We start from the raw sequence: 72,089 nt of genomic DNA, 5'->3' as shown, positions 1-72,089 counted from the left end.
ACTTCATTTTCATCGATCTCTTCCATCTTGTAAGAGTTTTAGAAGTATGTCCAACTATGTAATTCAAAACTTGCACGCATTCATTATTTATGAAAGTACAAAGAAACATATGCATGTGCATGTAAATGAGGGGTGCACGTACACTTAAAAGTGATTAAGGAAGACAAATTAGTCTGTTAATCAGTAGTTATCAACAAATCTAATCACATAATTGTTACCTTTAACTTTAAATAATTATATGATAATATAATAGATTTTTTAAACTTATGGTTGTCTAGGCGCGCGGAGTAGGATCGTAAAACACGTACCATGAAATAAAAAGGTGAACAATATCTAAGAAAGAAGAAGATAATGGGATATCGAAATGTAAAGAAGCTTAAAAGACACAAAAGTTTTGATATATATCACTCAATTTACTATGGTGTATCCCACTTCAAAAAAAAGTTTGAAAGATAAATAAGATATAGGAATATGATCCATATATATAGTATAGCCAATAAAAACGACACACACATAATATACAGCTATATGTGTTAGCGTGAAATTGACCGGCTTTCCTCTTTTATTATAAGGAGTGAAAGGACATGCGTTCATAAAAGGTGGAGCATTTTTTAAAGTTTGGGCATAGATAGAGATATAAAGAGTATTTCCTTAACCAAATATAGGATATGTGTTATGGAGAAAAAGTTGCATATAATGTGTCCATACCATATAAACTATGCACTGTATCGGACAAAACCTTATCAACAAAGTAGGAGTAGTACTATGTGCATGTTTTTGGTCTGGAACACAGTCGACGTGATAAACAAAACTAATACGGAATTATTTATTATTTACTTGGTATCATGAGTATGGAGATTAATGTTCATGGACAATGATAAGTAACATTTTATCCAAAATGGACCATCCTATAGAAAAAATTAATTGTTAGCCCATTATTCAGATAGAAAATACTAGTTTTCTCCATCAATATATGGGTGTTACTCATTAAATTTGGGATCATTTTTCAGGAGGACATATCTTCATTTCCTAAACGAAATGTATGGTGCAAGATCGAGGAACCTAACACCTGCATTGTTTCACATAAAAATATTTGTCGAATTTTAAAATAAATTTTGATCAATTATTTAGGGACGTACTACCAGAATCAGTACTCAATTCATGATCATGATTTATAATAAGCCGGGGTCCTTATATATTCTTTGAAAAAGTTCATAGAAAAACATGAAAACTCAGCCATTAGAATGATTCTAAAGGCAAATGATGGACCAAATGCTTGAGATTTCAGACCAAGTCATTGAATTTTTCATTTTTTAAAAATAATCCCAAGCATAGAATTTAAAATGTGTCTTAATTAAGCATTATTCCTTTAGGCATACGCATTGCAATATTAATTCCGATGCCTTTTTTTGTATACAATACGATTAATAAAGTTATACGTGTCATTAAAGTTCGGATATCATATAATATGTTACATTTTTATGTAAAAAAAATTCCTTGATTAAGGATAGATTTATGTTATATTAAAATAAAATTAAAGCTTAAAATGTTAAAGTTTTAATGAATTGTTTCTGCAAATGTTCTTAGAAATAAAGGAAGTATAAGAATTAAGAACCCTCCAATTTGGAATATTGAGCTACACTAATCATTAAATAACTAAACTTTCCATCACAGAGAAAAGAATTGATATTGATAAATATTATTAATAATTTTCAGCATCATACAAAAGAATGATTTAAACTAATTTTTAAAGTATATTTTGTTTGGTGCGATTAAAGTGTAGTGGAATTGGCATATATTTGTGTCATGATAAGGTTTTATCACTTTATTATAATGAATTATGAGGTGTATGGTGTTTCAACTCTAATTGTGGTATATTCGTTTATCATTGAGGTTTCTATTTTCTAATAAAATTAATTTCCTATTTAAATTAGAAATTAAAGAATATACTTTTTTCAATAGCTATATGTGCGTAATTTAAGCCTTTATTATTATTATTATTATTATTATTATATTAAATCGAGAGTTATATTTCATTCAATAGTACGGAGTACTCCATATTAATTAAGTTATTTCGTAGTAATTAATTATTTTCCTTGTGGTTTCTTGTATTCGATATGTATTGTTAACTCTAACCAATTTTAAAACAATTCTTACGGCAATTTGAAGCAATAAAAACTATATATTCTATGATTATGTTCAGTAAAACTAACGATAGTAGATAGATTTTAGCGGTTGAGTAGAGGCTTGCAAAATGTATGCAGAAATGGTAATGACTTTTGCAAGGATTCTAAACAAACATATTATTGGGCTTCCTGTTTTGCAAAAAAAGAAAAAAGTGGTGGGTGGGTGCTTAAAGTTAAGGCAACTAAAGATTAAAAGGCAGACAAAAAAGAAAAAAAAGAAAATTATAAAGAAGGATTGAAAAATAGGAAGGAAATACAAAGAAAAAGAGTCAAACAAAATAGTAGTGGATTGAAGACTGAAAAGGGAGTGTGAAAGAGAAAGGTAATGTGAAGCAAAAGGCGACATGTGGAAATTGGCAATAAGATAGGTACGTAAGTTTATTTGATTCTATTAATATATTTATCCAACACATAAATAAAAAACTTAAAAGAATAAAAAGGAAAAAGGAAAAAGGAAAAAGGAAAAAGAAAAAAGAAAAAAGAAAAGCTACCAACAACTTTCCCATGTTCTTATAAATAATGAATGGCTAATCCTCCCAACACTAGTACACTACCATAATCGCCACACTATCTTTGTCGTGCATCTTGCCTATACAACATTTCTTTCTTTAATTGGCTACCATTTTGTGTATTTATGTTTACACTTTTATTTTAGTAATTGGTAAGCCTATAGAAAAGAGGTAAAGTAGGTTAAATATTTTATAGACTCGGGATAAAATAATACATAAAGGACTTTATATTCATATATGATCGGTTGTTATTGTTTCTGCTATTGGTTCTGACTTCTGAGTGATTGCTCTATATATGTATGTTCTACCCGTAACTCGCTTGATCTTATGATCTAAGTTTATACTAAGTACTCACTTACGTTTGTATAGAAGCTATACTATGCGTATTGACTATGGAGTGCAATTAATTTCCGATATTCCTAGCTAGGTTTATCTGGATTTATTTTTTAGTCGAAAAATATATGAACTACTAATAATATAGGAATATTTTAATGGCAGGTGTCAATTAAGTTTAACACATTATAGCGGCTGTAATTAATTTGACATTATTAGCTACAATATGGTTGTCAAGTTGTCAAATCTATATTAGTAGCCCTCCAATCTTTTGTAAAAGTCGTTTAAGGTTTACACAGCCTATTACAATTGCAATTAGAATTAGGAATCTTAAACAGTGGGGAAAGAAAGGGAAAAACAGATAATTTGACAACAATTCTTTCCTATTACTCCCAAAATCAAAATATAATTTAGGAAAAATTATTTTTTACCATCTAAAAAAATCAAAAAATTGTTTTTTACTACCTGGGAAACTAAAATTTATCTTTTACTATCTTAAAAAAAAAAACTTGATTTTTACCACCTGAAATGAAAAAATAAAGATCGGTAGAGAGAGAGGGAAAAAAAAAAAGACCCATGAAAAATTTGTACGTTTGGCAATTCAAATAATGTTTTAGTTGGAGAAGTTTAGATATGCATCAAGCTTCTTTCTTTTTTTTGTGAGGAAATAGATATGCATCAAACTGAGCTCGAGAGATGAATTATTTAAAAATCAAGACCTAGAAAATCATTTATTGAAGAAATTGGAGGTTTATAAATGTGATTCCCAATACTCAAAATAAACCAAGTTACTCCGTAGTTACTAGTACAAACTTTATACTATTACCATTACCATTACCCTATTCACAGCCACTTCGAAGAGTATTTTGTGATTCTTTTTTTTTTTCTTGGTAAGAAGAATGAACACTACTTAATCAGAATTCATAACAGGTTAATCAATTCAACTACGCATTTCTTTGTAGATGGATAGTGATATATAATTCTCTTAATATTCTATGTAAAAAGTTAAATATATTTTCTAAAATGGTATTCTATATTTGTATTTATTCAGGATTGATCCCTTGAATAAAAATAATAGGGAGTAGTAATTGTTTTAGGGTTGTACCGAAATAAAAAATGAGGTACTGGGTAGTTTTCAAGTACTACGAATCGAGTACATGTCGACAATTCTAAAAATAGTGCATGCAAGATGCAAACTTGCACTATGCATTTGCAGGCAAGTGGAATTAGTTCCGATCCCCCTCTTTTTCATGCCCATCTATGGAAGTTAGTGACTCTATTTATTGCACTTGATCATTTTAAAGCTACGTACACCTCATGGAGGAATTTCCATTTTCTTTTGGCGTATTTATCAATTCATATTTTTAATTCTGCGTAATCATATTAATTCAGGAAATTCGTAGTATTGTCTCACGTACTTTGATATTAGTATTCGATTGTGTGTGATAGATTGCTAAAGTAATCTCGATCAATCACAATTTTATGCCCATAAAAGAACAAACCAAATAGTCCTGGAGATGTTGAAAATCTAATCGCAATTTGACGCTAGCTAGTGACTTTGTGATATTGTACGAAGATCCGACACAAAATAGACCAATCAGATCATTTACGACAAATTTCTCCATCCATAAATTCCATCACTTTCACTTAGCTAGCTAGCACCCAGAAATCAACAAAACTAAATTCAACTTGCAACAACTTGGTTTTGTTCTTGTTTCCAAAACAGCAATTTTGACTTATCAAACCCCAATTATTATATCATTCCCTCATTATTTCAGAATCCAATTTACATTGAAGAAAATAAAAGTATGGACACCCTAGATCGAGTACCCTAGTGAGTAATGTATACGTTTGTTAGTTGGTCCTATTCGGCCATTTGGGGATTGATTTTGCTTATTAACCTATCGTCATAAAGTTTGAGTAAGATTAGCCTTAATCCAAACTAGCTACAATTTAGTTTGCTTTTTTCTTTTTCTTTTTGTGCAGAGATGAGGGAGTTATAAATTAAGGACAAGCGGATAGATGATATATATATGGGATTCACTCTCAAATCTTAAGTATTATCCCTCCAAATTTACCAACTAAGTTAGTTAACATTCACAAATCTACATAGTAAATTAGCTGGCTAACACTAATAAATATTTCCTCCGTTCTTATTTAAATGACACAATTATTTAGTCACGTTTGCCAATGCACGATTTCAAACATTAATATCTTCAATTTTGGATAAGAAAAAATTATAAAAAATTGATATTTAAAAAATATTTATTGAGACGAATCTAACAAAATTCCACATGACTATGTTTATACTGAAATATAAAACACAAAAGGAAGTCAAAGGAGGTTGTGTGAATAGTGTCCAATATCCTATTGTGTCATATAAATAAGAATGGAGGAAGTACTTGGTACATAAAATGATGAGAGTCAAACACGTAAGTGTGAAAGTAATAATGCATCAACTTTTAAGTTATGAATAGTCACTCTCTTATACGAATAATACGACATGTTCATTTTATTCTACACATACGTCATGACGTCAAAAAATAAGCAAAAATGAATAGAAGAATGACGTACCATTAGCGAGATCAAGGAGAAAATCCGCAGGGTTCATAGGAAAAGACGGCTCGACCCGAACCGATTGAAAATACGACATAGCTTCATTTCCTTTCCCAAAATAGATAGATCTTCCTTCACATAACACAAGAACCGAGTCAAAGATTTGATAAACCCGGCTGGAAGGTTGGTGAACCGAAGTAATAATTGTCTTTCCTCCTTTCCTAGCCAACCCTTGTAACGTTAAAACCAAGCGGTGAGCCGCGGTGGAGTCCAAACCGGAAGTGGGTTCATCCAAAATTAATAAACTCGGGTTCACTAACATCTCATGTCCTATACATACTCTTTTTCTCTCTCCTCCTGAAACACCACGTATGAATGTGTTCCCTATTATGGTGTCCGCACACTTATGCAACCCTAGCTCCCCCATCACAGAATCAACCACGTTCATCTTGTCGTCTTTTGTGAGGGTGTTGGGTAAGCGGAGGAGTGCGCAGTAGAGGAGTGTTTCTCGGACGGTTAAGTGAGGGTAAAGTACGTCGTCTTGGGTTACAAATCCGGTTCGTTTTTGTATTTGCTTTGTCAGTTTCTTGTCATTTGCTAGGATTGATCCAGTGAGTGCGTGTCCACGGAGTCTTCCTGATAGTGCGTTTAGAAGCGTTGATTTCCCGCTTCCTGATGGTCCAAGAATGGCTAGGATCTCTCCTGGTGATGTTATTCCTGTTATTCCGTTTAAGATCGTCCGGTCTTCAATCGTGGCCGTTGATGAGTTACTGCCGCCACAGATCAATGTTTTTATATTACTTCCACCATCACTTGATTCTACCTTCAATTTGTAGCATATATCCACGAACTGCAATAACGTAACCAAAATTTCATAAATAATTTAGTACTCCGTATATTTTAACAGTTAAATACCACGTAAAAAAATCACTATAGCTGGCTGTAGGGTTCTATCGTAAAATCAATCGTTCATAAATGAAGCAATTCACCATTTTGATACTTTAGTCGCTTTTCCTAACTTGTTCGATCTATACTAAGTTTGTCACATTAAATTGCTAGGTGCTAATCAACTTGACCTCGTTGTATAAAAATAGACAAATAACACATTTATGATTGAAAGTTGAGTTTGTAGGACTATATATAGTAACAATATCCTCAAAGTTCCAAAACAAGTCAACAAGAAATTGACAACGTATGGAGGAAGTAAATTGAATAATATGATTAATGGAAGGTTGGTACATACCTTGAGAGTGATTGGATAAGAAGAACATAATAGAGATGGTGACTGAGTTTGTAAATCATGACATTGTGTGTTGCCATTCATTTGCTTTGGAGGCTTATTTTCATTAAAATCCGACATTTTTTCTTATAAGAGTGTGTTTGGTTGAAAGAGATTTTTAAGAGTGAGATTTTTAGGATGGGAAATATTGTAGTGGAAGGGGGAATGGGAAGTTGTAGAGAAGTGAGGAAATGAATGGGAGGGTCTATTTATTAATTTATTTTGGGGTGGTGGGGCCCTTTGTGTTAACAATATTTAGTTAAGGTGATTTTTAGTAAAGTTGAGGAAAGAATACTCTATTATTATATCAAGTCATGGGAAATTAAAGGAAGTGTGATTATAGATGATGGTTGCCACGTCATCCACCGTAGAGCTGTGCAACGTGGAAGTGCCATCTGGCTTCTTCATCAAAAGTTTTGGTGGGAACTTTTTTACTTTTCTTTGAGGCAACTGCCCAATTGAGCGCCGTTCATGGGTAAGTAAAATATCTTTATTGTAGAATCACTAAACTTTTATTTTTGGTTTCAATGGTACGCACTAGAATCGCAATTTAGAAGGTGGGTCATGGTGCGCATAGAGCATGGTGCACCTTAAGAACATTAGTATATAATTAAAAGAACCTATGGTTACGTAAAAAGAACATGGACATATTTTTTTTTTATATTTTTAATAAATTGTGATTTTTTATAACAAAAAAGTAAAACATTATATTGCATGTTCTTTTGTCGTAGTGTCGTGTTTTTTCGTTTATGCACATGTATTCTTTTTGTGCACATGGTGCACCATGCTCTATGTGCACCATGGTCCATAGTCCACGAATTGTAGTAGAATAATAACTTTTCATTACCTATCAGTAAAGATGGTATTGGATCGTGTCAGCACATATGTCATAATAGATAGTTTTTATGTGTGGAATCGATGTGTCATAAAAATCAATCACGGTGTCATATAAGGTATACACAGGATTTACAAGATAGATTTTGGATATAAGAAATTAATTGAGACATATTTATAAAGGCTCATGTTTATAGTTAACTCTATTTATTGTAATTGAGATTAGATAAAGGTTTACATCCAAACACATAAATCAAAAGTTTTAAATTATTAGAACTCTATGAGAAACATATTGCTGGGAAACCATAGGTAAGATGTGCAACTCAGGTTGGAGCTAAGCTATAGTGAACTAGTTATACTGTACGTAAAATGGGTTAGGCCCATGTTAATATGTTATGGATGTCATTTCAAGGGAAAGCTCTCATGTATAGCATTGTAGCTTAAGTGTCAATCACTTTAAGGTACTAATTATAGTTCATGTATTCACACGTGTGGAACCATTTACTATCTATACTACCAATTTAACACAACTAGCGATTTTTCATGTACAATGCACGGGAGCATTATATAAAGTTTTTGAAAATCTTGAATCGTTTGCCATATGATTTTTAGGTATCACAAAATAAAATTTGTGTATGGTACCACGATTATTTGATTAGGGTAAACAAAATCATTTTATGTTTATTATATTACTCTTACTCTTCCTTTACATTAAGGTATTATTATAAAATTACTTCAAACAAAATTATAGAGTAACAATCAACGATGATGGTACTTTTTTGAGGGATAATATAACACACACAATATATAGTATTTGGGGCCGGAGAATGCCCCCGGTTATTATGTGAATAACAATTATTTATTATATTCTTTGATGAAATTATGTTTAATTTTTTTTCACAAGATAATTATTCTATATTATATTTATATTAATTTTGCAAAGATAACATGTACAAGGTTATAACTAATTTGATAATGCTCTAGTGTTGAAGTTGGAGGCCACAGGCTTGAATCTTATACAAACTATATTTCAATCTATCTATCTATACTATATATTAAAAGGCGTTTCTACAAATGTCTACCTGCCGCGTGGCGCTCTCTCTCGATCCATATGTCCATGCTATTTATCCACTTTCATTTAAAAAATGAGAAACATAGTTTGCATAAGATTCGAACCCACGACCTTCAACACTATACTTATGATTAATTACGGAGTACAAGTGAAAATATGTTAATTCTGGCCGACATAACTTGACTTACGCCTTTTTTAAAACTATTACAACACTACTTATGATTATTTACGGAGTACAAGTGTACAATACAAGTTTCAATTTACAACAGCATAGACGTAATTATATGTTTATGAACCTCTCTTTTTCTTATAGCTAGTGAATCTTGAATCATAGCTTCAACTTGATTACATAATATATCTTCAATCGGAGTTTCCAACTTAATTCTAATGGATAAACTTAATTTCAGCTCGAATCACAACACAAGACACAAACTTTAGCATGTATGTACAACAAAATACGGAATTTAATCTACCGTTGATGACATGCATTCACGTGTTGTGAGACTTATGACCGTGAACTAGCCAATATAACTTTTGATGCCTATATCTATCTATTATTATATGGAATCAACATATGAATATCGATGATATACTTAGTAATTTCTAAGTTTGCAAGCAAATTGTATGCAAGTGCGTTTTGTTACGCATCTCAAACTTACCTTTACTAGTCTCCAACTCTCCACTATTTACTCATGGACTTTACTAATTAATACGAATTCTCGAAAGGGTGGAAGCGAGGGATGCCCCTTAATTGGAGACACAAGGCACTGACAAGTGCCAACTATAACAAGAATTGAAATCGGGGGCCTGACCTAAATTAAAAAGCCCAATAATAAAATTAGTACTATTATGGGGCTGCGAGGTCACGTTAGTCTGGGTACAGGGCACTTCATCCGTAGGACTACATGTGCCATGTTCCATATACCAAATTTTGGTAACCAATAAAAAAAGTGAGAGTAGGTCTCTTCTCTTGTAAAACCTATCATTTACATATGATAAGATCATTGATGTTGCTATTAGAATGGATAATCATTTGACTTTAAAATATAACTGTTCGACTAAAGAGTATGATCAATAATTGTAAAACATAACTATTTGATTATAATGTGTAACAAATTAATAAGAAAAATTACGAGTATTTGATAAGAAAATTGGTTTTATACATAAAGACTTTTGTATATAAGTTATTGTTAAAAGAGGAAACATTTGCAAATGGCTAAATCGATCATGTAAGAAACCAATAGAAGCCCACTAACATAGGCCAAATGAGGTTTTATTCTAAGACCAATTGACAATAGGAGGAGTAGCCCACTTAAGTTATAAACTAGAAACTCTTTGTTTAATATTCCGATGTGGGACACAATACTCACACTTACTTTCTAACATCTGCATTGATACAGCTAGCGAGCATTTTAGTAACAGCACCTATTCGATTATAACTTATAAGGAGGAGAATATAAATATGTTGTACTCTTGAGTCTTGATATAATGATATATATGCTTCTATGTACTTGATTCCATTAGCATCTAGAGACTAGAGGTGGCTATATTCAGCCCAAGGACTGGAGGAATAACTGAATAAGGAATAGAAACGAACCGGCTTACGGTACAACTCAACCGTGAGACAGTCTGGCCCTGCCCGAGTGCCCGGTTTAAGGTCTCTCACTTTTTTAAACAACTTTTTTAGTCTATAGAGAAAGCCACTTCATTTTTTTATTTTTTTATTTTAACAGATTCGGGTGAATCATAAAGGGCTTACGAAGTTGGAATCTGACCAACGTCCCAAGTCACTCCATTACCACTTGCCAACAACCTCTATCTCCACGACTCCACAACGTACCACTGGTGCATGTACGGGCTGCCATGCCGGGTTGAAGTGGTATTCGTGCTTAAGTTTAATTTCACTAAATTTAACGTGTTTTGTCATGTCGTATCGTACTTTTTCAAAAATATTGCCTGACAAGGGTTGTGCTTTTTTCATATCGGGCTGGCGTGTCTCAAACTGGCCGGGCCCATTGCCATCTTTACCCATCCACCTCCTACCGCCACAGAGGAAATTAAAGCAAAAGCCGAAAACATATCATACCATCAGTGCAAGAAAAAGATCGATTTGTTGTCATCCACAAAACTTAGCTTGGCTTTTTGTATTAGAGGCTCTTTTTCTTTCAATTCGTTCCTTTCAATATGTTCGTATAAAAGATGATTTTCGTTTGCAATTTTTCTTCGTTAGCAACAAAACCAGACACTACAACTTTTAAATACGATAAATTCTTATCCGAATTTAACAAATCTCTGTTTAATTTGGTGTAAAACGTTAGTCATTGTAAACACTATTCCAAATTAGTTTTTCTTGATTTGGTTTCTTAAAAGAAAATAGGAGAATACGGCGAAGATTGAGGGGGGAGAAAGGAGAAGGAGGTAAGGAGGAGAGAAGGAAAGATGGTTTCTCTCTTTTTAAATAGAAAAGGGTTTTCAATCTTTGTCGGAGTTGTGGAAAATTGTTTTTCATCATTTGCCTAACCAAACAGCGTAAAATGATTGAAAAGAGTAAAATCGTTTTCCATGAAAACGTTTTACACCAGCTTTATGTAATCCTTATACAACAGCTAAAGAATCATCCTCCATGCGTACTTGATATAAATCTAACAAGCTGTATATAATCGATAAAAATATAAATAGTCCATAGACTCACTACAAAAAAAATGTATCATTAACGACGGGAAATCCCGTCGCTAAAGGCCAATGATCGTGGATTAATGACGAGATATCCTGTCGCTAACCCGTCATAAAAGGGGCCGTCGTTAATGAAAAATTCCGTCGTTAACCCGTCGTAAAAGACATTTACGACAGTTGTTCCCGTCTTTGTTTGATTGTTAGCCCCGTCGCAAAAGGCTTTTGCGATGGAATTTTTAACCCGTCGTAATTAGGTTGTCGTTAAAGATACAAATTCTTGTAGTGACTATATGGTCAAAATTGATAACAATTTGATTCTCAAACTCAAAAGTCAAAGTGCGGAAATAATTTAGTGACACGTGTAAATGATAGAGAACTAAACTTGAAAAACTTCACTATCTGAAATAGTATTCCGTAATTGACAATTTGACAACATGAATTTGATATTTGAAGTTCATAGTATTAATTTGCATAGGTAGATTTGAAGAAACAAAAGGGAGAGCGCACAATTGTTGACCATTTACCAAATGGAATACATGATTGATTTGAAGAAACAAAAAGTAAGAAGGATGATGTTGTGGTAAACTGGGGATCATAATTAGTGGAATAGTACTGTACTAGTGTACTACAGTTCTAGTGTTGCAAGTTTAGAGAGTTTGTTGGATCTCAACTCTCAAGTATATATGTTAGAGTCAATGCTTAAACGGCACTACTTCATGTCGGATTTTTTAATTATTTTTTTTCGGTGTTAGCACCAGGTTCATGGCTAATTTGAATTCGGGGCGAGTTTTGGGTGGTTAGGTTCCATTCCCCTCCCAATTGTTGTTGCGGAGGATTTTTTAATTATGCCCATACTCAAATCTCATACGGTGCTTATAATTTGCTGGGAGTTATATAGATCGGCCCAAATTTTACCCCCGTTCTTTTAGAATAAATAAATTTGATCTAAATGGAACTAGACTTATTGATTATGGACTGAACTTATTGAATCTGAGCGAATTACATAACCTTATTAACCTTATGAACATATATTAATAAGTGGACGTAATTTCCATTTAATTTTGTAATGAGTTTTTAGATTAATAAGTGCAAATCATATCCAAAATAAGTAACGTCTTCAATGCTAGCTTCCCAGCAGCCACTCCTTCACTATTATATTTGGAGAAACTGGACAAAATAACCTACTCCGGAGTCCGGACACATAACAATAGTTCACACTAGCCAGCTTAGTAAATACTCTGACAAAATCCATGATAATTTTATACAAGTTATGTGCATGTTTTATACTTTTATATCCTCACTATTATTAAGCTAATATTCACTTATTCACCATTTAAAACTTCATGGTAAGACTAATGTATCCACTAGTTAAATTTTTATATCATACTACGTATCGATTTATTATAGTTGTGGAATAATTTTATAAATATATTTATAATTGATATCTATATAATTCGTACATGCACTGATGTACATTTTGTGAGATCGATATATTACATGCACGTTGTAATATAATTTGTACATGCATATTTTGTGAGATCGACATATTACATGCACGGTGTAACATTATTGACAACAAGGTAGCTTGATGTCTTGATCTAGTGATACACAATTAACATTTTGGTGGTATTTTGGTGTAATGATAGAACTCGAATGAATCATACTTCCTCCATCCCGGAATACTCGCATCGTTTTGACTTTTTGCACTATTCACATAATTCACTTTGGCCATATTTTATTTCTATTATATGAAAATAAATGTTAGTATATAATATATTGTTGGTTTCATCTTAATATATATATTCAAAATATTAATATTTTATAAGCTAATTTTTACAATATGTAGTTAAAGATATTGGTGGTCAAAGTTGTGCTTTAACATCCGTGTCTAGTCAAAACGGTCGAATATTCCGAGACCGGGAGTGTACTACTCATACGTTGAGATTGACATTTTCCTTGTTATTTTTGTTAGTCGCTTGACTTATGAATTTGGGACGGGTTAACCAGTAGGGAATTGGAATTCCAAATGATAATTTATGGAGCATCCGATCGTGTAGGTAGCAATAATTTGATTCATCCTCTTCATAAAGATTAAATCCTGGCATTGGGGATTTGCCGATTTGGGGTAGTGCATGTGCCGTAGTGGGAGACTACTGGCATGATGGGAGAGAAAGGGCGTTAGACGTAGGTAGAGTGAACGACGCGTGGCGACTGGCGAATATGGTTAGAGGAACTGGTCTGACCATGTCATTGTGGGTGCCTACAAAATATCCTCCCACTTTTACAACTCCCACTTACATTTATTTCTATACGCTAATATGCACGGCGCGTGGCCGCACGAGGGTTATGTTGAGGGATGATACAACGCTGGTCACCAGCGGATTTTGTACCCATACCTAGAGGTAAAATGTTAATTTCGTGTAATATATTGAAAAGTCAAACAAAATATTAATATATTAGAAATAATGACAGTATTTTAATACGATAATGACAATATTTATACAAATGATGATATGGATTAGTATATATGGCAACACTTTTACTCATTCATTTATGTGGTCCCCTTACTTTTTCTATTTTATTTCATTTCATTTCATTTTTGTGGGTGGTTATGTCAGATTTTAGAGCAAGATTAGCGGTAGTCTGAGCAATAGTCTGACCAATAGTCTTATTGAGTATTAACTTAAGACCTCCCATTTAAGTGGAAGAGTATGACAAAAGTCTGAACAAGAGTCTTGGAATTCCAAGACTCTACTTAAGACGTTTAAACAGTACATTCAATCTTTATTATTATTATTATTATTATTTATTCTTTTTTATTTTATTGTTTTCATAAGTTTGAGGAGTCTTGAATGAGAACGAGGGGTGAAGTGGAAAAATTAAATAAGTATGAAAGGGTCTCAACAAATCTGATTAATTGAAAATAAATAAAAAATTAATAAAAAGATGACGTGGAAGTCTTAGCTTAGATTAGCGTTAATTTTGCTATTAATACAACAATGACAATATTTATAAAACATTTACAGTACTTATACAAACATTGATAGTATATAACAAGTCAACAACCCTTTTACCCATTCATTTAACTATGGCCCACCCTTTTCCAATTTTTTTTTTTTTTTTTTTGGGTGGGTGTGGCCATAAAACCCGCTGGTGACTACCGGTTTATCACGTCTCGAGTTATCATACCCCCTTTTTTCCATAAAATAGAGAAACATAATTTATACCTAAGATCTATTGTATGCGGACCTTAATTTTAGGGGGTTTTTATTCGACGTTCTAATTCGCTAAAATCACCCGTGTATTAATGGTGAAAGTGCGATAACGCCCTTTATAAAAATCAACTTCCCCTCCCTTCCCCTTCGCCCTTCTGCCATTGCAAGCTCATCACCACCGCCCCTACAAACAACAACCACCACCACTGAAGAGCCTACGACAACCACTACTGTAAGATTTTTTCTTTTTAAAAAATAAACTGCCACTGCCTCCCCGAAATGGCGGCTACAAGCCATGGTCTTCCGCCCAGTGATAGCGGCCGCCACCATGGCTCATCCGCCTTAGATCTGCGGTCGAGCCATGGTGTCAGCCGCTATTATTGAGCGGCAGACCATGGCTTGTAGCCGCCATTTTTGGGCGGCAGCACACATCGATTTTTTTTATAAAAAAAATCTTACCTCCGCAGACGATAGTACGATACTATGGTGATGATGGTGGTGTGTTGCTGGTGAAGTTGTGGTGAAGGGACGATGATGGTGGTGAAGGGACGATGATTAGGGATGGCAATCACATCCGAATCCGAACCGAGTCCGACCCGATTCGAAGGAAAAAATCCGATCCGAATCCGAGAAAAAAAAGTCCGAATTCGAATCCGATTAAAAACATCCGAATCCGAATGGATATGGATCGGATATGGAGTCTGCAGAGACTCCGGCCCGACTCCGACCCGAGTCCGAATCGGAATCCAAATCCGACTCGAAATTATTTCAAAGTGTATTATTTTTCGTACATAACTGTTTTTTAAAGGAAGTTCCCAATTTAATCTAATATATTTAATTAAAGCGCATACATTTGTATTTATTAATATATTAGAAACTCATTAGATTTTGGTAAATGAGAAATATGATTTCTAATTTATTTTAAAATTAAGAAATACAAGTTCTATGTAAGTAAAGTTAACGCATTATTCGGATTTGGATTTGGATATGGATTCGAATTTGGATATTATATGGATGCAATTTTGGAGTCCGAATTTTAAATGGATTTGGATCTGGATATGGATATGGATATGGATATGGATATGGATGCAATTTTGGAGTCCGGATTTTAAATGGATATGGATATGGATGCAATTTTAGAGTCCGAATTTTAAACGGATCGGATTTGGAGTTTACTACATCCGACCCGAATCCGATCCATTGTCATCCCTAACGATGATGGTGTATGAAGATGAAGGGTGGTGGTGATGGTGAGGTGAGTGATATCTAATGCAATAGTCAACATACATATCAACATAATATCTTTCATAATTGGCATAATATTAGATTATTAGCATAATATTTTTAGGGGCTTACTATTTACCGCCCCATATTACTCAAAGCCGCCCCATTCATTTACCCATATACCCTCCTATATTTACCCTCCCTTTTCAACAATTACCATCCTCATTTACCTTTAACTTTCCCACCCTAATCTTGACCACCACCATCGGATATCACCGTCGCCGGAAACCACCTTCGGGAACCACCGCCGGCTGCCACCGCCGGAAACCACCGCCGGAAAACTACTCCGACCACTGCCTGCCAACACCGCCATCATCAATGGCCGATTCAATGGCCGATTCATCGCAAGAGGTAATCATCAATGGCCGATTCATGGCGGTGTTGACAGGCAGTGGCCGAAGTAGTAATTTTTGAAACCCTCTACTTGGGAACTTAATAATCTCAGCAAGTGGTCAAAAGCAATGAAAGAGGCTAATCATAGATGGGGACTCTAGCTTCTTGTTACCTCCGTCGTCGACCCAATTCTATCATGATCATGAAGCTATGGTTATGAAATACCTCTGCGTTCAAGTTTAATCATGTTAACATTCTCGTAAGGTCTTTTTGTAGGAGTAACATAGTCAACAGTTGAGTCCTCATTGTTCTCATATATGACTGACGTAGAATCCTACAATTAAAAAAATGGTTATTAAATTAAAATAGTAATGTTTAAAAATTGTAAAAAATTTACTACAGCAAAAGTTTGAAATATAAACTTCTCATCCACAGTAAAATAGTAATGTTTAAAAATTAAAAAAAAAATTAAACATGTGAACAAAATAGTAATTTGAATGTGAAATTAAAATTTAATATTATATATTTAACATTAGAAAATATTATACCTTGAGTCTTTCATTTTCACCAGTAACTTCCAGTTTGGCTTAACATCATGCTTTTCTATATTTTCTTTATCGCTCATTTATACAACCTCACCTATTACATCTGGTGCCGAAAGCGGTGGGAACTCCTCGTAGTAGAACCAAAAAAAACCTATTACATCTGGAATAAAAATTATATATTGTTATTAAAATAACATGTATTTCAAGATGCTCTTAGTAATGATAATAAAAATAAAATAAACCTATCATACCTACTTAAAACATGTCGTGTAACTCCTTTTTCATTATCGTTTCAAAAGGGACAATTTGAGACTCGTGTAATGGGAGTTTATTATCATCACTTAATTTTATGGTATTTTTGTAGAAACAATTTATTTTGTAAGTGTGGGTTGCCATTCTATGTTTAAATTTATGTTCAACTACTCCAAAATTAGAAATAACACGAGAGGACCTTCTTTCAACTTTTTTTTAAAATTTGTCAATGAGCGTGCTCCTAATACTGGCTTGAATCTTCGATCCCTGTAATTAAAATAAATCATTATAGCTGATAATATATCAACAGAAAACCAAGTAAAAAAATTGATTAAAGCTAATTAAATATATGGTTTTGTTTACCAAGACGATTTCAAGGAACCAGATTTTTCTGGTTTGTAATAATTTGGTGCATCCCATACTCTTAATATTCACACTTTAATTTTCCAATTTTCCTTTCCAGGGGTGAGATTTTTTAGCATGGTGTTGAAAGAGCCATGGAAAACAGAGAGATATCTTACAAATTGTACATTTATATATGCCTGTTGTGTATTGTGTGTCCGTGTTTATACAAGTAAAAAAGATCGTGTCTTCGTGTAAAGAAAGTAATACTCAATACCAAATATCTACGTAATTACTTTGTTAAAATAGGTTAGTTGGACAATTTCTTTATATTATGTTGACGATTACAACTTTTAGTCCGTAATTAACGTTATAACATGTGATCCTGAAATCCTTCCATATTTACGATAAAAAAATGCTCAGTATATGTTCCGGTGTTGTAAAGATGGAAACAATGGGCTTCGAATGAAGGCCCTTTCGTATGTGTTGAAGATCTTGCTTGCTTGAATGAGTCGAGTCCGAATTCACCTGCACAAGAGCAAAGTCACTAGCCTCGGGGGTGTTTCCGAGGAAAGCCCCTCCGATGCCTAAGTAAGAACGATGCTCGGATTCTAGAGAGAAGTTCTCTAGAAGAGTAGTCTTAAGGCAATAAATTGGACGTACCTTGATGTGTGAGCCTTGGCGGCCTATTTATAGTGTTTGCATAATAAATGCCCATAGGTCATTTATTGCTATTAGGCCTTGGGCCTTGATGGATGGCTGACTAGCCATTGGTAGGTTTGATGCTGTTTGTTTAGAGCCATTGGGCTTTGGACTTAGTGGCCCAATTGAGAATCAATTGGGAGCCCAAACAACATGCCCCCCAGACCCGGTCCATTTAGAATTAAATGGGTGGGTTTCTAGTTGTCAGAAGTCCAAAAGTTCCCTCTTTTTTTTTTTAAAAGGGATGATTTGCATTGATGACAAGTGTTGGGAGTTGTATTGTGTCGTGGAGATCGTGGGTCGAAGAAGTTGATACGCTTCCCTTTTCTATAAATACCGGGCGCTAAACTTCCTTCAAACTTTACTTTCTCTCTCTTTTAAACAAACTTCTTCTCTTTTCCCGGCGATCGCGGTTTTCGAGTTTCTTCAGATCTACGAAATTCGGCCAGCTTTAGACTTCGGGAACTTGTGTTGTTCGTTTTATCGGCGAATTCCGCTTCGGAAAAAGGTAATTTGTTTCTGAATTCTCCTTACTTCTTCGTTCTTCCTTCTACTCCTCAATCTAAACCCTAGACCGAGAATTCGCGACCATGGCAAAGAATAGGGGCAAAAGTAAGTTCGTCGTTGGCTCCTCTAGTGAGAGGGAGAATGTGCCTTCGGGAAGGGTACAGAAAACTTCAAGGGGTCGGCCTTCGGAGAGGCTGGTGGAGAGGCGTTCGACTGGTTGGGATGCTTCCAAAGATGATGTTGTTGGCGGGTCTAGCGTGTCTGAACGCGCAACTTCTGGAAAGAAAGCTGGTTCTTCGGGTGTACGCCGTCCTTACCCTGAGTTTCCAGTTCATTGGACTGAAGCTGATCCGCAGGGCAAGTATGCCCCGATCTTGCATGAGACCACTAAGATCGATGGTCCGTTGGAGAAATCGGTCAGTGGTGACTGGTTGGTGGAGGCGAAGCTGGGGAACTACCATCGGAGGGCCGAGGAGCTATACGGAATCCAGCGCGCCTTGGGGTACTAGTGCGAGCTTCCCGATCAGGAGCGTCCTCGGGTGACTCATCCGCCGAGGGGGTTCATCTCTGTGTATACTCATCACTTGGAGAACGGTCTCCGTTTTCCCTTGGATCCATTCATTTCCGAGCTCCTGGTGTCGTACAACATCAGTTTGGCCCAACTTACACCCAAATCTATGAGGCACATCATCGGATTTAGATGGGTGTGCGATTTTGTTAACTTTCCCTGCTCTGTCGCCGTTTTTCGGGATCTCCACGATCTGTCTTTCAATCACGCTTCAAAGGGGGATGGGTATGGTTGGTGGACCATCATCAACAAAAAGTCCCGAAGAAAAGGGGAGCCGAACTATATTACGGCATACCCTTACCTAAGTTCTGACCATAATTGGAAGACGGAGTGGTTGCTCGTTCGCGTGCCGACGGATCCGAAGCATCCCAATTTTTATCGCCCTCCGAAGTGGTTTGTGACTCCTGATCCTGATATGGGAAGCGTGGCTGCTCCGGATCGGAACCATCACCACTACGTGGATCTCCTCCAGTGGTTTTTGGCTCGGGAGGACAACTACAAACTGCCGTCTAGCTGGCTCCCGAACCTCAACTATATCTTGCGGGAGGACATTCTTGCTGTTGCCGGTCTCAGCAGGATTTTTGACAGGGGTAGGTGTCTTTCGGCTGGGACCGTGTTTCAGTGAGTTTGTCCTCCTCCTTCGTTTTACTGACTCGTTTTTGTGTTTTGTTTCTGCAGAGTACGGCTTTAGCTGCCTTGATCCTGTGATTTTGGGCATCTCTTTGGATCTGAAGACTATTCACGACTCGGCTCCTGATTACAAGTTCGGGAAAGAGAATCCTCGTAATCCTCGCTTGAAGGATTACGTGTTGTCTCCTTCGGGTGTCGCTCGGATATCCGAAGTTCGAGCTGATCCGTGGGATTCTGCCTCCTCTCCCGAAGCTGTTCCAGTGAAGGTCGTGCTTCCTGATTTGAGGACAACCTCAGATCCGGTGAGTGTTTCTATATCCCGAAGTTTTTTGTTTGTCTCTCTTTCTGGTTGGCCGTCGGCTAACGTCTTGGTCCTGGACCATCTTTTTAGGGTCCTGGGACTGACGCTGTGCCACGTGCCGTTCCTTCGGTTTCATCTCCGGCTCGGATAGATATCTCTTTGTCTAGGAACCGGGTACTTCACCCTTTTTTCTTTATTTCTTCCTTTGTCTTCTTTTAAATTTATTGACCCTTGGTCTCCCCTTTTTAGGATCAAAGAAAAAGGAAGGGTAACACTCTTTTGAGGCCTTCCGCGCATCCGAAGAAGGCGAAGGCTTCTCAGTCCTCGGAGAAGGTATTTGCTCTGACTTGGAGTTTCTTGTAGTCCGTCTTTCCCTTCTTCTTCTTTTTTTTTGAAGCTGATCTTTGAACGCTTGTTTTGTAGGAAACGGTTTCGGAAGACATGCCTCCTCCCAAGAATCTCCTTCACTTCATGCCCTTGCCAGGGCAGAAGTTAAAGAGTGTGGTGGTTGCGGAGCCGCCGCCCGTGGATCAACCGTTGGCTGAGGAAGATACCATCCCCTCTCCGCTGAAGCCGTCTACTGCTTTAGGGATCGAGATCCAGGATATCACCAAGGTGATGGAGGCGATTGAAGCCGACCTTGTTCCTGGCTCGGATGCCCCTATCGTGGCCGAGCAGAAGGAGGAATCTGCTGACGTTCCTCTCGAAAGAGAGAGAAGTCCAGATAAGGAGATGGTGGACCTCACAGGCCCTAATGTTGAGGTTCCCGAGGCTGAGAAGGAAGTTCCCTCTGCTGAGGAGGAGCAGCCCGAACAGGGTCTGACGAGGAAGAGGCGCCACTCGACCTTGGGTTCTACTTCGACCTCGGCCCTGGATAGATTGATCCATGCTAACCCTTGCTCGGATGTTCCGCAGAAACGGATTCCCGAGGAAGTAAGGGAGGCGATGGCTCGCTATGCTAGGGCTCCGGTTTTGGGGGAGAATCTCATGGCTCATGTGGGATCTTTGGTGGGTCCCGAAGCTGCTCGGGAGAATCTTCTTCGGGCCAACCCGCAGTGGAGGGTTCCTGGAGCTGAAGAGAGGAACCCGGCTATGATGGCCCAGTACTATCTGAATGAGGTAAGTGTGGGACTCGCAAAATTAAGTTTAAGTTGTGCTTTTGTTTTACGTTTTTCCTACTTTTTCTCATCTTTCCTTCGCTCCCAGGCTGTTTTCTGGTCCTCGTTCGCTTCCGAGTGTAGCTCGTTTGAGGAGAGACAACTGAGGAGATATCAGGAGGCTTATGCTCGTGATATTCCTATTTTAGACCAGAAGGCTGGGCAGCTCTTCTCCGAGCTGGTGGAGGTCAAGCAACTGTACCTTCAGTACAGTCGTGAGGCTAGAGCTTCAGCTGAGCAGATCGGGGCCGAAGTTGGGAAGCTCACCTTCCGAGTCGAAGAGGATGCTGAAAAAATAGCTTCCTTCGACAAGGAGAGGAAAGATATGGCCGCCAAGTTTGCGAGCGAACTTGAAGAAAAAGACAGTCTTCTCAAGGAGATGACGTCTAAATTTGAGGCGGCCGTTAAGCAGAGCCAGGAAGCGGAGGCGAGGCTTCAGCAGTTTGTCAAGCATCGGGAGATTATTCAGAATCAAGCTGACAAGGTGCCTGTTCTCCAGCTGAAGATCCGAGAGAAGGATGCGGCCATTCGGAAGTTGGAGCAAGAGCGAGTTGACCTCTACACTGCCGATCAGTGTAGAGAGCAGTACTGGAATGGCATCCTGGGTGCTCGGCGCATGTTTGCGAAGCATATGCCTCATTTCCCTTGGAATGAGAAAGTTCCTCTCTGGATGAGGGCCCAGGATCACTTGGTGGAGTGCCAGGCTGATCGGGACGAAGCTGAAGCTGAACGCCAAGCTGCTCTTGCAGAGGCTCGGGCCCAGAAGGCGACTTCCGAAGGTGACACTACTGCTGGGGGTTCTTCGAAGGATGCTCCCCTAGGGGCTGCTCCTGAGACTCCCAAGAGTTAGGGATTCGGGCAGTCGTCTTCTTCAGAGTCGGTCGGTTCCAGTTGAGGACTTCCGAATGTGTGCTTGCCTTTCCCCCTTTTGCCTCGGCGCTGCGTTGTACTTGTTTCTTTTTGCTTTCTTAGTACTTCGGTAGGCCGGTATTGTCTGTTGATGGCTGCCGATTTTAACTGTTTCATTTTGTTTTCAATTTTGAGGGTCCTCGGGTATGTACCGAGCTGTTTGATGTATTTGTACTTCCCCTAGATATTGAATGAAAAATGAATGTTTGTTACTTGGCTGCCTCTTTTCAAATTTTTTGTACTTCCGCAATTTTAAGTCTTTGAATCCGTAGATTTTCGAGCTCTTCTTTCTGTAGACTTGCTAAAAACCCTTTGATCTTGCGAGCTCTTCAAATCCGTAGATCTGTTAAGAGACTCTTTAATTTGCGAGTTCTTCCAATCCGTAGATCTGCTAAGAGACTCTTTAATTTGCGAGTTCTTCAAATCCGTAGATCTGCTAAGAGACTCTTTAATTTTGCGAGTTCTTCAAATCCGTAGATCTGCTAAGAGACTCTTTAATTTTGCGAGTTCTTCAAATCCGTAGATCTGCTAAGAGACTCTTTAATTTTGCGAGTTCTTCAAATCCGTAGATCTGCTAAGAGACTCTTTAATTTTGCGAGTTCTTCAAATCCGTAGATCTGCTAAGAGACTCTTTAATTTTGCGAGTTCTTCAAATCCGTAGATCTGCTAAGAGACTCTTTAATTTTGCGAGTTCTTCAAATCCGTAGATCTGCTAAGAGACTCTTTAATTTCCAGACTCTTCAAATCCGTTGATCTGCTCAGAGGTCTGGATTGTTCTTCCGATCTCTTGTGGTTCGGAAACCTAGGCAAGAGATTGCTAGTCTGCCTCTTAGTTATGACTTCGGCGATCCGTGGATCTGAGCCGAAGTTTTATAACTTGACTCGAGCGACTGTTTGTTGCGAACAAGGTTTATCAGGGTATCGCGAATCCGAGGGTTCTGGACGATTCCTTGGCTTACAGACAGAGATCATACAAAATATTTCTTGAGAACATCGGTATTCCAATGGTTCTTCAAGATTGTTCCATCTAACTGTTTCAGCATAAACGTGCCTGGCCTTTTTTCGGAATGGATGATGTATGGTCCTTCCCAAGTGGCTGAGAGTTTGCCATGGATCCGTCCTTTCTGAACCGAGGCGGCGTTTCTGAGCACTAGATCACCGACTTTAGATCACCGACTTTTAGGGGTCTGGCGTTGACTCTTCGGTTGTAATGCTTGTTGACCCTCTGCAAATAAGCTGCGTTGAGTGTCCTCGCATCGTCCAGTAGGTCGAGAGCTTCGGACAGAAGTTGGTTGTTGCTTTCTCCTTGGAGCCCATCATACCTGTTGTATGCCTGGATCCTCAAGCTTTCTGTTCCGATTTCCACAGGGATGACAGCTTCGGATCCATATACAAGGTGGAACGGTGTTTGCCCGGTAGCTTCTTTCTCAGTGGTCCGAAGGGACCATAGCGTTCCGGGTAGCTCTTCTAACCATTTGTTTTTGTCATCCTCGACTCTTTTCTTGAGTGCATTGAGGATGAGTTTGTTAGCAGCTTCGGCTTTCCCGTTGCTTTGTGGGTGGCAAACTGCCGAGTAAGCTAGGTGTATGCCGAACTGTTTGCACCATTTTTGCAACGGGGTGTTGTCGAACTGTTTCCCGTGGTCGAAGACCATCAGTCTTGGTATGCCGAACCTTGTGATGATGTTCTGCCATATGAACTTGCGGACCTGAGGTTCGGTGATGGAGGAGACAGCTTCAGCTTCGATCCATTTGCTAAAATAGTCGACTCCTACAATCAACCACTTCTTCTGGTTCGTAGCTGAGGGGAAGGGACCAATGATGTCTAACCCCCACTGTGCGAATGGTAGGGGATACAGTGTTGATTGTAGGGTTTGAGCTGGTTGATGGATGGCTGGTGCGAACTTTTGGCATTTCTCGCATTTCCTTGCCATCATCTGCTTTGCCTCGGAAACCATAGTGGGCCACCAGTATCCGGCCCGAAGGGCTTTATGTGCCAATGTCCTGCCTTCGATGTGGTTTCCGCATATCCCGAGGTGGATTTCTCTTAGGATGTAGTCAGCGTCTGTTGGACCCACACATTTTAGCAGCGGAGCGGAGAATGATTTCCTCATGAGCTCACCTTCGGCGCTGATGATGAACCACTTGTTGAATCTTTTCAGTTTTCTCGCCTGCAGCTTATCTTCGGGAAGTTCTCCCCTTTCTTTGTATGCAACTACTGCGTCCATCCAGCTGGGTTCGGTACGTAAACTGCATACTGTGGTGGGTAGCAAGTCAATGCTTCTCTCTTGGTGAACTTCCACGTGGACCGACCTGTTTAGGTCGATGAGTGTTGAGCTTGCGAGTTTTGACAGTGCGTCTGCTTGCGTGTTTTGTCCTCGGGGGATGAGAATGACTTCAAAGGATCTTAACTTTGACGTTAAGGATTTAATTTTTGCTAAGTAAGCTGTCATGCTGGGCCACTTGGCCTCATACTCCCCTCGGATCTGGTTGGCTACAAGCTGGGAATCAGTTTTGAGGCAAACATGCTCGGCCTCCAGGGATAAACAAAGCTCTATCCCTGCGATTGCGGCCTCATATTCGGCCTCGTTGTTAGTTGCTTTGAAGCCGAACTTCAATGCATACTCTATGCTTTTCCCCGTCGGGGGGATTAGTACAACTCCTGCTCCTGAGCCGTTTATTGTGGAAGATCCGTCAGTGAAGACCTCCCAAGTGCTTTTCGTATCATCCAGCATTTCCTGGTATGAGCACTCGGCCAAGAAGTCTGCCAACGCCTGTGCTTTGATTGCGGTCCTCGGCTGATATTTGATGCCGAACTCTGATAGTTCGATGGCCCAGGCAGCCAATCTTCCTGACCTCTCTATTTTGTCGAGTACTTTCTCGAGCGGTTGGTCAGTTAGTACTGTGATCTGGTGGGAGTCGAAGTATGGCCTCGGTTTTCGTGCAGCTACCACTACTGCATATGCGACTTTCTCGATGAGCGGGTACCGAGTTTCTGCCCCTGTGAGTGTTCGGCTGGTGAAGTAGATTGGCTGTTGCTTCTTCTCTTCTTCCCGAAGAAGCACTGCGCTGACGGTTCCAGGGCTGACTGCGACATATAGGTACAGGGTTTCCCCCTCCTTTGGTCTGGCCAGTGTCGGCAGTTGAGCTAGGTGGGCTCTGAGTTGCTGAAAAGCTTCTTTTTGCTCCTGTTCCCATATCAGTTCGGGATCCACCTTCCTCGGGACCCCCTTTTTCTTTACTGGTTCTGCTTCTCCTCCGGGGAGGCTCTTTGGTTTCAGTGCTTTGAAGAAGGGGGCTCCCTTGTCCGAGGCTTTTGATATGAACCTTGTTAGTGCGGCTAACCTGCCGGTTAGCCTCTGCACATCTCTCTTGGTCTTCGGCTCGGGTAAATCCAATGCCGCTTGGACTTTGTCTGGGTTCGCATCGATTCCTCTTTCTCTCACCATGAATCCGAGGAACTTCCCTGACTTCACCCCGAAGACACATTTTTTTGGGTTCAGCTTCATGCTGTATTTCCTCAGATTTCCGAAGGTCTCTGCCAAGTCTTTGACATGGTCTTCCTCCTTGATGCTTTTTACGATGGAGTCATCCACATAGACCTCGACATTCCTCCCTTTCTGGTCGGCGAAGACGTGATCAACTAGCCTCTGGTAGGTGGCTCCGGCATTTTTCAAGCCGAAAGGCATCATTTTGTAGTTGAACACTCCTGCGCTTGTGATGAATGCTGTCTTTGCCCTGTCGTCGGGGTGCATGAACACTTGGTGGTAGCCTGAAAAGGCATCCATGAAGCTGAGCAGTGCATGGCCGCTGGTGGAGTCAACCAATTGATCTATCCTTGGCAGGGGATAGCAGTCTTTGGGGCAGGCTCGGTTCAGATCTGTGAAATCCACGCACATTCGCCAGGAGCCGTTCGCTTTCTTGACCATCACCACGTTGGCCAACCATTTTGGGTACATGCATGGCTCGATGAATCCGGCCTCTTGCAACTTTTTCACCTCTTCGGCGATGGCTCTCTTTTTCTCCGAGGAGTAATTCCTCTTCTTTTGTTTGATTGGCCGAGCTTCGGTGTTGACGTCCAGCTTGTGACAAATCAGCTTCGGATTTATCCCTGGCATATCTGCTGCCGACCATGCAAAAATGTCTTTGTGATCCCTGAGTAGTTGGATTAAATCGATTCGGAGCCCCGAGCTTAGGCCCTTGCCTATTCGGACGCTCCTGTCTGAACCCTCTTCGAGGAAGATATCCTCCATTTCCTGATCTGGTTCAGGAGACAGGGTTTCGGGGCGGGCATCGACCTCTGCGGGAGATAAGCTGCTCATGCCTGCTTTCCTCCTTTTTGCCTCACTCTCCTCTCCTGGAGCATCTTTCTCCGCCTCCGAACCGTCTCCTAATTTGGGCTTTCGGACGGCGGTGTGGCAGGTTCTTCTCGCAACCTCTTGATCACCCCTAATTCGTTCGGCGAATCCTGCATCCGAGACGTATATCATCAGCTGATGGTATGTGGAGGGGACTGCTTGCATCTTGTGAATCATGGTTCTTCCCATGATTACGTTGTATACGGAATCGCAGTCCATCACCAGAAATTCGTCCCGAAGGGTTTTTGCTGCTTGGCCTTCGCCCACTGTGACTGGCAAGGTGATCTTTCCTCGAGGGATAGCTGCGGATCCGTTGAATCCGATCAGGGGGTAACTGACTTTCGTCAATGCTTCCTCTGACTCTTCGAGGATCAGTTGCTCGAAGCAGTCTCTGAAGATGATATTGACGGCACTTCCTCCGTCGACCAAAACTCGGTGTACGTTGTGGTTATTGAGGTCCATGGAAATGACTAGAGGATCGTCATGTTTGTACTGGACTCCGAAGCAATCATCGGCAGTGAAGGTCATGTTCGGGGGGTGTGGTTGGTTGTCTCCCACTGTGCTGAAGTTGACTCGATGGGAGAGAGCTCTTAGGTGTTTCTTGCTGGCCTGGCCAGACTTCTGTCCCCCGAACACCACTAGGATGTCATTCTTCTTGTGCCATGTTGCTTCGTAGACCCTTTTCTGGGGTTGCTCGTGTTGTTTGCCACTCGCGGCCTTTTCTTTTTCCTCCCTTCGGTCTAACAAGTACTGTTTCAGGTAGCCTCGGCGAACGAGGTCCTCAATGTTGTCTTTCAGCGAGTTGCATTCTTCAGTGTGGTGACCGAAGTCATCATGAAACTCGCACCATTTGTTCTTGTTTCTCCGAGCTGGGTTGGACTTGAGCTTCCCAGGTAGTTTCCACTTTTCATCATTTCTGTTGAGGCTAAAGATTTCTTTTCGGGACAGAGTTAGTGGAGTGTAGTTAGTGTATCTGGGTTGAAGTTCACCCCTTCTCCCGTCTTTCTTCGGGCCCGTCTCTCTAACTCCTACTTTCTCCTTCCCTTTCCTTGAGCCGCCCTCGGGCTTGCTCTGGGTATTTTTTCCTTCTCTCGGATCCGACGATCCTTTCAACCTTGCAGCGGCTTTGTTGAACTCTTCGGTTCTGATGAACGCATCAGCCATTTGGAGCACGTCGGCTTTTTTGGAGGGGTTTTTCATCGAGAGCTTATCACGGAATTTCCCTTCCTGGAGCGCGTGTTTCAAGGCGAAGATGGCCACATCTGGCTGTAAGTTTGGTATGCTTGTTGATTCCTTCATGAATCTGGCCATGAACTCTCTTAGACTTTCGTCTTTTTCTTGTTGAATCGAGGTCAGTTCTGCCGTGGTTCGCTCGGGGCGATTGTTGCTCACGAACTGTGTGCAGAATCTCTTTTTCAGCTTCTTCCAGCTTTTGATCGATCCCTTCGGCAGCGATCTAAACCATTCTCCCGCCACTCCGGTTAGCGTGGTTGGGAAATATTTACACCAACATGCTTCGGAGTAGGGACTCAAGAACATTTGCTGCTCGTAGGAGATGACATGATCCCTTGGATCCGTGATTCCGCTATACGTCAGGTGTGCTGGCAGTCTTACCTTTGGTATCTCTTCCCTGATCAGCTCGTCCGAGAAAGGGGATGACGTGGGAGTCATGATTCTTTTCCCGAGTCTAGCCCTGATGCCCTCGTTCGCCGAGGTTCTGTGATTAGAACGTTCGGGCGTACGATGGGGGCTAGGGGTTCGATCATGCCTCCTGTCTCTTCTTCTTTCTCGGCTACTGACCTCGGGTCGTTCGCCAGATCTGCTTGATTCGCCTACCCCGAGTCTCGTATGGATCGAGGGTCTTAGCCTTGAGTGGACCGATGGCCTCAACCTGCTGAGCACCGAGCTTCGAATCCGAGTGTTACGAGTAGTCGATTCGCTTTGGAGAGCTGTTGGAGTAGGCGATGGTTTTGCAAACCAATCTGGTTGTTGTTGTGCCCTTTTTTGGGTGTCCCACGTGCTTTCCATCCATCTCGACGTCAGGTGTGTTCCTGTCAAGGGGAGGAGCTCTCGTTCGGGTCTGGACACCTCTACACTGGGCTGCTCGTTCAGCCTTCGCCTGGTCCTCCTCTCTTCTCTGCGGTCTTTTGCCAATCCTTGCTGCTTCTCATTGAAGAGGAAGTTTTGCATGATGGTCATGGCCGCAGTGAGCTCTTCCCTAGTTGGAATCGGAGGTCCTGCGTTTGTGGCGGTCGTAGCTCTGCTTGGCTGTGACCTCGCCATCGATTGAGGGTGCTCCTCTTCGTCAGATTCCGAATCTGACCGCACTATCATATCGTCATCATCGTTGTTGATAACATCATTAACCATTTTGTAGAAAGAGGTGATTAATGTCTTTCAAAAGGATTTGAAGTGTTCTTCCCCACAGACGGCGCCAAATTGTTCCGGTGTTGTAAAGATGGAAACAATGGGCTTCGAATGAAGGCCCTTTCGTATGTGTTGAAGATCTTGCTTGCTTGAATGAGTCGAATCCGAATTCACCTGCACAAGAGCAAAGTCACTAGCCTCGGGGGTGTTTCCGAGGAAAGCCCCTCCGATGCCTAAGTAAGAACGATGCTCGGATTCTAGAGAGAAGTTCTCTAGAAGAGTAGTCTTAAGGCGATAAATTGGACGTACCTTGAGGTGTGAGCCTTGGCGGCCTATTTATAGTGTTTGCATAATAAATGCCCATAGGTCATTTATTGCTATTGGGCCTTGGGCCTTGATGGATGGCTGACTAGCCATTGGTAGATTTGATGCTGTTTGTTTAGAGCCATTGGGCTTTGGACTTAGTGGCCCAATTGAGAATCAATTGGGAGCCCAAACAATATATATTTTACTTTGATTGGACATTGTAATGGAAATATTCGAGCCAAAATTTTGCCATGGATTCCAAATCTTTTTTTTTGCCATGGATTCCAAATCTATACATATACTCAATACCAAATCTCTACATAATTCCTTTGATAAAATAGGTAAGTTGGATAATTTTGCCGTGGATTCCAAATCTACCTATACTCAATACCAAATATCTACATAATTACTTTGATAAAATAGGTAAGTTGGACAATTCTTTATATTATGTCCGTAATTAAGGTTTAGGACTTTCTATTTCATAATTAACGTTCTCAGTATATGAATTAAATATTAATAATTTTTATAACGAAAATAAATATTTGGACAATAATTAAATATAAAAATTAAATAAATATTTGGACAATAATTCTGGGAGCGACATGTGGACATAGGAGGAGAGAGGAACTTCTCTTTTAGTATAGGTATAGATAGATTTTAATTTGTGTTATTGTTTTATTGAGCCTGATGCGCGATACGTGTGTGGGTATACTAAAAGTTTTATTAATGTATATATCACATATTAGAGCGCCATGTAGGAAATCTAATGGTTCAGTCAATGAAAAATAAGGTCTCATAATTATTTTTGAATTAAAAAAGTCGAGTGTGATGTTGATAAATAATTATGTGCCATGTATATATTTTTATTAAGTAATTACTAATATTACGCATATACAACTTCATCCGAAGTCAAACACTAATAATTAAAAAAAATAATCTAAAATGAATTTAATCAAAAATAAAAAACTAAATAATATAATTTATAAAATATAACAGTTAGTATATACATAAGTTTTATTTTAACTTAACAATTTAATAGAATCTGTGCATCCCACGTGCTAAAATCTAGTACCAAGTATGTTGGATGATTCCAAAGCCATACCTGATTCCAAAATTTGTTGAACCAAAGACACCCTTAGGCCCCGTTTAGTTCACCTTATTTCTCCTCATCTGGTCTGGTCTTATTTAATCTGATCTGAACTGATCTGCTCTTAACTTATTTTTGCTGATCTGATATGATCTGAACTTATTTTTTCTGATCTGGTCTGGTCTGGTCTGAACTGATCTGACTTTTCAGATTTAAGTTTTTTTTTAAAAAAAATCTATATTTATTAATATTAAACGACTTTAGTGTAAAATAAATGTTACACAAATTTATAATATTGTTATTATTTGACTTTGCTCATGATTTAACTATTCCTTATATTAGGTAGACCTAGACATGATCTAGATAGAAGGGCTATGATTTGGACATATCAGTTCTGATTTGGACATGATCTGGACAGATCGATTTTGTTCAAAATAGATTGATCCAATTTGGACATGATCTGGACATATGGGTTTTGATATGGACTTGATCTTGATTAATTAGTACAAATTTTGGCATGATCTAGATAGATCGATCTGAATATATGGATTATGATTTACATGTATGGGTTCAGATATGTACATATCGATTCTGATCTGTACATATCGGTTCTGATCTGTACAGATCGATTATGATATGGACATATCGGTTCTGATCTATACAGACCGGTTCTGATCTAGTCAGATCGGTTCTGATCTGGATATGATCTTTTAAAATCAATTCTGATGTGGACATGATCTATACAGATCAATTCTGATCTAGACATGATTTGTACAGATCAATTCTGTTTTGGACATGATCTGTACAGAGCAGTTCTAATCTGGTCATGATCTTTACAGACCCGTTCTGGTCTGGACATGATAAGTACAAATCAATTATGACATGAACACGATATCTGCAGATTTTGATCTGATCTGAACATAATCTGTACAGATTCGATATCTAGACCATTCCTAATCTAGACATATCAATTCTAATATGAACATAATCTGTACAGAGTCGATATCTAGACCATTCCTAATCTAGACATATCAATTCTAATCTGGACATGATCTGTACAAATCGGTTATGTTCTGAACATATTGGTTCTGTAAGGACCGAACATGATTTGTAAGGATCTTTGCAGATCTAAACATGATCTATACAGATCAGTTATGATCTGTACAGATCAGTTATGATCTGGAATTATGTGATGATACCGTTTCTAGTTTGGATAATAATGGTTATGATCTGTAAAAACCAATTTTGATATGAACATGATTTGATCATATCGTTTCTGATCTGGACTTAATGGTTTTAATTTGGTCATGATGAATATAATTTGAATGTTTTTGTTAATGTTTTTTATGCCTTAAGTAATAGATTTTAATTGCACCGACAACAACATTCTTTTTTTATTAAAGCAACAATCGCAATAAACAATGATATAAATATATACCAATAATAATAATAATAATAATTTGATCTGATTTGATCTGAATTTATTTTTCTAATCTGATTAAATCTGAAATAAGTAATAAAATCTGAAATAAGGTGAATTAGGGCGTTAGTGATATAATTTCCATTTGTCTATTTGGGCCCGGCCCAAATTTGTAGCACGGTTTCGTATGTAGGCTATGCAAGTGTGAAATACAGAATAACTGTCTGCTATCTTCTTCTTCGTGAATGCTTATTAGATCCCGGCGCAAACCCTAATTTCAGTTTTCTGGCGGAAAAAACTTTGATACAATTAGCAAGTTTGCCTGGGAAATGTGAATATTAGACTGAAATCTGTTTTCCCGTTCGTTTCCGGGATGATTTCAGTTTCAAATACGTCTGTATTTTTCCGAAACGAGTTTCCAGGTTTCCCCGTTCCAGGACGTTTGGGGTCGTGATTTTTTGGCGTTGTAGCTTATAAATTTAGCAGTAAGTGTTTTTTCTAATATCTGTAAGAGACATTTCAGGGTGAACAATATGGTTGGGCAAGGTTTGACAGCTTCAGGTGGTTTAACATGTTCATTAATCCATATCCGGCGTTGTTCTAGCAGTTCTGTGCCGTGTCTTCCTTCTAGATGCAAGAAGCGAACGGCCTGTGTTAAGGCTATGTCATCATCTAACACAGAACATAATCAATTACCCTCAAAATCTGCATTGTCATTGTCAGGTATTCTGGATATTCCTCGTAGTATCTGGAAGCAAACGCTACGTCCTTTAAGTGACTTTGGTTTTGGCAGGAGGAGCATTTGGGAAGGCGGTGTTGGGTTATTTCTTGTTTCGGGTACAGTTCTATTTGTTCTGAGTTTGGCTTGGCTTAAGGCTTTCCAGATTCGCAGTAGGTTTAGGAAGTATATGGCAGTATTTGAGTTCCCTCAGGCTTGTGGCATTTGTGCTGGAACACCTGTCAGGATTAGAGGGGTCAATGTTGGCAATGTCATCCGCGTTAATCCTTCTTTGAAAAGCATTGAAGCTGTCGTTGAGGTTAGTATTTGTCATCCCATGTTTCTCTCTTGCTACAGACAATACTCAGTTTTGCTGATTTGCAGTTGTCTTTTGGAACCTTAACCCAATTTCCAAGTTGCCCATAAACCATTTTGCTGATTTGCAGTGTTGTCTCTGCTTGTAGGTAGATGATGATAAAATCATTATCCCGCGTAATGCTACTGTTGAAGTTAACCAGTCTGGTCTCCTCATGGAAACTATGATTGACATAACTCCCCGAGACCCAATTCCGACACCGTCTATTGGGCCTCTTGACCCTGAATGTGATAAGGAAGGCCTTATTGTTTGTGACAGGCAAAAGATTAAGGGATTACAGGGAGTGAGCTTAGACGCACTTGTGGGAATATTTACACGTATTGGACGAGAAGTGGAAGAGATTGGTGTTGCTAATACATATTCATTGGCACAGAGAGTTGCAGTCGTCATTGAAGAAGCAAGGCCATTGTTAACAAAGGTCTGATTTCCTGCTTTTAAGATAGCCTATATTAGTTGCTATTCTTTATTCACATATCATTATTAGAGTTGCACTTCTCAGGGCTTTAGCTGAATATTACTATATCACTAATGCAGGATTGGTAAGGATCATATTAGCATATCCGGTTAGCTGAATGTTGTTTAATTAGACCATAAAGAAAAGTCTTCAAAAATTTCTCCTTCTTTATAGTCTATTACTGTGGGCACAGTAGTTTGGAAGGCAAGTATTGTAAGTGTGTGTCAACGGGGGATCGTGGTCAGAGTTACCTAAATATGCCAGCATTTGATTTGGTACGATATGCAATTTACTTACTAATTTGTTGAATTAGCCAAAACTTACCACTTGTATTATAATTAGCCTTTGTTAATACATGGCACGCGGGTAGATTAGAAATATTAGGTAGGACTGATTGGGATGTTTCCCCTTCATTTTCAAACAAGGCAATATTATCGGCCATCCATGCTGTACATCTGCTAATTAAATCCTCAGAAGTCCCTCCCACAGAGTAACAGCTGTGGAAAGCAACATAGGCAGCTAGCTTATGGAGTGTTACTACTGGAGGACACTTTTCAGAATATTCATTTCCTTACATCCGTAGGATTGAGGGAATTGCCAAACATGCGAATTATCAATGACACTTCCTTTATAAATGACTTATAAATTTAGCAAGAGGGATAATTAGAAAAACCTATTTGATCTTCCCTATCTCAAACAACCTATATTATAGGAGGCAGCTATGTCGAGATATAAATACTTCTCATGTATAGAAAGATTACTGGCGAACTTCTAGTGGGAGTCTTTGTGGGACAGAGCGGTTCTTCTCATGCGTGCAACAACGTGGTTCTTCTAGGATTAGTGTTTGTGTGTCATGTTTTTGGAACTCGTTTAATTGCGTTTTTCGTGGTTTTTAGCTTGTGGTTATGTCAAGAATATTCAATTTCTATTCCTAACTTGGTTAAGATTTATGTTTTGTGATTTTCAATCCCTAGTGTGTTGAGGATTTGTTTTCAATTTTCTAGTTCCAAAGTAAGGTAGGATTTTCTTTTCAATTCCTAATTGATTTAGGATTTATTTTCCAATTCTAATTAGGTTTAAATTCGTTTAGGGTCAAGAGTTTGATTCCAAATTGTTGTAGGCTTCTTTTGCTGTGTGTTTTACTAATTGTGGAATTCTTTTTGACATGAGTTTTAGCTTATTTAAAAGTCACAAAATTATGGAGAAAGGTTGAGAGTTGTTTTGTGAGAATTATTATTCTTTGGATGAGCTTTGCTATCTAGGGTTTAGGAATTAAACCAAACATAAGAGATTTGTGTGCCATCAAAACCAAGAATTTTTAGTACTATCCGGTTACATTTATCACTTGTTCACATTCCTCCACATCAAACAGTTAATAATCTGAATTGCTATACTAAGAGTCATATACTCATATCACCTAGGTTTAAGTGATTTCCAGCGCAATTGATACTCAATATTTTTGTGTTAGCGTTCTTTAATAGGACTTCCCGTCATGTGGATGTTGTATTCTGTCTCTCTTTCAAATCATGTTCCGTGTCTTCATATTTAATGGGTTAGGCAAGAAATAAATACATGCAGGTCGGATGTTTCTTTGTTTTTTTTAAGCAAAATCCTTTTCAAATGTTTCTGTGACGTAAGATATAAACACTTGTCAATGATAGCCCCGCTACTACTCTTCTCTCATTAAGCCTTTTGATGAGTTATCCCGTTTTTCTGTAGCTTCTGTGCTACAGGGAACCTTTTTCTTCTTGTAGGAGTCTGCGTACTAGTCATTTTGCTCTTATCTTACTTTCATTAATTCCACCTTCTCTTCCTCGTGTTTTTCTTTTTACTTCCTGCTCCTTTCTGGTTTGATTGGTGAGACGATTCCCTACGACGATTCATGTTAGCCGACCCCAAATCATTTTGGGACTAAGGCTTTGTTGTTGTTGTTATTGCATGTTCTTCAGTTGCCGCTAATACTCTTGCTTTTTTTAACATACATATTTTAGAAGCTGTCTTGCAAATTAAAGATCCAAGGGAAACAACCTTTTTGGAATTATAGAATTAAGCTTAAAAGAGGTTCTTTTGCGATGATGTTGCTGAAACATGTGTATGTTTGACCATGCTATGATTCCTATCCTACATTACGTGGAAGCTTTGTTCAAGGCATTTAAGTAATGTAATGTACTGTCAGTGACTAGTATACTAAGCTTTGCGTGAGGATGTCAAGTTTGTTTGGGGTATTAAAATCTGATATTCAGACTTCCAGGGTTACTGTCCTTGTGAACAAACATAAAGACATTTACTAAGTTAGATTGAAGTTTTTATACACCTTTGAGTTAGCCCGTGATTAGCTATGTTACTTCAACACCTTGGTTGACCGCTGTCGGGTGTTGACATGACATGACACTCTAAAGGTGTCCAAGGAAGTGTCGACACTCGTGTCGGAAAAGGAATCTAAATCAAGTTTCGTGATATGAGAAGAAGATAAAAAAAAGAATAAAGAAGTTATGTTTTCTTTATCCAAGATGAAGATAAATATCATCAATGAATAAATGAGTCTTATCGGATGTTACTTGTATAAAAAAGCTCTAAAAAACTAACAAGTTAGGTTAACTTAGTGCCCTCCTCTTTTTTTTTCTTCTCATTTTTGTATATTAAAATAATATGGGGTGAGAATTTCTCTGACACTTTATATGATAGCCATGTCTCCAGAACTAGTCAAGATACGTTTTTAACCATGTCCGTTTCTGCAAAATTTTGGATTGGGATTTATATATTAAAACAATCAAATGGGGCAAGTAAAATGAGACGTTGGGAGTATGAATTTGGCATTATCTTCAAGTTGGCACATCCTAAGTATCTAGTCCCGATGCACTGTCATAGGTTTAAATTTAACAACTTCGACTACCTGATTTCATTCATCACTTGTATTTTAATGACTTGATCTTTATTATAATTTTGGTGTTCCTGGATTTTAAATAGCAGACTGATCTTTATATTATGTATAAAACATTTTACCATGTAACATTACCAACTAGCTCTATAATTAAGAATAACAGTCAATGAATACCTTTATGGTAACTCGTGTCCACTGTGTAGTGATTATATAGATTAAAGCCATGTCTGAAGATATACAACCTTTGTTGTCGGAGGTCCGTGACACTGGTTTGCTGAAGGAAATTGAAAGTTTGACAAAAAGCCTTACACAGGCAACTGAAGATTTGAGGTAAGCACTTTCATTTATTTTTTCCTGCATGTCTTTACTGCAATCTAGCTAAGTGATACCATTGCCTCTGCCAAAATGACTATGTATAAGAAATATTGTTTTTCACATTTCTGTTTTCTTATTGTTTATAGTTTGTTATGCTCCTTCCAATCCACTAAGCCCTTTTGATTTAGTATGTTCACATTAATTTTTTTTTTTTTAGAATGCTCATTTTTGCTATTAATATCTTAAATTACAAACTAATAAACATTATGAAAAGTTATTCAGAAGAATACACTGAAAATAACCTTGATATATTTTCTATACATTGGTTAAAATAAATGTTCAAAAATTTGCTCTATCACTGAGACATTCAATTTAGGAAGTAAACAAAGGGACGGAAGGAGTAGATGTAATGCAGTTTATTGATTTGTTATTTTACAATATATCCTTTCTTAATCAATGTACTGTTTTCTCCTAAGAGCTGTCATTCAGTGCTAAATCTTTCGAAGTCCTACAGTTAGACAGCAACACCTTGCAACTACCCAAATGCAAGGTTGAAGGCTATAAAATTCTTGTGATATATGCTGCTTGACCACCCCCTCCTCCCCCCTCCCGGTTCCCGTAGAAAACTAGAGATTCTGGTACTGTATTTAATTCAAGTTAGAAACCTGATCATTTTCCTTTTCTCTTTCTATATTGCATACCCAATAAGTATCGCATCATCAGAAAGCATCATCCGGAAAGTATTTCAGTAAGCTTGTGAAAAAACATTCTCAACATAAATGTAACATTTCATTAACTCAGATTAAAAAGACAATGAGCTAAGCAGCTAAGTCTTTTCGACCTTATCATTCATTCACCACTATACTTGAGTTTTCTCTCCATTTTACTCTCCCTTTTTTGGTTCTATCCCTTCACAACCAATAACAAAAGTTATCCCTTGATGATCGCTGTGAATTTAACATAAATGCCTCCCAACTTTTGGTCCCATTGAATTTCCATTTCCTTTTACCTAAATCTGCTTTTACCAATGTGAGGTGTTAAAATTGCTACTGCAGACTTCATCGGACAAGCAAATAGAATACGGTATCACTGCTCATAGGACTACTTTTCTGTAATGGGAACCAGATCATAAAATCTTTGAACTATTTTTTTTTAACTGTTGGAGAGGCTGTATAAGACCCTTACACGTTCTTGGTGATTTGAAGCATCTTTTGTTAAGACAATACTATCTTACCTTGCTGGATGATAAGAGTATGCCAAAGGCTGGATCGAAGACAAGTCTCTAGTTTTTTATGTCTCTGCTCTGTTTCAGTGCCGTTCCATGGTTTGGACTTGGAGTCTTGGTCAATGCCCTTGGTGTCTTTAGGGTATTTAGGGTATTCATATACTTCTGGTGGTAAGGGTGCCGGAAGCGGTGGCAAATCACTCGAACCGCCTTGAAACAATGGTAGGAGTTTTACAGACTCTTGATCGGCCACATGCATGTTGGTTGGGTCAGTCAATTGATTGTTGAACGGGGACGGAACAACCATTGTGGGCGGGAAGTTCAGGTCGAACCCTAACCCTAGGCTGAAGTTTTGGTTAATTAGTTGTGGGTGGTGGTGGTTGGGCGGGGCAATTACACCCACCGTGGAGGAAATCAAGGCGGAGTTCCGACCAACCATTTTTTGGTTTTTAACTGGAAGAGGAGTGAGAAAATAGTGAGAGAAATGGAAGTGGAGTGAAAAAGGAGTTATTATAAAGTGGAATATGGGGGGGTGGTACACGTGGTCATTATTGACACAAACAATAGTACATTTTCTTAGGCAGATAGACAAGGGGGACGTTTTAGTTAGCGTCCAAGTTAAGCTTTTGCAAAGAGTCTTGTAATTATGTTCATTTAAGTTAGCAAGTCAATAAAACCAACATTATCAAATTTTAAATTAGATTTTTAAAACCCATCTTGTGTAATTCAAGAACTCCCTTTCATGGAATATAATTTAACAAATATTGCATGATAAGTAACAAACCAATTGACGAAGGTAATAGTAAGTGTTTCATTCTTACTACCTTTATCAAAGAAAATTTGTCCAAAATCTATACTAGATTATTTAGGGAGTATTAAATGTGTCCATGTGTCAGGTAACGTATTAAAAGTAGAACTAGTATTAGAATAACCTACAGTTTCACTTTTAAAATTTGTAATGGTAACATTTAAATTACAAAGTATTGTCTACCATAACTGTCATTAAGCATTAAACTCTGAACCTTATACTCATAAGTCTAAACCTTTGATTTTTTTTTGTATTAATAATAAATCTTATATATATTAATAATAATGTTTGGTCCTAAACAACTAAACCCAACAATTATGATCCAATATCATCCTGAAAAACTCGTACCGAAATTCTTAATCTAAAAAGGCTGGTTCATGTATATGACAATAAAATATTGACCAAACAAGATAGACAAGTGCGATGCAAACGAACGAGCTGAAGCCGAGCTCGCGAAAGCCTAATACTTAGGGAACAAAGCTCTAAATAAACGATTACAAATCTCGGTGGTACTCGAGACAATATTAAATAGTTAAACTCGGAAAGGCTCGGCTCATTTGCATTGTTTGCGTTGCTAGGCTATACTTGTTATCGTTACATGAATACCCTAAATACTTTTGGTGTTATTATAATACTTAAGTATTATACTCCATCTGTTCCTAAATACGTGTTCACTTTGACATTTACGCGGGATTTAATAAAACTGAATTGTGTGTAAGAGGTAATGATTGAGAATGTTTTTTTTTTGGGAAAGGAAAAAGTAGATAATTGTTTATTGATAAAGTATAAATAAAAGTGGAGGTGGTGATTGAAAAGTGGAAAAAATGTATAATGTGTAAGAAAAGGTAATAATGATGTATAGAAAAGTGGGAAAAGTGTATGGAAAAGTGGGAAAAGTGTATAGAAAAGTGGGAAAGGTGTATGTCCAAAAACGGAAAGTGGACACATAAAAGGGAACGCCATAAATGGGTCCAAAAACGGAAAGTGGACACATAAAAGGGAACGCCATAAATGGGAACTGGACACGTATTTAGGAACGGAGGGAGTAATATGTAAAAGTTAATTTTAAGGATCAGTGGGTCAACCGGGATTCCAATTTTATTTTTAAATTTGATTTTTGGTGCTTTAATTTTGCAACCAATACACCCCCTTTACTAAAAAATCAAGATCAACTTTTCTATTTTTAATGTGTTTATACTTGTTTAAATTTTTGTATTTGAAGTGAAACTTAAATATGGGTCTCGAAACTTTTCAATTCAAAATTTATAGGGTGATAAAGAAATGGTGGATGCTATGTTACCCGGACTCGGATACCATATCGCCATATCGGACACATGTACGTGTCTAAGTGTCCGATCACAACTTTTTTGTGAAAATATTGCACGACTTTGGTCCAAAATGAAGTGTCCGTACCCATGTCCGAGTTTCGAGGATCCGACACGGGTATTTGAAGTAAAGTGATGAATCGGGGTAACGGAGGGTATGATGGATTATTGCTTGATTTAAGTTCCAAATGTTGGGCTTAGTCGGATGATTTCTAGTAAATATGGATCTTCACCTCATCAGTAGTGGTATTGGATAGCTAGAGTAACTTATGTATGAATGTTTGGAAAATGGTAATAAAAAAAGCCTTATTACTGTCTTCCGAACAAGAGGGTTTATTCAAATAATAGTATATGTATATCATTATTGATATGCTATCAGTTTTATCTAAATAATAGTATACGTATATCGTTATTGATATGCTATCATTTTTATCTAAATAATAGTACCCTTTCCTTATTGAGTTGTTCTTTTATATTAGTTCTTTTTGGAATATTTCCTTATTTGTCTAACATTCATCCCATTTATACCCCTATAAATATCCAAAAAATCCACTTGTTTACTCTCAAGTAACCTTTTATCTCCATTAAACCCCTAAATTATTTCTCTCTCTTACCCACATGAATTACATTCTATTAAAATTCATGTGACAATTGTACTTTTGTTGGATTGTCTTATATTCCAAAAGAGTCTAACATTCAAGAACCGAGGGAGTATAAGCTATCAGTTTTATCTAAATAATAATATATCTATATCATTGATATGCTATTAGTTTTTTCCTTTTTATTTTCTTTTCCTTGATGAGTAATTGTTTTAGAATTTGCTTATTGTGAAACAAATTACCTTTTGATACTGGTTTGATGCATTGTTATTTGGAGTAACTGCTAACGGAGCTTAATGTACTGCAGAAGGGTGCACTCCTCTATTATGACCCCAGAGAACACTGAATTGATACAGAAATCAATTTACACCCTAATATTTACTTTGAAGAATATCGAGGTATGCTGTACGCAGCAGGAATCGTCCTTTATCATTTTTGTTATTTAAGTAAAAGCACTTTTGGTATAAACTTCCTTGTTTGACTTTATTGCAGAGTATCAGCTCTGACATTTTGGGGTTCACTGGGGATGAAGCCACTAGACGAAATTTGAAGCTGCTTATCAAGTCATTGAGCAGAATGCTCTGACGAATGGGGGTTCAATAATATGGTTGTTGATGTTAACTAGGGTGTGTGTGGACTTGTTTTTGAACTTGTTTTTCCTGGTTATTGGCGATTGAGTATAATTTTTTTTAATGGTGTAGGCATTGCTTTGTATGATAATGTTCAAGACATGCTTCAACATGAATCCTCCGGTGAAGAACAGACAACTTGTGGTGCTTCTCAAATTTTCTCATAGGTGAACGTTACTGGAACTTTTTTTGTTAAATTTCAGGTAAAAATCATTGGACCATTTATGTGGAAGAATATGATAGCCAAATCTAAAACTTCTTTAATAAGGGCTCTTTATCTTTATTGTAAAGCAAATAAAACACTTGTAAAGAATTTCCCCTTTGTTGTTTCTTTTTGATATATTGATGGGGGGAGGAGGGCAGTAAGTAGGAGGCGACATTGTGTGGTGTCGAATTTGATTATTGCCTTCATATTTCATTTTTTGATGTTGAAGTATTGGCTTTATTGATGGGGGGCAGTAAGTAGCAATTGGATTTATTGATGTAGATTATTCTTGTTAGAGCAAGAGGTATGGATTTCTTATTTTGCAGCTACGCACGATTATATTGAGAGACCATGACCTGCAATGTGCTTTTTATGTTCTGAGTACGGTTGCATCAAGGCAGTCTTGAATTTTATGTGTACTAGCCTTGGCTGCATATTTTGATGATAATGACCTAGTCTTGCTAGATGAAGGATATCGCCACTCAGTAGTAGTTTTACAATGGAGACATCGTGCTTTGAGACAGCAAGTCTATCAGCTCTTGGGTTGTTGTGGATAACATATTAGATTGTTCAGAGGAGAAGAGCTCTTGACGACGATCACGAGCATATTAGATTGTTCAAAGGAGAAAAGCTCTTGATGATGGAGCTATGAAACTGCTATAGGAACGTACACACGATACAGACGATGCTCAACTGGGAGCGTATAAGCTCTCGACAACTAGCACGAGTAGCCAAGTTTTGCACCTGCACAAAATCCAAACCCCAAAGAAGCTTCTGCATATCAGATGTTAGCCACGAAACCGCTACAAAAGCAGACATGCGATGCTCAATTAGATGCAAAATCTCATTATGTATAAACAAGGATCTTGGAAAACTCTCGTCTAATTGTCATACGCGAGCCTAGCATACAGGCGGAATAAAGCCCAAAGTCTAGGAAAAATGCTGCTTCGTTGGATAAATCAAGCCGACGGCAGGAGTGTGGAGCTTCCCCTTATTGAGTAAGGTCGATTGACCCCATAACGTAAGCAATGCACTTTGTTGCAGCGATAAAGCCAACTATCCACCAAACCATTGAATTCAGGCATGTTGAAACAAATTGACCTGAACCGAATGTTATTAAGAAACACCAATCGACCATACATAGCCAAGAAATTCTCCAATAAACCTATGCTTGAGTGAAAAGAAGATAAGGAAGACATTAGGTTTTTACACCAAATCCCAAAAAATATATATTCAGAATATACGTACTCTGAAAATTGTGTGATGTTGACGTTCTCCTCTCTTTCTTCATCATCTTAAGATGGGGTCTAATTCTCAGCTTCCTCCATCTCATTGTCATGACTGGCTTCCATATCTTCTAGAGAAGACAAAGCCTGTTAGACTTCAAGCCGTTCTCTTTTTGAAGGAGAAATTCATCTCCTTTTCCCCCTTTTTAGCAACATGCTTTCTTTTCATTTTCCTAGCAAATTCAATTGCTTTTTCTTTTGCAGCCTTCTTCAAATTTTCCTCAAAAGTTGTCTTTCCTTTTTCCAACTCCTTCTTTGCAGCCGCCTTTTCAGCCACCTTTTTAGCATTCTTTATTTCCGCTTTCTTTTTTGCAGCCTCCTTTTCAGCCTTCTTTCTTCCTGCTTCCTTTTGCATCCTCTTTTGTGGCTATTGATGCCTCCTTTTTTTGTCTATCTGCTTTCTTCCTCTCAGCTTCCTCTCGTCTTCCTCTTTTCTCTTCCTTTCGGCTTCTTCTTTTCTTTTCCTTTTAGCTTCTTCTTCTTCTTCTTCTTCTTGCAGCTTCTCTCAATACCTTCTCTTCCATTTCTAAATCAGTTTTTTTTTTCTCTAGTTTAAGCTTTCTTATTATTGATGCTATTTTTTATGAGCTAACATTTTCCTTCCCGCAGCACACAAAAGCTGAACATGGTTTTTTATAAGTTAAACATGAAACTTAAGAAATTGAACAACACACAAAAGTTGAATATAAGACTTGAGAAACTGAATAACACACAAGTGAATATGATTATTTATATATTGAACATGAGACTTAAGAAGTTGGCCATGATTCTTAAGAAACTGAACACCACAACAAACTAGAATACAACAACACCAATCGAAAAATACAATACCAACAACAATAACAATATCAAGTTACCCAAATATTACCTTCCAGGAGTCAACATTATCTTGTGATGATTACGATATAACGTCTTTTTAGTTTTATCATGCTTTATTACATTTCCCAGAATTGATTTCCTAGCAACATGCATACCGTCGTCATTGTCTTGCCTGCAAAAATTATATTTTTAGCATGATTCTATGATTTTGAACAATCAGTATTAGTGTAGCAGAATAATTTTGATACCTTTCACTTGTAACATCTTCTTCTTGAGTAATAGTCGTTTGAGCCGGAGCATTAACTTTTTCAGCCGAAACAATAGCTTTTTCAGCCTCTTTACTACTTTTCCCGCCCCATGTGAATTTATATTTCAACTTCTTTGGTTGAGGGTTCCTAGGGTTTGAGTAGTAATTAGTACAGACTGAATATTTTGTGTAAATAAATAATTATAGATATATCAAGAACATTTTACAATAATATATGCTCTATTTTCTATAGTTACGGCTCCTATACCTTTCGCTATGAACATTTATAGGGACAACTTCTACCCCTTTAAGGCCACATTTTAATATAAATGTCATCTTCTCTGGAGGTACCTCCCTAAAGTAAGTAAGTTTTCACATATTTTACCATTTGAACGTTTGATTTGATAATATGAACACTGTAATTATAAAACTAAACATAAACATTAACTTACTCATCATTGTCTGCATCTTTATCATATGATGCATTTATGTCTTTCAGAAGATTTGGATCCACCACTTTGAAAGCTGTTGTAGCTTCTCGTCCCTTTCTCTTTTTTTCCATTAGCACCGCTAATTGAATCTCTTCTTCTTCTTCGATCCAGAGGCTGCAAAATAACTGTTAGCTTTTTGCAATGAACAACTACCATATAGATTTGAACATTAAAATTCACTCATGTTTCAGAAGCTAATGCACCCGCTCTCACTGGATCCACTGAATTCAACAGTTTCAGATTTCTACATAAGAAATTAAATTAAAAAATTATTTCATCAGCAATTCAAATTCGAACATGTAGTTTTACAATTTGAACATGATCAATTCAAATTTGAATATGATCAATTATGTACAAAACCACTAAAAATAATTTTAATAATATATTGAACATGATCAATAATATATTTCAACAATTTGAACATGATCAAGTAAAACGATTTTGACATTTAAATTCACACAAAATCAAGAACACACGCACTCGTTCACTACAACAAGTTTAGACAACGCACTTCAGATCTCTAAGTAACGGATAATGAACATCTGGTTATAAAATATGTACATGTTTACTCAAACAATTGAAACATGACCATTTTTAGACAGTGACACTTCAGAACTCTTAGTAACGGATAATGGACATCTTCTTATAAAATATGAACATGACCAATTTTCTACCAAACTACTTCTAAATTACGCAAAAGACCATTTGAACATTTAAATTCACTCACAATATAGCACTAGTCGCACTCGATCCACTTGACTCTTCGTTTTACTGCCAAAAAATTAAATTACCAAATTATTTCTAGTAAATGCGAAAAAATTATGTACATTATAAACAAAAATGTTGAGATTATACTTACTTCTGCTTAATTTGCTCCTCTTCTGAATGCAGGTTTGCTTCTATTGAGGTTCAATTCTTCACGCACATCCATTTCTAGAGTTTCGAAATCTTCTCGAGTTTGTAGGATTTCACTGAATTACGATTTTGAACTGCAATTGAAGGTTTTATAGGAGCAAAACCGGTTGTTTGATTTGAGAGAGTGAGCGGTTTGATGAGAGAGAAAATGGTGATAGGTTGATGAGAGAGAAAATGGCGATAGGTTGACGAGAGAGAAAATGGAGAGCTTCGCTTGTAATGACGTCAAGTGGTCTTTTTTATACTTGTGGCTAAAATGTACAACGCGTGTGACGTCCTTTATCCAGAACCTAAGAACGCGGTCATTTCATCTAATATGCACGCATAGATGCGTGCATAAGGCAATACCTATCTACATATTAATAATTAGACATATTATCCCGCAAATATCTGGGCCAAATATGGAAATTTCCAAACATCCAAAGAGGCCCATATACCTTTGCCCAATCAGCTCCACTCACAAATCACAATAACCAGTACTAGTTTGCATTGTGGAGTGTGTAAAATGCCAAATTTGTCGGATTGAGTTGCAATTGCGTTATGAATTATATCTTTGTTACTGTACGTATATACAAAAGAGGAGTCAAATTGTTCTCACTCTATTCGAAACTATTGGTCACCTATTAAATGTACTAAGTACTAACTAATAAGTTAGTTAAAATATAATGTTCGGAAAATTGTTATCATCTTCATTCGTTAACATTATATGGAATATGTATTACTTACGAGTTACGATATCACCATTGTATGAATAGTACATTAGTACTCCGTAGACTAATACAAAATTTAAAGTCGTTGTATTGTTACTTTCTCCTCTTTATTATGAATGCAATTATTATTGTACGAGTACCATTAAGTTCTTGGTAGTGTTTAGAAAAAAAAATATGACCGACGAATAGAAAATTCTAAACACAGAACACATCAAATCTTACGGTTGAATTTGAAATGGTGTGAGGTTTGTATGAAGCTTCGCATCAAATCTTGATCATAAATGCATCAAATCTCATCTCCTCATTTCCCATACTTTGTCTAGCTACCCACCAAGCCAAACTCACCCACCCCCTTCTAATCTTATTGTTAATTTTTACACGTAAATCTAACATTTATGTGACTTCCTTGATTTCTTTCATCTGTCTAATGTGGACTTTTATTTTTATCATTTCCTTAGCTCCCCCTAATTACGTCTCATAATTTTAAAATTATATTCCCTCCGTTTCTTTTTGTTGTTTGCGTTTTCATTTTTTGGTGTTCCAAAATGTTTGTTTTACATTTCCTTTTATATTAGCACAAAAATGTTTTTATATTCTATCAAAATTTGTGTCCAATTATTATTTTAACCAATTAAATTCATTGGGTCATTTAATCTCTCACAAATTTTCATTTGTACATTAAATTTTTCTCATTTTCTCAATATCATAATTTTGATAAAAATGAAAACATTATAAATAAACATAATTTGTCATTTAAATAAAAAAAATAGATATTTCAATGCACTTTAATCGTTAAAACGCGTGCAAAATACCAAATGTAAAGAGCAAAAAGAGACAAATGGAGTATATATACTACTTCCTCCGTCTTTTAATACTCACAACGTTTGGACTTTTGCCACTATTCATATAATCTACTTTGACTATTCTTAGTACTTTTTATATAAAATAAAACATAGTCATGTGGGATCTTGTTATATTCGTCTCAATGTGTATTTTAAAAATATCAACTTTTTATAATTTTTGCATAAAGAGAATTTAGGATATAAATGATCAAAGTTGTGCATTGGCATGCGTGAAACTAACAAACGTTGCGAGTATTAAAAGACGGAGGAATTATATATAAAGGAACAACTGAGGTTAATTTGGTAATCACACTTTTCGTGTCCCTAGAGTAAAAGACAAAAATACCCTCAAATCCTTCGCCAAATTCTCAAACCCTACGCCAAACCTGCTTCACTTTCTCAACTTCGCCACTTTCTCTCTCTCATACTTCCCTAAACCCCCGGAGAAAATCGACGACAACGGAGGCCTTCTTATCTCATGCATCCGGCAAAGGACAACAACGGACAACGGTGAAAGAAGATAATGTCTCAGAGCTTTAAGTTGACGGACAACGAGGTAGGAGAGAGATCGAAGAACAACACCGCCCTACGAAGTCAACGAGCTATCATTGTGAGTTGCAAACACCTCAGTGTGACATCGTGGCCGTGATCCACCGCCGTTGTCTCTGTTGTAACCCAAAATCATCGTATCTAATTGCGGCGATTCACACGCCGTCCTTTGCCGTAAAGGCGTCGTAATTCCTCTATCTTTCGATCATAAGGTATATTTACCTCTTAATTATTATTTTATTGTTTAATTATTGATAATTAAGTTAAAGGAAAACTAATTTGTTTCTGAATTCATTTATGGTTTTGAGGGATGATTTTTGGGATTTTCCGTCGTTGTCGTCCATCAATTTCTTAGGGTTTCCTATGATCTGTAAAAAAAATCGATCTTTATTTGATTTTTGATCTGGGAATTTTCTGGGTTTGCTTCAATTTTATCTGAAGAACAAGGCGTGGGTTTTATGTCCTAGTTCATTTTGAAATCAATCTTGCGTTTTTTGGTGTGATTTTATCAGCAAATTATAGAAATTGAGAATAGGTATTTTGATTTTTGACTATCTCAAGTTTGTTCTGAAGTCTAATTATATATTTTCTGCCACGGTAATACCGCAATTTACTCTTCTTTCTGTCTGTGGTTGGGTACATAATTTGCAAGATACTGAAACTGAAATGAGTAAATAAAATGAAAATCCATGCTTTTGGCATCGAATTTTTGATCTGAAAAACCCTAGGATTTCCTTTTGTTTTCTCTCTCTCTTACATTTTTTTTAAATTTTCTTCCATTTTTTTTGTGGTCTATTGAGTATTGTTTTCCAGGTATGTTTCGTATCATTATTCACCTGCATTTTGTGATTATATGTTGTTTTTTCGGTTTAATTTGTGTATTTTGTGGTGAATTTGTCTGAGCATTTGTCTATAGACCTTTTTGTTTGTATTTATTTGAATTACTATTGTGAGTGGATTAGGGTTGAATTTTTATTTATGATGATTGATTTATAGAAATGGTTTTTAGGCTGAATTTGACGAGTTGGTGTTGTGTTAAATTTTTATTCTTGCTTGAGAATAGAGTTTTTTTTTTTTTTTTTTTTATTATTATTATTTATTTTATGGTTTGATTTGATTATTGATGTGAGAAGAGTAAAAAAATTAGGCAGTTATTTAACTGTATTTCTCGAATCGAGTTTGGACATAGACCAAGATTGTTCTTCTAGCTCGATCTTGAGCTGGAGTAGAGCTCCAAATGTTGCATTGTAAGATTGTTTAAGAGAAAAGAAATGAGCCATGAACAATGGGGTTTCGGTGACATAATGTGCACTAAAAAAGGAGAAGTTCTCACTGTAGCTTTCAAAAATCAGTTGACAATTATTTCTCATTGTAAGATTAGTGTGCATCACAGGCTGTAACTGCTCACTAATGAGATCAGGCACCATATAAGATTAGTGTGCATCACAGGCTATAACTCGCATTGTAAGATTAGTGTGCATCAAAGGCTATAACTGCTCCATTATTAGTGAGAAATAATTGACAACTGATTTTTGCGATACCCTGAATTGACTAGGCCTGTGCTCCATCACAAGTTAGTAGTTCTTAGCACATTATTGACTAGATTTGTGCTCCATCACAGGATGTTATTTTAAAAGATGAACTACTAACCTGTGCTGTGTTGTTTTGTGCAATCTGCAGACTGCAGGCAAGGTTTTTGTTCTTCATATATGTTTTTTGGGGTTTTTTCCCGTTATTCATAGCCATTTTCACATTCCCACGAGAGAGAGTTATGTTAATAAAGAAAGATCTGCCGGAATGTACAGACTCAACGCGTATTTTTGAGATACCCTGAATTGGTTATTTCTCAAAATTCTCATTTCTCAAGAATTTGAGCAAACAAAATTCTTAATTTGCATATTTTGATTTGAGCTTAATTTTTATAAGGTAGTTTTCTATTTAGAATGTTTTCATTTGTCTGGATTATTGCAGGGAGGATTTGATGAATATGAAAGAATTGAAGTGGCTTGGAATCAAGTTAAGCTAACAGATTACCTTCAAAAAAAAAAGTTAAGCTTACAGATTTTCTGCAAAGACCTGAAGATCTCGAAAGGCTTTACAGTGAAATTCATCTGAATATGAAGTTTTGCACTTCTTGGGTTGACATTACCAACATGAACAGACGCTAGATTTTGGGACAAAAGATGATTTTGGTTCACCAGAACTTACACTCACTAAAGCTTACGATTGTACAATAAGCATCATGTCTTAGTGATTTTGTAGGACATATAATGTTTTCATTGTAGCTGCTTATAATTTATATATATCACCAATGTGGTTCATGATCATCGTGGTTTTGACTATAATAAGTTACAAGATAGTTAGCAGCATGTTTGTGGCGGTGAATGATTACAAGGCAGTTGAAAAGATGAAGGAAATATTCGAGGAGGATATGAGGAGGGAGGCGGTGGAGCTGGGTCAGCTGACGGAGGAGCAACTCAGGGAATACGACGGGCCAGACCCGAAGAAGCCTCTATTGATGGCAATGAAGGGTAATATATATGATGTTTCAAGGGGTAGGATATTTTACGGGCCTGGCGGGTCTTATGCTATGTTTGATGGGAGGGATGCTACTCGAGCTTTGGCCCTCATGTCTTTTGATCCTCAGGATCTTACTGCCAACACTGATGGTCTTAGTGAATCTGAGCTTGATGTTCTTCAAAATTGGGAGCTTAAGTTTCAAGAGAACCCCAAAATCGGTGTTCATGGAGGCCAGCAGCAGTTGCAGGAGGAGGTTGTAGAAACTAAAAATGTTGTATAGGTTACTCCTTCCAATTTCCAATTTTCTTTATTTCATGTTTGATGATTATAAACACTTAATGTCAGAGAAGACCTATTATTAATCAAGTAGCTTTTGATGATATATTGATCCAATTTAGTCTTATTAAACTTTCATTGTAGCTGCTTATTATTTGTGGTGATTAATTGTAATAACACAATTTTAATTTTTTCTTTTATTATCTCGCACGCATTGCGTGCATATAAGACTAGTTATACATACTACGAGAATGTTCTATGTACAAGATTCAACCAAAATTGGCAAATACTTCCCAAATAATCTTGATTATACCATAATCATGATACAACCGTTTATATATACAAAATTTCCTATATACTCCTACATACTATCTCCGCTCTTTAATGTTCTTTACGCTTACTATTTGCACAGACTCAAATGCAATATTTAACTACTAATATATCAAATTTCATATGTTAAAAAATTATAAAAAGTTGATATTCTGAAAATACATACCGAGATCAATCTAACAAAATCTTACATCATAACATTTTGATGTATATAATAGTGTGAATTTATGGTCAAAGTTTCATACTTTGAACACATATTTCAAGACGTAAAGAACTTTCAAGAATGGAGGTAGTAAAATGTACCGAGTTAAAAAAAAAGAAAAAAAAAGAAAGAAAGGGGAAGTAAGCTACGTTCATTATAAGCGTCCAACTGTCCAAGAGTTGACAAAAAAATTGGATAGAAAAACTTTACCGCATGAAGCAAGGATCTTGTACTACTCTACCCATTCTTTTTTAATTGTCCCATTAAGGAGATTAAGATAATCTTTAACTAGTTAATGGTTCTTCTTAAATTCATGCGTAATTTTAAAATATTAATTTCTTATACTTTTTAAGTCGTGTCATTAATGATGATATGTTATGCTTATGTGTCATGATTGAAATTGAAAACTAAAATATTTAACTTATATAAGCTATTATACATGTTACATAAAAGGTAGGAAAATCTTAATATTCTAATTTACAAATTAATTAATATAATTTTTTTTCTAAAAAAATATTTATTATTTTATGATAGTATAGGAAATATGTGTTTCCTTCTTGTGTATCATATTTTCATAATAAAAATATTGAATTGATAGTAAAAATATTTTGATGACGCATGACCTACGTGGCGCCCGTATGTACCATTTAGGATCCGACAAGTAGGATTGCGATAATTAGATATTGTCGCAACCTGCGACCTTTATCATCACCCTTTTAACAGTACTCCCTCCGTCTCTTTTTGTTCTTTACGTACTTCATTTCGGTGTCCCGTTTTGTTCTTTATATTTCATTTTATATTAACACATAAATGCCTTAATATTCTATTAAAAAAAATTGTGTCCAAAGATTATTTTAACCAATTAAATTCATTAGGCATTTAATCGATCTCTCGCACTTTTCATTAAATCTTTTCCATTTTCCCAATGTTAGTTTTTTTGATAAAAGTAAAACATTATAAATAAAATTAAAATAGAAAAAATAGATGAATCTCAATGCACATTAATTAGTTTTTAAATCACATGCGTAATACCAAACGTAAAGAACAAAAAGGAACACCAAATATAAAGAACAAAAAGAAACACCAAATATAAAGAATAAGAAGAGACGGAGGAAGTATAGAGATAACGATGAAAAAAGAGACAAACAAAAACACGTATATACGACTATAAAGTATAAACACTAGTACATACTGTATATAATTTGATTTGCAATTGGAAAATAATTGAGAAATGGAGTATAATTCACCCTTCCCCTTTAGTAAATGCGAAAGGAACTTTTATAAAAATAATTTCCCCATCATAATAAGAATATGATCACACACTGCACCGCCAAAATGAATATCCATCTGATTTTGCCTCAAAATGTCTCTTTCTTTCCTCTTACCTTGTTACTTCTTGGGCCCTGTAATATACTCCAATCTTCGTCCGTTTTTTTTGCTTCATTTACCGTTGTAGTACGTTTTTAAAATATTGTCTCATTATCATGTAGGATTGGAGGAAGTATTTATTCACGTCGTCAATATCATGGTACGTGCAACTATATACTTTGTATATGTTGCTATTACCAATTAACGTAACTCATGTTAACATCATTTTCACTAATCACTTTCCGTATTTCGTATTCTGGGATGGAGTTCGAAATACTTCTTTCAATTCGTTTGTCGATTTTGTATATTGTGCTTTGATCCACAGTGTTTTGAAGGAATTCAACGGGGTACGTTTTTCTATATTTAGTGTGTTTAAAGAGTCACTAACCAAGTAAAGTCTTATCTGTAATCGGTAGTACACAGCAGAATTGTAGAACACACATGTACGGTTATTAGCCGCCATAAACGGAGCTACTAAGAGAGGAAAAGAAATTAGAGATAATTTGCTTAGGGTTCAAGCTATTACAAAATTAATGAAGTAAGCTAGTTAGAATAAAGATAAGCAACATATATAAGTAGTAAAAGTTCTGTTGTCATGACCAATCAGAGAGCAGGAATAATCCCATCAACCAATAATAAATCAATTGTACTAACAAGTAACAACCATGCTGACAGTGTAAGAATACAACTCGTCAAATCAGTTAGAGGAGCTCCAATCTAGTGTGTGCTAGACCAGCTTGAGAATGTTGTTGTTGCACTTGTTGTAGCTGATCATGGTGATGTCCAACACCCCCTCCTCAAGCTAGAAGTTGCAGTAGAAAGACCTAGCTTGGAAAGAAGATCATTGAACTGAGGAGATGGTAAGGCCTTAGTGAAGACATCGACAATTGAGACTGAGTAGGCAAATAAGTGAGTTGCAGAAGACCTTCCATAACATTTTCTCTAGTGAAGTGACAATCGATCTCTATGTGTTTAGTCCTTTCATGAAAGACCGGTTTCTTACCAATGTAGATGGCAGATTGATTGTAACAATGCATGGTGACTGGTTTTAGATTAGTGACACCAAACTCCTCCAATAAACTAACCAGCCAAGTAACTTCTGAAGCAGCAGTTGTCATAGCCCTCTACTCAGCTTAAGAAGAACTTTTTGAAATTGTGCCTTGCTTCTTGGACTTCCATGAAACAGGTGAATCACCCAAAAGGAGAATGTAACCTGTGATTGACTTCCTGTTGTTGGAACAATATTCCCAATGTCTATCTAAAAAATCTTGCAGAGTGAGAGAAGCTAGCAGAAGCCTTGAGCAATATACCTTATCCTTCAGTGTGAGAAACATATCTTAGAACATGGACACGTGCTGTAATATGGGGTAATCTAGGCATGTGCATGAACTGACTTAGGAGTTATATAACAAAGCAAATATCTGGTCTGGTGTGAGTGAGAAAGGTCAACTTTCCCACCAAACATTTGTACAACTCTGGTTTGTCATACAATTGTCCTTCAACAACCAAGCTTTATGTTGATAAGAAGTGGAGTTAGGTCATATTTCTTGATATCAAAACCACAATCAGCTAACATGGACTTAGTGAACTTCTTCTGAGTTAAAATCACCCAATCAGGCAGATACCCAACCTCAATTCCCAGAAAATAACTCAAGACTCCAAGGTTTTTGATGATGAACACAATATATAGATGCTTCTTTAAGGTTGTTATGGTAGGCAAGTGATTCCCTGTGAGCAAGATATCATCTACATAAATAACAGCTAAAGTAATATGCATCTTGTAGACACCTACTTTTGTCCCCATTCCGAAAGGGAAGGTTCGATGATGAAAGCATAAATCTCCACTTGACAACGCATCTCCTATAAAATAAACGAATCTCAATTCCCCTTTTCATTTCACCCGAAACCTGATATTTATAGAAAACTGCTATTTATGGAAACCTGCTAAAAATAGTAACTGCCGTAAAAGGTAGCTTCTAAAAGTGGCAAATCATAAAGGATAGAAACCTGTCAGAATTAGGTGTTGCATTCCAACATAAATCCTAAATGAGATAGAAAACTGCGAGAATCCTATTCCTAATATGATTCGGAAATAAGAGTTACGTATTAATTAAAATCCTAACGAGCCTAGAGTTCGTAACGGGCCCAGACGCATCCCATCACAAGGTTAATACGCACTAAAAGACTCGATTAAGTCTCAAACACTACGGATTTCAGGAATCCGAATCTGACTAAGAAAACAGCCCAGACCCTATTTTCAACGCCTGGCTCTGGGCGCCGAAATCTTCGGCGCCCAGGCCTGGGCGCTGAAAATACATGGGTACGTGTTTTTTCCTAATTCTTTATGGATTAGAACTCTGCAATTCTATCTTTCCACGAACTCTTCCCTATAAATACAACCCCAAATTCGACGTGAAAGAAACACACAACACACAATTATATTCTGAGTATTGACTCCAACCCTTAGCCTAAGCCTCACGCTGCGAAAGTGTTCACGCGTTCTGTCGCAATCGATCCATAAATCGAACAGAACGTATCCTGTCCCATAATTGAGATTCGTTAAATAAAAAGGAGAAATAGCAAAGTCAAAGTGGTTAGTTTTCTGAGAACCGTGACGCACCTCTCAAGGGTGCGTCGTAATGTGTCCCTTTTCGATGATTTAACTGCTTTCCTCGCCCTTTTTATGAACTGTTAAACTAAATAAATCTGATTGTTCTATCACGCCTAACAAATATAATATTTTCGGGAAATTGGATTATCATGCTAGGTCCCTTAATACTATTTAAATCAGATAATCACGATCGATCTAGTATTATATGTTGCATATTGATAAAATCAACTCAGATTAGTTTAATAGTTAACGCATGTCCCTTCAATTATTTATGCTGAGCTAGTAAGGATATCCTGCCTCTGGAGTTATCGACGAGCGAAGTACTCCTCTCGGTAGTTACAGTCCCTCGAACCCTCAATCTCTACCTTGCGGGTGTATGTTGAGAGATCCCCACACCAGGGATCACAAGGGAACCTACGGCCGTCGTGGTCAAACATAATTGCACTCCCTTTATGTCACGATAACCGGGTTTTGTCAGTTTTTCTCATTGTCGTTAAAAACTGAATGACGACTCCTATATTACTAGTCAATTGGGTGTAAACTCACAGGAAATCTAATTACACTTGATTGAATAAAAAGAATCGTCACACCCGCGAGGGACGAGGTCACGCATTAGCCTCGCGCTTTTTCGACCCCCTCACAGTGGTGACTCCGCTGGGGATAGTGAAGGAAATACTCGTGCTTGTAGGTAATCAAAATAGCCGAAGGGTGAAACAATCCTACCCCGCGTTTATTTCCCCATCAAGTTGGGACGACCTGAAAATCAGCATATTAATGTGAACGGGCAGAACCGCATAACGAATCTCGACTCCCTCGGGAGTTGGGACTAAGGATACCTTTTTTCGCCAACAGGGGGGTGCATACGCCGCGCATGTTGCCCACTCGGTACTTGTGCAGGTAGTACACCTATCCCGAACCCAATCGCTCGCTCATTAGGTCCCTCTCGCTTGCATGCCCCCTTGGCTTGCACTTGCGGGTTGGCCTCTTGAGCGAAATTCGTCTGTTGAAGACACTACCTCGATCGGGGCATATGTTGGATCTACGATAGAAGCGGTACCAAGCCAGGCGCAGATAACTACCCATAGAAGCCTATCATAAACTACATGACATGTTATTATTGCCTCATGATGAATGTTAGTTATGTGTAGCGAAATATGTGATTGTGTGTGACAAACTATCCTAGAAAACCAACGACCTTAAAAATTTCCCAAACATTCATAAACTAATTTGCTTAAGAGTTATACCGAAATACGCGTTCCGCAAACCCGAACGATCGCCACAAAAATAAGCGACGCTCGGGATGGCCCATAACGAATCCCACAAACGCTGTACAACGCGTAAAGGACGTTATAAGGCAAGCGCGCAAAATCAAGTCGCATAAACAAAAAAAAATACGCAAACAGAAATCGAGCACCAGTCAGGGACGCATTTTCAGCGCCCCTGGCTGGGCGCCAGAATTTCTCACGCCCCTCGCTGGGCGCTGAAGTTGCTGCTTGGCCTTCTGGTCAGGCGCAACAGCCTCGGTGCCCGCGCAAAAGGAAAATACGTAGCACAAAAAATGTTCGTAAAAAGAATTGCTACGAGGGCGTAAGAAAAGCACTCGATTTCAAAAGCGACTCGTAAAAAAATAATAACTCTTTGTGTCGTTATTAGGCCTCCTACGACGACAATGCTCGGCACCAAAACCGAACATGCTAATAACTATGAATGTCACACGGGCAAGTGTTTCGAAAATCCAAAGAATGACCAAAAGAAAAAAAAATTAAAAAGTGTACCAACAAAAGAAAGAGTGAAAAACCAATAGAGAGAATCGAAGCCTAGACTAAGTAATGCTTGAAACTTTGGGAACCTAAACTTTAGCTTATCTTATGCCTAGGACTGGTCCTTCCACTTGGTGCCGATCAGGGAATCAACGGTTAGTGCGTCTTGAAGATACATCGCCAACATCAGGTTTAGTGACTCCAAGCTTCGTCCGTCATCCCTCATTTCAAGGATCTCCGCTTCCCCAACCTCGATTCGCACCTTCAAACATGTCCATCGAAGATTTGCAGGAGCAGATGGCTCAAATGACCCGACTCATGGGCCAACTGAAAATGGAAAATGAAGCTTTAGCGGCTGCGCAAGCCAAAAATGACCTCGATAACGAGAAGAGGATTGAAAAAATGGTCCTACATCAAACCATGGGGAGCAAATACTTCTCCCTCGATCCTGAACATTTTCCTGGCAAACTACCAGAAAAGTTCAGTTCATCTGACTTACCAAAGTTCAAGGCCACGGACAACCCCCGTGATCATCTACTGAGCTTTGTGAATGCCATGAACTTGAAAGGCGTGGACAAGTCCATGTATTTACCTGCCTTTCCTTTATCCTTGGAACCTGTGCCGCTCAAATGGTACTATCACCAGGACCCTAAACTCTTCCCCACTTGGGAAGACTTTGTCAATGTCTTCATCAAGCAATACTCGTCGAACATGGATTTCCAAGTCACCATGCGCGAGCTGGAAGTTCTCTTCCAAAAGAAAAATGAGGGTTTCACGACCTACTTTGCTAGATGGAGGGACCAGGCGGCCCAGCTAATCAATAGGCCTCCTGAAACAGAATTGGTCCAAAAATTCATTGACAACCTGGACCCGGCTTACAGACAACACCTTAGGTACCTGGGACTTGACACTTTCAAAAGAGTTTATGATGTGGGAATAAAGATCGAGGACGACCTCGCCAAACCCATACAAAGCAAACCCACATATAAAAACAACACCTATAATCGGGGTAACACATCCCAAGCCCAAGAAGTCCATGCTGTAGAAGAGATTCCCGCCCGAAGAAGCCCTGGAAGATGGGTCCGAGACCGAAAGTTTGCCCCACTCGGGTAGACTTTGGTACAAGCCTTTGAAAGACTAACCAATCAAGGAAAGTTGAGACCTATAGGCCCCACCCGTGACCCTCCTGTCAAAAGCAAATATTGGGTCGAAGGTACTTACTGCAAATTCCATCAAGGAAATGGGCATGACACTGAAAACTGCTGGAATCTAAAACATACAATCCAGGACATGATAGAGGATGAAGTGATACCTCTCCCTAACGTTGGCAAACCCAACAACAACAAGAGCCCACTCGGCTCTTGTCACATCTCTCTCGACCAACCAGAGAGTTTCGACCCCACGGTGTATATTACACCTCAAGGTGCACCACTCGATGTGGTCCCTATGGATCGAATCAAGAGAGAAGTGTGCGGTGTGTGGAATGATGATGCTGAAGATATTTACCTATCTCAAGTATCGGGCCAGGACCTCTTCACCGAAACTTGGCCCGGGTATGCTCTCATTGACACCACCCCTCAGGAGCTCGAGGTCGACAACCTCACCCGATCCGGAAGAATATACCAACCGGGTATTCACCCACCTCCTATGGACGACATCCCGGTTAGGCAAACTCCTGAGAATGGACGGCATGCCACCGTCGCAGAAGTCATTGAAAATCCTCTCCTGAAACAACTAAAAAGAACCAAGGCCGAGATTACCATCTGGGATCTCATGTGTACTTCAAAGGAACATCGCGAAAAGCTTATTCGCTCGCTCGACCTCATCTCAGTACCTACAGATATCACACCTGACTCACTGGTTAGCCATGTCACGAGAGATGCTGGAGAAAAGGCCATAGTTTTCACTGACAAAGACTTGCCCAAAGAGGGGGGTGCTCACAATAAAGCCCTTTATCTAGTGGTTGGATGCAAAGGACAAAACATCCCCCTAACGCTCGTAGATAACGGTTCGGCGGTTAATGTTTGCCCATTACGAACCTCCCATTTCTTGGGGCTAGGAAATGATGACTTCCAAACCTCCACGCAAGGGGTACGAGCTTATGATAACTCCCGAAGGCCTGTATTGGGAAAAATCAACCTTACCATACAAACCGGGCCTGTGGCACGCACCACGGAGTTTCAAATAATCGACATCAAGCCCACTTTCAACCTCCTCTTGGGGCGACCTTGGCTCCATGACTTAGGAGGTGTGGCTTCTACCTTGCACCAAATGGTTAAACTTAACCATAACGGGGTAATACTAGAAATCCGCGCCCCTCCTCTCGATGTCAGTTGTACTATGGTTGGAACGGCCGAAACTGCAGACGACCTTTATGGGTTTCAAATGGAAGAAGCAATCCAGTTCATCGAAGATTATGATCCAGCATTCCTAGACCCGCATGCATCCCGAGTCATCCCTAGAATGCTGTTAGCTCAAGGTTATTTCCCAGGAACCCCATTGGGCATAAGGAAGAAGGAATACACATTCCATCCTTTTCCCAACAAATCTACTCCCTTTGGCTTAGGCTATGAACCAACGGAGGAAGATATTGTTGACCGCCTGTCTAGGCTACGCCTTAACAAAGCCAAACAAGCCACCCTCCTTCCCCCGTTTCAAAGGACCCTTAACGGGATGTTCGTTCGGGAAGGAGAAGAACACCCATGCTGTGATTTCCCTGAACCCTTCGTTCAGGATGGCTTGCTAAAACCCGGATTTGAAATTTTCTATGACTGCCACACCTTGGATGAGGCACCCCACCTCACCAAGACTAAAACAGCTGAAATATTGGACAACCAGGTTCTATGGACATTGTTTAACGAATCGAGGCCTATGGAGAACGAGACTGTGATGACTATCCTAGCTTTAAAAGATGAAGGTTTCGATCCAACCCGGTTAATCTCTCCTGCATCAACACTAGAAGAGGTCGAGAACGGATGGGTGAAGACATATCAGTGGGTCAATGCAAAAGGAATGGAATTCAAGATGAGTACCGGTGAAGGACCGAAGTTTTATGAGACTAAACCTCAGGCTTGAGCCACATAGAGCACCATTAGTAAAAAGCGCCTAGTAGCTCTTTAGATTGATAGAAAAATAAATAATAGAGACTTTAGATGGTCCTAAGGCCCCTTAGAATATGGGTCAGTTTTATTTCAGTGTGTTTTCCTTACTTTCCGAATCAATAAAGGCGTAATATTTCTCCTAAAAATTTTATTCTAACACTAAATAAACAACAAATGTACTTGCAAAATACAAAAATAAAGAGGCGGCCCACTCCAGGCCCAACAAACAAAGCCCACTCAGTCTTGGAATAGTGCCATGGGAACCAATTCCCGAAACCCACAAAATAAACCACACTATCCCATTCATATCCCCAAAATCTAAAAAGCCCAACCAGTGTCATCATAAGAGTCAATCCATGCAACCCAAAATCAAAGGAAATCAAAATCCAAAACAATGCAAATGTTACCAAAAAAAAAACAGATTCGTAAAACATAGATTCCATCATACCCTTCACTAACAACACGCATTTCAACCCACCTCAAAAGCCTACACAAAGATCTTCATAACTTCCACACCCAAACCCCATTTTCAAAACTGTTTCGAGTCACGAATAGAAAAAATTAATCCGGACAAAAACGCATTTCACGCTAACAGTCAAAAAGTCTCCAAAATAGCCTCAAAATTGGCTTTAAATACGAGCAAAAATATCAAGGCACAAAAAAGAAATAAATGCAAGAACATGTGAAGCAAAGCGTCAAAAATTGACCGCCCAAATCATTTTCAGCGCCCAGGGCTGGGCGCCGAAATTTCTGACGCCCCAGCCTGGGCGTTGAAACTCTCTGCCTGACAAAAATCTTCTTTTCAGAAGTGCTCGTCATTTTATCCGCACACAACGGAAAAATAACGAACACTTGGGGGGTACGGTACGTATCCAAATAGGCTTACTAACCAAGAATATAGCCGTACAAATTAGTCGAATTTCGAATTTCATATTTTACGCGACTTATGGCAAAAAAAAATAAGGCAGATGAAAATAATGATAATACTTCACTCATTTGACCGATTAAGTAATATGTTTCCACCTCAGGGCATATCTACAGAAATCCGGCATACTAGAACTTATTCTAAAGCTAGAACTACGCGCGACCTGATTCTGACAAGATACGTAGGCAATCCTTACCAAGGATTCGGTCCAATAAAAAAAAAACAAAACAAATATTCTTTGTGTAAAAGTGTTAGACGTATAAAAACATAAAAAGAGGAGAAACAAAAATAAATAAAAATGAAAAATAAAAATACGCCTTTATTGAAAAAATAATAAGAAGGAAAACAAAAGTTCTAAGAATAAAAACAAACACAACTGAAATAAATAGAGGGCACCTACACCCTAGCAAGAACTACACTACTCTAGTTCTTCCGGATCATCAAATAAAGTCTTGTAGAGGGCAATGTTCGCAGGATCCACCCCCACAGTCTTCTACGCTGCCCCAATATCAATCTCCATAAGAACCGGCTCCTAGACACTAACTTCCAAAGATGCAAAGGCTTCAGAAACATTCTCAGTTATGGCCCGCTCAGCCTCAAGGGCACAGACAATGGTGGGAGAAAGATCATTATCAACTAGACTAGCCGCCGTTTCTACAGGCGGCTGAGCCTTCCTGACCCATTGTTCCGACGACGATCTCCGCGAGAGCCTGCATTTCTTTTAACAACAGCAGGACCCTTCATGTTAGGCATCTTTTTAGGTCTGAAACTGGAACGGGGAAGAGCTTCCTTTCGCTTTCGATCAGGACGAGCTTTCACAGTCTTAATACTATAGGTACGAGGTTTGGCAGAATCAGGACCCTCATACTTAACACGAATACGAGGTATCAAAAGCTCAGCCGGCTCCCCATTTCGAGCCTCGGTCCTCACATCTTTATCATCGGAGCTCATCCACAACTTGTAGTTTTCAGAAAGACCCACAAAGCCATTTGAAGCTACGGCCCAACGCGGGAGACCATCATAATACTTAGCCCACGCTAGGACCCGTGTTTGTGAAAAGGCCGCTACCTTAGGTGGTACCGTATCAGAAAAGGGGATAGTCTGCCTTAAACCATATTAATGCATGACTCGGTAAGGGAAAATATAAATGGGACGAGATAGCCCCAACAAAGAAACATAAACCGATACATCAGAACCCCCTGTCATAGTAGTCAAACCCCACCATGGTACCACCCACTTAATAGAACAAATGCCATAAGTAAAAAAGGAGGTCCATTCGGCCTCGTCCTGGCCTTGGTGCAAGTATTTTCGGTTACCCAAGGCTATAGGGCGATAATGTTTAGGATCGGCAGGAGCTTCCAAAAGTCTAAGCCGTTCCGCAAGCCAAATCTGCGAAAACAGGTACAATCGAATCAAAAGAATGAAAAAAACGGTCCCTGGGGCGCAGTTTCAACGCCCAGGACCAGGCGCCAAAAACTCCAGCGCCCAGCCCTGGGCGCTGAAACTCAGCCCCAGGCAAAAGAAATATATGCAAAAGTGGCGTATGCGTGCGCAAAGAAGAAAATTGATTACCTGCAGTAATAGGGGGCTTCCCTTAAAATGTTCAGATTTGGCATCCTTCTTCAGCTCATCCGCACTCAGCAAAGTCTCGGCAACAGCCAACGGCATAATAGAATAGCAACTTTCCATCTGGCTAATCAAGGGGATCAACCTTATGTCACCGAACTCACCATTGTTATTCGACAGCAAATAATGATTCAACAAGCAAAATACAAGGGCTCAGATATTTAATTTCTGTTCGGTCAAATTCTTACTAGGCCTAAAATGATGTTTTACAAGTTTTGCCAAGTTAACCTTGTCATTTACAACAATTTCAGCAAACATGTTATCATCTAGTCCTAGGAAAGCCCTTATGGTTGTTTTACCCTCTTCAAAAGTGCCAAGAGTAACAGGAGTAGCATTAGTAGGATAACCAAGGATCGCAGCAAATTCATCGGGCAAATGACATATTTCGTTGCCCCGAAAGGCAAAAACATGATGATCGGAGTCCCAAAAGCTTAGGGCAGCATGCAGAAAGTTATAATCAATATTAATTTGTTGTAAGCCTAAAAGTGCCTCTAAGTGGTATTCTTTTAACAAGGCCTTTTCTGTGGGAGTAAGGGCCCGTAGCCAACGCCTAACAGTCCGTTGGAGTGAGAAAGTAGGGATCGACATGGCAAAAGCGATGAGTAATTAAAACACAGCAAAAAAGAGGGGAAGAATTTGAGAGTGGTGGAAAATAAGGACGTATCTAGCCCCTATATATAGCTGGACGCACCCAGTGACATCCTGATCCCATTCGGAAACGTGTTAAGAAATCCGAAAGTCAAATATCACCAGGAAAAGACTTTCAGCGCCCACGGCTGGGCGCCGAAATGTTCAACGCCTGGCCTTGGGCGCTGAAAATGCAGCCCAAGGCCCAGATTTCCCAAAACGCGGAACAGGAAAGGACTTAAAACCGTGTTGCTAAACACGAGGCCCTATTGCAAGTAGGATCGAGCCCAAAGCACCTTTAGCTCCCAAATAAGCAAAAAAATAAACATTAAAACTTGGTCGAAACTTAGACTTGTCTCAGAAAATGCTTATGTACACTTTTCAAAAAACAAATAAAATATCATGGCCATTCTTCGAAACACCAAAAATATGCGTCGTTAAGTCGTTGGTTTTCCAAATAAAAAATGTTTGTATGTCAAAGGATTAATCCGGGCCAAGCTAAAACCGGATGTCGCCTGAAAACTAAAGTCGCATTCCATGGCTTCGCTAAAGTAGCACACTACTATAAAAGGTCACTCGCACATACGAGTATGACCCCAAACATGATTACAAGATGAGAAAAACGGCCGACGAGCCCCAATGCTTGGGGGCTCGCGAAAAAATATATACTCCAACGAGGAACGCGCAATCAAAATCGCGTTCCCGGACTGCGCCATACACCATATCATGTTTGGATATCTAAAAAAAACAGGTTCGACCTCAGGGAAAGGTCGTCATTGACACTTGTGCATGGTCCTCTGATCAAAGACCAATAGTGGCAAAAATCGAGCCGTAAAGACTAGCTCAAAATCACGAAAGCAGACGGTCGCAAGACAAAGGTCCGTCTGAACACGTTGTCAGCCCACGTTCAGGTTACAACTAAATTCGAGCATCCCTCGAAAGAATTCTCTCTTGCAAGAATGAATAAAAAGGAATTCTCAAAAGAAATCATTGAGAACCAAAGAAATAGGAACTTGCCCATTTTCAGTTGGCAAGATCGCGTCACGAACCACGCGAGTTCTCAAATTGAAAAAAATCGAATTCAGGGACGTCCACCCTCAGCGGACAGGGCTCGCCCACCCTCAGCGGCCGGGGTCTGCGTCACTAGCCGCGCAGGTCCTCAGTCTTCGAAAAATAAAGTCTTCCAATTCAAAATAGGCCCGCCATATTCAGCCGGCGGGGTCTACGGCGCAAACCACGTAGGTCCTTATTTTCAAAAAAGCACAAACGAATTTCAAAATAGATTCGTCCACTTCTATCGGATGGGGTGTCCACCCTTAGCGGACAGGTTCGCCATCTTTAGACGGCGGGGTCTACGTCACAAACCGCGTAGGTCGTTATCTTCAAAATTTCAAAAACAGATTCGTCCACTTCTATCGGACGGGGTGTCCACCCTTAGCGGACAGGCTCGCCATCTTTAGCCGGCGGGGTCTGCGTCACTAACCGCGCAGGTCCTTAGTCGCTGCAGCGATAACTTTTTATGGTTTTCCCTTTTCCAAAAATTAAAAGGATTGGTTTTCCGTTTTTTCCAAAAAGAGCGATGTGCTAGATTTTCCTTCGTTTTACGTCCCATAAAAACAAGGGGGTTTTCTCGTTTAGCTAGCCCTGAAAATGAGAATCTTTAAAAACATTTTTACCTCGTGATTGGGCTTGGCCAGGCCCAATTACACTTTATAGCTTTGATTTCGAAAACATCTGTAGCTACTCCCAATGACAAAGTGAGGGAGTTTCTACGCACCTTTAGATCCTTCCAATGACAAAGTGAGGAAGTTTCTATACTATCAGTTGACAAATCCCAATGACACGTGAGGGATATGTCGACATTTCAAAGTGATGACCCTTAAGTCAAATGTTATCACTCGGGGGCTCGTGAGACCCTCGCAAAACAGGTCACATACACCATGGCTTGTGTGACGCACTCCGTCTAGTACTTTGACCATCGTCTTACTCCAAGACTCAGTCAAAGTGGGGGCTAACTGTAGACACCTACTTTTGTCCCCATTCCCGAAAGGGAAGGTTCGATGATGAAAGCATAAATCTCCACTTGACAACGCATCTCTTATAAAATAAACGAATCTCAATTCCCCTTTTCATTTCACCCGAAACCCGATATTTATAGAAAACTGCTATTTATGGAAACTTGCTAAAAATAGTAACTGCCGTAAAAGGTAGCTTCTAAAAGTGGCAAATCATAAAGGATAGAAACCTGTCAGAATTAGGTGTTGCATTCCAACATAAATCCTAAATGAGATAGAAAACAGCGAGAATCCTATTCCGAATATGATTCGGAAATAAGAGTTACGTATTAATTAAAATCCTAACGAGCCTAGAGTTCGTAACGGGCCCAGACGCATCCCGTCACAAGGTTAATACGCACTAAAAGACTCGATTAAGTCTCAAACACTACGGATTTCAGGAATCCGAATCTGACTAAGAAAACAGCCCAGACCCTATTTTCAACGCCTGGCTCTGGGCGCCGAAATCTTCGGCGCCCAGGCCTGGGCGCTGAAAATACATGGGTACGTGTTTTTTCCTAATTCTTTATGGATTAGAACTCTGCAATTCTATCTTTCCACGAACTCTTCCCTATAAATACAGCCCCAAATTCGACGTGAAAGAAACACACAACACACAATTATATTCTGAGTATTGACTCCAACCCTTAGCCTAAGCCTCACGCTGCGAAAGTGTTCACGCGTTCTGTCGCAATCGATCCATAAATCGAACAAAACGTATCCTGTCCCATAATTGAGATTCATTAAATAAAAAGGAGAAATATCAAAGTCAAAGTGGTTAGTTTTCTGAGAAGCGTGACGCACCTCTCAAGGGTACGTCGTAATGTGTCCCTTTTCGATGATTTAACTGCTTTCCTCGCCCTTTTTATGAACTGTTAAACTAACTAAATCTGATTGTTCTATCACGCCTAACAAATATAATATTTTCGGGAAATTGGATTATCATGCTAGGTCCCTTAATACTATTTAAATCAGATAATCACGATCGATCTAGTATTATATGTTGCATATTGCTAAAATCAACTCAGATTAGTTTAATAGTTAACGCATGTCCCTTCAATTATTTATGCTGAGCTAGTAAGGATATCCTGCCTCTGGAGTTATCGACGAGCGAAGTACTCCTCTCGGTAGTTACAGTCCCCCGAACCCTCAATCTCTACCTTGCGGGTGTATGTTGAGAGATCCCCACACCAGGGATCACAAGGGAACCTACGGCCGTCGTGGTCAAACATAATTGCACTCCCTTTATGTCACGATAACCGGGTTTTGTCAGTTTTTCTCATTGTCGTTAAAAAATGAATGGCGACTCCTATATTACTAGTCAATTGGGTGTAAACTCACAGGAAATCCAATTACACTTGATTGAATAAAAAGAATCGTCACACTCACGAGGGACGAGGTCACGCATTAGCCTCGCGCTTTTTCGACCCCCTCACACATCTCATCTTTCTTGATGAACAAAGGAATAATCATTCTTGGATTGTACAAAACCTTGCTTCTGCAGCTCACTGTGTAGCTTTACAAAACATTGTCTGCTTGCCTATTTAAGTCCATACAAGGATTTAGTGAGTTTGTAGACCTTGTTCTCTGGGTTTGGAATACCTGCTGGCATCTTCATGTATACTTCTTCATGGAGATCTCCATCAAGAAAGGAATTGTTCACATCTAACTGATAGATAATTCACTGCATGTTAGCTGCTAATGCAATGATACATCTGACAGTGGCCATTTTCACCAAAGGGGAGAAGGTCTCTTACCCATGTTTCTGTGTATATCCTTGTGCAACCAGACTTGCCTTGCATCTTTCAAGATTCCCATCATCTTTAAGTTTGACTTTGAATACCCATTTGCACTCAGTTGGCTTCTTACCATTGGGCAAGCTGACCACCTCCCAAGTATGATTATCCAATAGAACTTCAATTTCCTCTTCCATGGCCTTTATTCATTCTAGACTCAAAATGGCTTCTTTGTAATTCTTTGGTTCAGTGAGATTCTCCAGCTTAGTTACCAAGGCATGATGACTTTGTGGTAAATAAGTGTAGAGACCAGATTACACTAGTATTTTGTAGTAAAACAATGATAATTATCCAGATAGGCGGGTGTTTTGTGTGATCTGGTGGACTTTCTGATTGGTAGATTATTGAGATCTAGGGTAGGTGGAGGAGAGGAAAGAGTAGAGGAGACAGAAGGGGAATCCGGAGAAGAGAGAGGAGTAGTGATAGGAGTAGTCTATGGAGAAGAGAGAGAAGTTTTGACAGGAGTAGTCTATGGATAAGATAGAGAGGGGTAGAAAGAGAGATATCTTTATCAGTATATGTATCATGAGCGATGGTTTGTGTCTGGTTTAGAAGAATAGGTACTGGAAAAGGAAAAGAAATATCCAGATCAAGTAAAAGAGGTGTCATGTACATGTAGGAATGCGTAAGGAGGGTACTCTGAAACTGTAGTAGCATCATTATTGGACAGATGGAAAGGGAAATGTGTTTCATGAAATACAACATCCCTAGAGATTCTTATTTTGTTGGACTCTGTATTTAAGACCTTGTACCCTTTCTGTGTTGGTGAATAACCAATGGAAACATAAGGTTTAGCCCTAGGATCAAACTTGCTTCTGTCAACCTTAGTAGTTGAAACATAACACATACAACCAAATGCTCTCAAGTGATCATATGAAGGTTTGTGTCCATGAAACTTCACATATGGTGTCAATTAGTTCCCAATACTCTTCTGAGGCATCTTGTTAATCAGATAAGTAGCACACAAAATGCATTATCCCCAATATCTAATAGGCAACTTAGACAGGAAATTTAAATCTCTAGCTGTTTACAATAGATGTATGTGCTTTGTTTCTACAACTTCATTCTGTTAAGGTGTGCCACTACAACTAGTTTGATGTACTATACCCTTAGCAATGAATATCTTTTTCATGTCTCCTTCACACAGCTATAAAGCATTATCTGATCTTACACATAATACTTTAGAATTGAATTTTGTTTCAACCATTTTCAGAAAAGAATCAATAATAGGGACATCATGAATTTTAGACTTCAAGAGATGAGTCCACGTACGCTTTTCTTGTAAAATCATCAATTAGTCAGAAACGTTGTACAACCATTGTGATTTTTGTTCTTTTATGGACCCCAAGTATCTAAGTGTATCATCTGAAACATACTAGAGGTTTTGATACTACTAATAGGGAAAGAACTTCTAGGTTTCTTAGCTGCTCGATAAATCTGACAAATTTTATCATTATTATGTGTATAAGTAGTCAAACTATCAATGACATGTTTTATTTTCAAGAAAGGCATATGACCAAGTATTAAGTGTCATACCTTAGCATCTTCATTGTTGCTTGTAGTAGAAGCTGTAAGACAACTTGTAGCGGATTGAACTACTTTATCTTCACTTGTATCCACACTGTATAATCCTGAGTTCATACTACCAAGAACCTGTGGCCCTTTCATTAAACGACCCCGAATGAAACATTTGTCAGCAGTGAAGGAAACAGTGCACTACATATCTGAACACAACTTATTAACAGACAATAAGTTGTATAGCAAATCTGGAACATGTAGGACTCCATTCAGTTGTATGTTCTCATTTATAGTCACAGTTCCTTTGTGATGTACTAACACCCTTCTTCCATCAGGTATAGTAATATATTCATTATTCCCATTGACAGATTCATATTGATCAAACATATTAAGACTTGAGCACATATGATCTGAGGAACCAATGTCTAATAACCAGCTAGAAAGAACAAGTGAGAAAACATTAAGTACATTCCATTAAAGCATGGCCAGATGTGTCACCTTCCTCAAACTTTGTATCAGGTGCTGCCTTATCAGCTTGTTGTTTGTTCGCAAGACTTAACAACTGTGTGCATTATTCAGCTGTTAGTAAACCAAGTTGGCTCTGTGGTGGTTCCTTTTCAGGTGGTTAGAACTGTGTTGGTACTCAGTCATATCATCTCCATATCCTTCATTTGAATATGTATTGCAAATGCTCTCTTATCTGTTTTGAAACCTGTGAAACCAGGTGGAAAACCATGTAGTTTAAAACATCTTTCTTTGTTGTGACCATTCACCTTACAGTGATCACAAAAATAACTTATAGGCCCCCTGTAGTTTCCTGAATTTCTAGGCTTGTTTCCACCAAAATTATTGTAAGTGTTCCTTCCTGGAGTAGATGATTGTTGACCCTTGTTAATATCCTCTATTATGATAATCATTAAACCTCCTTCTGTCAGCAGCAAATGCATGAGATTCATGTATTGGTGTTGGAGAACTAATCTCCCTCTGTCTTTCTTCTTGTGATAGCATCCTATATGCATGTGAAATTGTAGGGAGTGGTTGTTACATCAATAAATTTCCTCTAACGGTTCCTAGATGCTCTCCTAATTTCATCATAAATTGCATAAGCCTTTGATCTCGCTGCATCTTAAAGATCGTCTGAGTCAAGTTGCAAGTGCAAGTAGGCAAGGGATTAGCTGCACTGATCTTGTCCCATAGAGACTTGATTTCTGTGAAAAATTCTGATATATTATATCCACCTTGTGCAATCTCAGATGCATGTTGTTCTAGAGAAAACAACTGAGGGATAGAAACAAAATCATATCTCTCCTCCAAATCTACCCAAATTTATCTGGCTGTTTGAAAATACAGAACACTTTTTGCTGTAGTTGATTCTAAATTGAATAGCAACCATGATATCATCATATCATTGCATCTCATCCTGGCCTGATATTTAGCATGTGTTGCATCTGATTTTGTTAAAGCGCCACTAATAAAACCTAATTTGTTCTTAGAGGATATGAAAATCATCATAATCCTTTTCCATTCTCCATACCCGGCCCCTCACCTTTAAAATTGATAGATACCAACTGACTAGCAGTGTTATCTGTAGGGTGAAGATAAAAAGGACTAGTAATATCTTGAGGTGTTATAGGTGGTGGTGGTGTTGGTTGATGGTCCATTGTAATCAAGAAATTTCATATTGAAGTAGAAACTTGTGTTTGATTTTTTTGAGAAGGAAGAAAATAGAAGAAGCAGTGTTCAATGAAAAAATCTACAGTTACTGATTCAGTGAAGATGAACAAATATATTATCAAATAAACAGGAGTAGAACAATTCAGAAATGCAGCTACAAAGAACTTCAGATTTGCAGAAAGAGGAAAAACAGACCTCAAAATCGAAGAACACAAAATTGGGATTAACTCATACCAGTAGAATAAGAAAGAACAGCTGAATCAGGATCTCAAACTTTCAGCTCTGATTCCATGTTGAAATAAGTAGTACACAACAGAATTGTAGAACTCACAGGTATGGTTCTTAGCAGCCATTAAAACGGAGCCACTAAGAGAGGAAATGAAACGGGAGAGAATTTGCTTAGGGTTCAATCTATTACAGAATTAATGAAGTAAGCTATCTAGAATAAAGATAAGCAACATATATAGGTAGTAAAAGCTCTGCTGTCATGACCAATCAGAGAGCAAGAATAATACCATCAACCAATAATAAATCAGTTGTACTAACAACCATGCTGACAGTGTAAGTATACAGCTCAGCAAATCAGTTAGAGGAGCTCCAATCTAGTGTGTGCTAGACCAGCTTGAGAATGTTGTGGATGTACTTATTGTAGCTGATCATGGTGATGTCCAACATTATCTAAATGGAACATAGGATAAAGCATAAGATACACTTAGCCTAATTTATCTTTAACTAATGTTCATCGTTAAAAACTGTCTCATAATACTCAAAACCGCCTATTATTTTACATATTGACCCTTATTCAGTCTTGACTTCCATTGCACCCCCACCTTTCCTACCCTCATACATCCTCAATTCCTGACCCATTATTTGGGGCTCCGACAGCCGACCACCCTCCACCAGCTCCTCATCCGCCGACCACCCTCCACCAGCCCCACAGTCAACCACCATCGGAAATACTTTTGGAATCACGAATTTGAGATTATAATTAATATCGTCGCTCCCAATCTAATAAAGGATTATGCATGTTAAAAAAACAGTTATTAAAACAAAGTAATTTTAATTATTAATAATACACTTATCAATTAATGAAAAAATAATTTAAATCTTATGCCACAAACTTATGCAGAATAAGTTTCGGCCATGGAATAGCCTTTTATATATCAAGCTCACACCATGACATACACATTTGCGTTTTTAGCTCCTACCGTGGTATGAGCTTAAAATGTACAAATCCATACCTTGGTCGAACCTCCAAATTCACAAGTCTCTAATTTTTCTCCCGTGTTAATTATTTCATATTCAACAAAAAATCAAACCCCTTAATGACATAGACTTATACATATTAAGCTCACACCATGGTGTACATTTATGCATTTTGAGCTCTTGTCAAGGCATGATCTTAAAATGCATAAGTTTATACCATGGAAAAAACTCCAATTTCATAAGTCTCTATTTTATGTTCCAAATTAATCTTTCAAGTTCAACAACAAATAAAACACCTTAAATTCACATACACCTTAAATTCACAGACTTATGCATTTTGTGCTCCTCCCATGGTACAAGATTAAATGCATGAGTTATGAATTTTTTCTCGGACAAAATAAAAACTTACTTATTATATTGTGATGCCGTCGAATTTCGTCAGATGACTTAGACATAATTGCGACGCCTTTTTCCTCGGCGACATTATCCTCAATGCGGTGGCCCACATTTGACGACGAGTCACCATCCGGAGGTGATCAAAATTTGGTGGTATTTGGTAGCGGTCGAAATCTCGTGGTTGCCGGATGTGGTGGTGGTCGGAGTTGATGGTGGCCAAAAATAGGGTGGTAAGATTGGAGGTGAAATAAGGTAAATGGGGAAGGTAAATGGTGAAAGAAAAAGGTAAATATTGGAGGGTATATGGCAAATAAATGTGGTTGTAAATACCTTAACTAATTTAAGAGGTTATTCACTACATATTAATACAAAGTATGAGTTATATTTTAGTAGGCACATAATTTTAGAAGGTCGAGAATGGAGCATTGAGTTACCTAGTATTTAAAAAACAAAACCATAAATCTATAGATGACATGTGGCATCCCCTCTTTTCATGCATCATTTTTTGACATGTGGCATCCCCTTTTTTAATTCATCATTTTTTTTTCCAATTGTTTCTTATATTTTATGACTCTAGCACCTTTTCCACTTCATATTCTCCATTCAACATCAATTTACCATTTTAATTTATATATCATTATTCAATCTTTTCCACTTCATCTATTTCTTTAACACTTAATATTAATTTCATCATTTAATTTAATTTTATAAAGTATATTCTTTTAACCTTCAAATTTCTCACCTCTTTTAAATCATATATTCCTACTAAAATACAAGCTAGCCCTCCAAAAAAAATTGAATTTTAAAAGACAGTTTAACAACCACTAATTGCCCGTTCTTGGAACGGGCTTAAGAGCTAGTTATTTATTATAAGAAATTGATAGTAGATGGATTATTTATTGTGAGAAATTCTATAGGATGTGAGTAAGTGTGGGGACTGAGGACCACAGAAGGGAGAAAAATTAATATGAAATATAATAA

At 38.2% G+C, this 72,089-nt stretch overlaps 4 protein-coding genes and 1 long non-coding RNA gene across 6 annotated transcripts in view; 2 read left to right on the top strand and 3 right to left on the bottom strand.

Annotated features, from left to right (window-relative positions):
- The window catches only part of LOC110802960 (ABC transporter G family member 25), a 10,622-nt gene extending 3,568 nt beyond the window's left edge, over positions 1 to 7,054 (bottom strand). The window contains exons 1-2 of the mRNA XM_022008420.2: positions 6,828 to 7,054; positions 5,603 to 6,434 (exon numbers count right to left, since the gene is read on the bottom strand). Coding sequence (XP_021864112.2) covers positions 5,603 to 6,434; positions 6,828 to 6,944 — 949 coding nt within the window. The 5' untranslated portion in view covers positions 6,945 to 7,054. The remainder of the gene's footprint in view (positions 1 to 5,602; positions 6,435 to 6,827) is intronic.
- Positions 7,055 to 31,940: 24,886 nt separating this feature from the next.
- LOC110802927 (protein TRIGALACTOSYLDIACYLGLYCEROL 2, chloroplastic) lies at positions 31,941 to 41,487 on the top strand. 2 transcript variants are annotated; one of them, XM_022008378.2, is made up of 6 exons: positions 31,941 to 32,761; positions 32,907 to 33,236; positions 36,368 to 36,483; positions 40,733 to 40,823; positions 40,918 to 41,051; positions 41,127 to 41,487. In XM_022008378.2, exons 1-5 carry the CDS (start codon positions 32,258 to 32,260, stop codon positions 41,008 to 41,010), a joined length of 1,134 nt encoding a protein of 377 aa, XP_021864070.1. In that variant the 5' UTR covers positions 31,941 to 32,257; the 3' UTR covers positions 41,011 to 41,051; positions 41,127 to 41,487. The 2 variants fall into 2 exon arrangements, with proteins under 2 accessions (XP_021864070.1, XP_021864071.1); XM_022008379.2 differs by having other exon boundaries at positions 31,947 to 32,761; positions 40,918 to 41,032.
- Positions 41,444 to 45,209, bottom strand: LOC130468036 (uncharacterized). Its single transcript, XM_056837414.1, has 6 exons — positions 44,962 to 45,209; positions 44,830 to 44,873; positions 44,064 to 44,216; positions 43,613 to 43,759; positions 43,414 to 43,536; positions 41,444 to 43,164 (listed from the first exon to the last, which is right to left on the bottom strand). Exons 3-6 carry the CDS (start codon positions 44,171 to 44,173, stop codon positions 43,134 to 43,136), a joined length of 411 nt encoding a protein of 136 aa, XP_056693392.1. The 5' UTR covers positions 44,174 to 44,216; positions 44,830 to 44,873; positions 44,962 to 45,209; the 3' UTR covers positions 41,444 to 43,133.
- A 1,726-nt stretch (positions 45,210 to 46,935) lies between these two features.
- Positions 46,936 to 50,020, top strand: LOC110802952 (membrane steroid-binding protein 1-like). Its single transcript, XM_022008411.2, has 2 exons — positions 46,936 to 47,330; positions 49,090 to 50,020. The coding sequence occupies exon 2, from the start codon at positions 49,430 to 49,432 to the stop codon at positions 49,916 to 49,918; it is 489 nt and encodes a 162-aa protein (XP_021864103.1). The 5' UTR covers positions 46,936 to 47,330; positions 49,090 to 49,429; the 3' UTR covers positions 49,919 to 50,020.
- Positions 50,021 to 52,304: 2,284 nt separating this feature from the next.
- LOC130468035 (uncharacterized) lies at positions 52,305 to 71,354 on the bottom strand. Its single transcript, XR_008928325.1, has 3 exons — positions 71,122 to 71,354; positions 67,851 to 70,514; positions 52,305 to 53,542 (listed from the first exon to the last, which is right to left on the bottom strand). It is a non-coding gene; the product is annotated as an uncharacterized lncRNA (long non-coding RNA).
- Between the last annotated feature and the right edge of the window lie 735 nt (positions 71,355 to 72,089).

Source organism: Spinacia oleracea, chromosome 2 (genome assembly GCF_020520425.1).
Source record: "Spinacia oleracea cultivar Varoflay chromosome 2, BTI_SOV_V1, whole genome shotgun sequence".
NCBI classification, from domain to species: Eukaryota; Viridiplantae; Streptophyta; class Magnoliopsida; order Caryophyllales; family Amaranthaceae; genus Spinacia; species Spinacia oleracea.
This window is presented reverse-complemented; position numbering and strand designations above follow the sequence as displayed.

What these genes read in the sequence shown, in the direction of transcription:
- LOC110802927 (XM_022008378.2), top strand. Translation starts at nt 32,258, where the DNA reads ATGGTTGGGCAAGGTTTGACAGCTTCAGGTGGTTTAACATGTTCATTA. An exon ending in GCATTGAAGCTGTCGTTGAG is followed by an intron (nt 32,762 to 32,906) that starts GTTAGTATTTGT and finishes CTCTGCTTGTAG; the next exon opens with GTAGATGATGATAAAATCAT. An exon ending in CAAGGCCATTGTTAACAAAG is followed by an intron (nt 33,237 to 36,367) that starts GTCTGATTTCCT and finishes GTGATTATATAG; the next exon opens with ATTAAAGCCATGTCTGAAGA.
- LOC130468036 (XM_056837414.1), bottom strand. Translation starts at nt 44,173, where the DNA reads ATGGAAAAAAAGAGAAAGGGACGAGAAGCTACAACAGCTTTCAAAGTG. An exon ending in AAAGATGCAGACAATGATGA is followed by an intron (nt 43,760 to 44,063) that starts GTAAGTTAATGT and finishes CTCAAACCCTAG; the next exon opens with GAACCCTCAACCAAAGAAGT. An exon ending in GAAGATGTTACAAGTGAAAG is followed by an intron (nt 43,537 to 43,612) that starts GTATCAAAATTA and finishes TAATTTTTGCAG; the next exon opens with GCAAGACAATGACGACGGTA.
- LOC110802952 (XM_022008411.2), top strand. Translation starts at nt 49,430, where the DNA reads ATGTGGTTCATGATCATCGTGGTTTTGACTATAATAAGTTACAAGATA.